This window comes from Spinacia oleracea, chromosome 5 (genome assembly GCF_020520425.1).
Source record: "Spinacia oleracea cultivar Varoflay chromosome 5, BTI_SOV_V1, whole genome shotgun sequence".
In the NCBI taxonomy this organism is placed as follows: Eukaryota; Viridiplantae; Streptophyta; class Magnoliopsida; order Caryophyllales; family Amaranthaceae; genus Spinacia; species Spinacia oleracea.
The window spans coordinates 126,609,117-126,681,205 of NC_079491.1; the positions used below are offsets into that span (position 1 = coordinate 126,609,117).

General features: G+C 36.9%; 2 protein-coding genes, 1 non-coding gene and 1 pseudogene across 5 annotated transcripts; all 4 read right to left on the reverse strand.

Annotated features, from left to right (window-relative positions):
* Nucleotides 1-2,717: 2,717 nt before the first annotated feature.
* On the reverse strand, nt 2,718-2,823 carry LOC130462224 (small nucleolar RNA R71). The gene has a single exon (XR_008922337.1). It is a non-coding gene; the product is annotated as a small nucleolar RNA R71 (small nucleolar RNA).
* A 13,377-nt stretch (nt 2,824-16,200) lies between these two features.
* On the reverse strand, nt 16,201-27,039 carry LOC130459127 (uncharacterized; annotated as a pseudogene).
* LOC130460682 (uncharacterized) lies at nt 21,268-25,764 on the reverse strand. Of its 3 annotated transcripts, none has more exons than XM_056828081.1 (8): nt 25,242-25,764; nt 25,000-25,067; nt 23,990-24,092; nt 23,747-23,812; nt 23,432-23,632; nt 23,079-23,246; nt 21,717-21,785; nt 21,268-21,636 (listed from the first exon to the last, which is right to left on the reverse strand). In XM_056828081.1, exons 5-8 carry the CDS (start codon nt 23,543-23,545, stop codon nt 21,571-21,573), a joined length of 417 nt encoding a protein of 138 aa, XP_056684059.1. In that variant the 5' UTR covers nt 23,546-23,632; nt 23,747-23,812; nt 23,990-24,092; nt 25,000-25,067; nt 25,242-25,764; the 3' UTR covers nt 21,268-21,570. The 3 variants fall into 3 exon arrangements, with proteins under 3 accessions (XP_056684059.1, XP_056684058.1, XP_056684057.1); XM_056828080.1 differs by having other exon boundaries at nt 25,000-25,088; XM_056828079.1 differs by having other exon boundaries at nt 25,000-25,764.
* Nucleotides 27,040-30,689: 3,650 nt separating the features above from the next.
* LOC130461853 (replication protein A 70 kDa DNA-binding subunit C) lies at nt 30,690-33,111 on the reverse strand. The gene is made up of 10 exons (XM_056830091.1): nt 32,962-33,111; nt 32,593-32,860; nt 32,405-32,501; nt 32,206-32,330; nt 32,048-32,132; nt 31,774-31,906; nt 31,401-31,691; nt 31,121-31,300; nt 30,986-31,039; nt 30,690-30,875 (listed from the first exon to the last, which is right to left on the reverse strand). Exons 1-10 carry the CDS (start codon nt 33,109-33,111, stop codon nt 30,690-30,692), a joined length of 1,569 nt encoding a protein of 522 aa, XP_056686069.1.
* Nucleotides 33,112-72,089: the final 38,978 nt, after the last annotated feature.

The following is a 72,089-nucleotide window of genomic DNA, read 5'->3' on the forward strand; positions in this document are numbered from 1 at the left end:
GTACATAGTTACATACTCTGTATCTCAGTTGTGAACTCTAGCATTATGGTCATATGTGTTTTAACTTAGCAATTACTCCCTCTGTCCAGAATTGAGTCGTATATACTAATGTTAGGATGCCTAGAAAAAGTTCACATTTCCAAAAATAATAATGGACTACATTTCTAAGACTGTAATCCTACTGTAGTTTTATTATGCTGTCTAGTAGGTTATAACATCAGTTCTACTCTGTAGAATAACATCAATAGATTCTAAATCTAATTACCACAGCTAGTTAATCGTAAGATAAGATAAGAATAACATTGTATGTTTCAGAGTGTGTCCACATAAACCTAGGGTCATAAATCATGTTTATGGTCACGAATCACAAAAAAATTCAAGCTTAGCAACATAGTTAAGTCCTGATGAATCATATTTATATAGGGTATTCTAGGCTCATTTAGGTTGCATTTCTAGGCATTTGTCTCATTTTAGTTGCATTTAGAATCATAATTACATAAGTAGTCGTTATTGTATTCTATTACGCTCCATTTGTGTTTTCTTTGATATTTCAGGTGATTTTACAATCATTTGGGTGCTTTCGAAGTGTTTGGAGGTGGATCGAATGATCACCGGATGGCTTGAGTCGAAGACAAAGTGTTTGATCGGAGAATTAAGTTTTCCGGGGATGGCTAAGTCATTCCGGATGATTAGCTCGATGTATCATTTTTGTATAGGCTCGTAAGATCCTTCGTTGGCTCGCAAGATCCCTCGTTGGCTCGCAAGATCCCTCGTTGGCTCGCAATATCCCTCGTTGGCCCGCTACACCTCTCGCTGTGCCTCGTCGCTTCATAGTTGCTTGCCATTGTGCTAGCTCCCGCTGCCCCATTGCCTCATCATTGCCTGCGCGCACCTCACTAGGCCAGCGAGGGATGGCTCGCTAGCTCCCTCGCTGTCTATAGCTTCGTTGCTTAGCTTGCTACACACACGCACATGGCAGCGAGGGATGGCTCGCTAGCTCCCTCGCTGCCTCGCTGCTCTACTTTGTAGCTAGACGCTCATCACCATGCCAGCGAGGGATGGTGCACGAGATCCCTCGCTGCCCATTCCTCGCCACCTCTCTTGTCGTGTGCGTGGCTCGTGCTCGGGTTTGGTTGCCTCGTCATCGCTCCATCGACCAATCATCGACGACTTTTATCTTTATTTTCTTATTTATTTATTTATTTATTTTATTTTAGAAAATAGGGAGAATATAAATACTCAAGGGAATTAATTTATTTCCCTCATGTTATTTTTTTCTTAGAATTCTTTTAAACGCTTATTACTACTTTTCTCTCTTCCATTGTTGAACGCTATTTTTCTGATTTCTTTCATTCATCAATCTAAGGTAATTTCATAATTTCTCTTGCTTTAATTAATTCTTATTATTTTCATTCCTTAGATTAATTTTTCCTTTGATTATGAAATTAATTTTTATTATTTATTTCATGTTCGTTAATTTAGTCATGAGCGAGTAGTCGTATTCTAGGGCTAAGTAAGGGAAGCCATGTTTATACCATGATTATTATGCATTAAGGTTTGTTAATTTAGTAAATTATTGCTTGAGTATTCCAATTGATTTGTTTTAATTGTTGATTCATGTTATTGGCCATTTTCATGGATTGAATATCTAGCTAATAGGAATTAGAATCGAAAGATCGTATTTTTAGAGGCTTAGTGCAATTGGCAATTCTGATTATGTTAGCGATCGTACTGCATATGTTGAATTGAAAGTGTTAAGACCCGACCGTAGGATTAGCATGTACTTTAATAACTTGGCTTAGTTTATTCATTTCCGAATCGATTTGTGTTCTTGGATTGGTATAAGCATGGTGAACCGAACAGACGCCCTAGACCTTTAATTCATTGATAAATTCTCATTTACATTATTGCTTTATCTTTATTAGTTAATAATATTCAAAATCAAATTTCGTTTACTGAAATAGTTTATTTAATTGGGCAAAACCTAATAGAACTTGTCTCCCTGTAGGATCGACCCGTATTTGCTAAGTATCTGCTAACAACAGACACCGTGCACTTGCGGTATCACTTTTTAACTCATCAAGTTTTTGGTGCCGTTGCCGGGGAGACGGCTAGATTCTATTAGTTTTAGTTTGATTATTTGAACTGTTTCCATTGTCTCATTGGAATTCTCAGTTCCAATTGAGGCAAATCTCACTGCGTTTTTCTTTCTTTGTTGTTTATGCCCAGGTCTGCCAGAATGGGTACCTTGGTTCCTCCCGATCCTGATCTTGGAAAGACCTTTCGTCAACTAAAAAAGCAACAGTAGAAGAAGCAGTCAGGGTCCCAAGACTCACAGACTCCACCGAGTCACACGATGTCTAAATCCCTGAAATCATATGGGGTGCCTTCCTCGAATAGTGTTCCGACTGGGCTCACAATGCCAACTATTGATGCAGTCAACTTTGAGATCAAGCCCGCTCTAATCTCCATGGTCTCACAAAACCAATATGGTCGCCATCCATCTGATGAACCCACCAACCATTTGCAGAGGTTCAACCAACTGTGTGGTACTATCAAGCATCAAGGGGTCACTCAAGACCAATGGAAAGTCATTTTGTTTGGTTTTAGCCTTCGTGATAAGGCTCAGACATGGTTGAATGATGTCAAGGAGACAGAGTGGAGTGCTATTTCACAGGATTTTCTAGAAGAATTCTTTCCACCCACCAAGACTGCTGAAATAAGGCATAAGCTGACTACATTCACTCAAGAACCTGGTGAATCACTTCGAGAAGCCTGGGATAGATTCAAGGATTTGCGGCGGTCATGTCCGCATCACAACATTGAAAAATGGTTCTTGGTTCAGATTTTCTACCATGGTTTGCAAGATGAAACAAAGAACACGGTTAATTTTGCTGCTGGGGGTGTTTTTCTTGACAAAGAAGTGGATGCAGGTTATGATTTTCTTGCCAATTTAGCTACCAACCATTACAGCACCACCAGAACCACATCTAAGAAGGGAAAATTGGATGTCGATGCTTATGCTCTATTGTCCTCACAAGTGGTAGCCTTGAACCTGAAGATCGATTCTTTGAAGGCTCCTCAGTCTGGTACTCCCCCAATGAGTATCAATGTTATGTCTAGTGTAGCTCCAGTGACAACTTCTTGCTGCGAAGTATGTGGCATCCAAGGTCACTTTGGTCATGAGTGCTCTTATAGTTCACAGGATATTACGCAAATGGAGCAAGCGAATGCTTTTCAACAGAGACAACCCAATGACCCATATTCCAATTCATTTAATCCGGGTTGGAGGAATCATCCAAATTTCTCATATCGGGGCAACAATGTTCAGAATCCTCAACCCCAGCAACAATGGTCGCAACCACAGTTCCATCCACCTCAGCCACATGTTGCTAGGCCTCCATTTCAACAAGGAGCCTCACATAATGCTCCCCCGGGGTTTAATAGGCCCCAGCACCAAGGCTATCAGCAACAAGCCCCTCAGACCAGTGCTACTCCAGAGCCTAACATGGGTGATCTGTATAAGCTCATTGCAAATATGCAGAAGATTGCAGAGATAGCTCAAAATAACCATGATGAGAGCATCAAAGAGTTGAAGAATCAGAATAGAATGTTGGAGAATCAAGTTGCTCAACTTGCCGACACTCTATCTCAAAGGCAACCGGGTACACTACCAGGGTAACCTACCCCTCCCCAGAATAGAGAAAGTGCCAATGCTATCACTCTTAGAAGTGGCACTAAATATGATGGACCCCCGATGCCCATGGATGATGCAACTCTTGCTAAGGAGAACACAGATGGACCAGAGAAAGCAATTGATGTAGAGCCTCAAGTCCCGGAAGTTGATAATGCTGATGATGTTGGCGCAAATAAGGAGAAGGAGAAGATTTCTGATTCTCTCCCTATTGTGCCTAAGTTGCCTTTCCCTCACCGGATGCAGAAAACTAAGGTCGATCAACAACTTGGAAAGTTCTTGGCAATGGTCAAGTATCTTTTACTGATTTAATATCTCAAGTTCCTGTTTATGCAAAACTTTTGAAAGAGATGATCACTAAGAAAAGGGATTATGGTGGTGTGGAGAGAGTCGCTCTAACTGAAGAGTTTAGTGCCATATTGCAAAATAAGTCTCCACCCAAACTTAAGGATCCGGGTGGTTTTTCCATCCCCTGTCATGTAGGTGCATTGTTCATTGATAAGCATTATGTGATTTAGGGGCAAGTGTGTCTCTCATGCCCGTTTCTGTCTGTAATAGGTTGAATATGGGAAAACTAAAATGCACACAAATCACGTTGCAAATGGCAGATCGTTCTATAAAGTATCCCTTAGGTATTTTGGAGGATGTTCTTGTCCGGGTGGGGAAATTCTACATTCCTGTTGATTTTGTGGTGCTAGATATGGAGGAGGATAGTCAAATCCCCGTAATTTTGGGTAGGCCATTCTTATGTCCTGCAGGGGCTGTCATTGATATCAAGTCTGGGTCTCTTACTTTGAGTGTTGGTGATGATACTGTTACTTTTAATCTAACCAATGCTGTGAAGTCTCCTATGCTTGAGAATACTTGTTGCAGGATTGATATTGTAGAAGAGATTTCTATAGACAACATCCCTAGAATGTTGTATGATGATCTATTGCCGGCGACTTTCACCTTGGAGGCCCAAAAAGGAGAAGGAGATTGTGAGATTGATTCCTTGATCTCGGATTTAGATGGAATTGAAGCTGAGAAGGTCGATGGTTTTGAGGTATTAGAAACTGTTTGCTCTATTTCCGAGCCACAGGTAACGAAGGTAGAACTAAAACCATTACCATCTCACCTTAAATATGCATTTCTTGATGATAATGAGGATTTTCCTGTGATCGTCAATGCTGCACTCGACGATAGCCATCTTTCCAAGCTTCTGACCGTGCTCCGTATGCATAAAAAGGCAATCGGGTATAGCATTGACGATCTCAAGGGCATTAGTCCTGACTTTTGTATGCATAGAATTAATTTGGAAGCAGATCACCGTCCTCGTATCCAGCCACAACGTCGTTTGAATCTTAATATGCAAGATGTGGTGAGGAAAGAGGTAGTGAAACTACTTGACGCGGGCATCATCTATCCCATTTCGGATTCTAAGTGGGTGAGCCCGGTGCAAGTCGTTCCCAAGAAGGGGGGGACAACGGTTCTTTGATTAATATCATATTCTTTCAATAGCCCTTGAAATCATACTTTGATTAATATCATATTCTTTCAATAGCCTCCTTCTTGCTACAAACCTGAGACCAGGAAAGACATTCCTTATATTTGGTTCCTAATCTAATATTTTATATGTTGTTTCTATCCTTATGCCTTTATCTTAAATTTGTTGTTTCTAATTTTATCTAAATATTTAGAGAAATCAGTACTTATGTGCCTGGTGGTTATGGTTCACTACTACTATGATTATACGGTATTATCAAGTCATTATACAGCTCCTGTACTAGATCGTAGCTTTGTGATATTATATTTCTTTATATTTTTGGTATGCTAGTTATAACTTCTTTCTTTCTTGCCGTTTATTTTTGCACCTGTTATGCTTCTAGTTGCTATCTTTATCATGTTGGTATTTGCATAATTGTTTATGCTTGATGTTTCTATTCTAGAGTTCCTATCTTGAGCCATAGTGAAGTTCATCCTTTCAAACAAGATTTTTTTTTTAAATAAGTTGCAAGATGTTTCTGAGCTGGTATATTGACATACGAGATAATTGTTGTATTCATTTGGGTGACTTTGCAGTCTTTTTCAGTTGGGTTTTGATTAGAAAAGGCAACGGAACTTGGCTAAAGAGACATTGCAAAAAGAGATACTGGCTGAAGAGTTAGGAGCGAATAAAACTATAATTAATCTAAGTGTTAAGAAGGATAAATCCACATACCCGAATAGTTTTAATTATATTAGCTCTTAAGTTAGCGTCCAGATCACGCCAACTATCCACTCCCACTGGACACATATCATCTCTTTTTGCAATATCTCCAAGGAAACTCACAAGGATTTTACCACCTTTTCGAAGAGGTTGGTTGAATTCATTGAACTTAACAATGTATTTGAATCCCGGTGCATCAAGCCAAACGTCTCGATGCATAACAGAACCTTTCACAAGGTGGTGTATTTGTAGGGTTTTTTTTTATACGTGCTCATACTTTTCCCCTACGAAGGAATGTCTTGGAACTTCGTATGTTTTTGGATTTCGAAGGAGTCGCCACCAAACAATTTTAAGGGTCCCGTTTGGAAAGACCAAAGTTGACTCTTTAGTGGATAAGGCATTGAATCTTAGAAACGGATGGGTGAGATCCGGGCAAGGGAACGAGATGCTTATTCCGCGAGCCTTAAAAATTGTATTCGAATGCATGGCAAAGAGCATTTTCGACTAACCCTAGTATTACACTATGTGGGTTTGAACTTGGAATTTTAGCACATAGAATTTCTACTTGTATTGTGACCACTTCGCTTTAAATTTAATTTAAGGGAACCTAAGACCGGTTTGTCCAAGAAATTATCTTTGTTAAGCGTGGTGTAACTTTGTATTTTGTTGTATTTAGCATGTGAGGTGATGAAAGCAATAAACAAGTAAAGCAACATCACAATGAATAAAGGAATTATTAAAAGTGCGTACAAAACCACATCATCTCAAAGTGAGATGAGTAAAGAATGCGAAATTGAAATAGCAAGTAATAGAGGTGCAAAATTGAAGTGCAATATTGAAAGGCATTATTGAAATTGATGTATTGAAGTGCATAATTGAAAAGGTGCGATATTGAAATTGAACTATTGTATTTGAGATCCAAACGCCAAACGACTTCTTAATAATAAGTGCGTTCTGAAGGAAATATGTCCTTCACCCAAGGTGCATTAAGTCTAATACCAAGGTTCTGATTAATTGCGAATAATTAATTTAGTGAGATCAAGTGATCGGAACACCTAGCTGGAGCAATGCTTCCATTAGTGAGTTCTAATGAAAATTAAGCTCACATCTTACTCTTGACTAAACCTACAAGGTCACACCAATGACACGTAACAGATCACCGGATTAAATGAATCGGAAATTCATTTAATAGCTTTTCGGGAATTAGTTGGAAAACGTATTATACGATACGACCTTACATTGGAATCGTATATCGTATCGCGAATATTCGTAAGCTAGGCGAAACAAATAAATCGTATCGGACGACGGTGATTCGTCGTATACAAAACAATAAATAATATCTGGAACGATATTAAGTCGCGAATACGAAGAGCGGCCCACGAGCCGAATGCGCGAGGCACTCAAGGCCCATGGGCGCTCGGCACGCAAGCAAGGAAAACAACACGGCGGCGCTGGCCCATGGCCGAGCAACTACGCGTGTGTGCGCGCGGGCCAAGGCAACAACACAGCAGCAGCTGCGCGCGGCCCACGGCCCAGCACGCTGCGTGCTCGTGTTTGTAGCCGGTCGTGACCCTTGTGGCTTGGCCGGTTAGCAAGGTTATTCTAATAACCTTCTAACCCATGATTTCCATAACACAATTTACACATACTCAAACCCTAGAGACTCAGTGAACCCTAATTCCCTATGTGCCTCCAAAGTGAGTTCTTCCCAAAAGCAAACACTCTTGATCGATTGTCTAAGCAACGATTATCAAGACAGATCTGATCGTGTCGGTGAACCAAGTAGAGGAACGACAAGTGGAGTTCTAAGTTCGTGTTCGTTGACGGATTATTGAGGAAAACACGCTTCAAATGTAAGTATGCTCAATTTGTGCTTTATACATGTTTCCTGGCTTTGGGGATTGTTTCCGCACATGTTATTATGTTTAAGTGTATTCCCCTACAGTGGTATCAGAGCCTTATGTATTCAAAGAATATTTTAGCAAGTTTTATTTGTTTTTGCTGTTGTCGAAATATTTGGATTTTTTGTTGAATTTTCGGATTTATTATGAGTTATTGCATGAATTGCGTAATAAGGTCTGATTTCAAAAAGATTCGGTTTTTCGACTTTTCAAACCCTAATCTGATTGAAAACGATTTTCTAAGATAAACTCATGTGAACGGAATTGCAAAAACAGGCCTCTAAGTGTCGTTTTTTGGGTGTATTTGTTAATTTTTTAATAGAAATTAAAAGTGTCGGAAAGTAATACAATTAAATGGTCGACCTAAACAACTCGGAATTGCTTGAAATTTTGACACGATGTCACTGGGTATATTCTTGATCTATCGTAAAAACCCTAATTTTTCCAACAAGTATAAACCCTAATTTTGCTTTTCCCCAATTCGTAAAATTTAGATCCTTAATTGACTTTTTAAATAATTTAGGTCTAATAATTCGGTTAATTGGGAAAGCGAATATAATTTCATGGGTCAGTGGCTAATTTTAAAAATTATTGGATTAAAATTTTGAATGATTTTGTTAATTTTAATCGCACTTAAAGCTAATTATTAAAATCTGAAATTTAAATGTTTAAAGAACGATTTAAAGTTTTAGATTTTATTATTTAAAAAGTTCAAATTTTTTAGTTGATACGTTCGTTCTTGAATATTTGAATAATGTTAGCCTTGATTTAATATTTTACGAAATTGGATTATCGTTAAATTTATTAAATCGTAAAAACCGTTGTTTTTTTAAAATAAAAATCGTATCTTTAATGAAAAATAACATTAATGCAAAGTTCGTGAAATTAATTTTTTTTAATTAAGTTGGTCCGTAGGCACGAACCAAAGGCACGAACACGAGTGTGTGGTGGGCGTGTGGCTCGACGAGCCATGCGGACTACCATGCGAGTGCCGAGCCGCAGCGACGCGGCAGCAGCAAGCGAGCTGCGTGCCGCGCGCGCGCTGAGCGAGGAAAGGGCAAGCAAGGCAGTGCCTTGGCTTGCGAGTTCTGCGACGAAGCAAGGCACAAGGCCTGCGACGTGCAGCGCTGCGATAAACACGACGAGCGCGCAGGGCAGCAACGAGCTGTGGGCACGCGCGCGCATACGCTGCGGGGTATGCGAGCTTGCTCGTGTGCCTCTTAGGCCACAAAAGGGCGCAATGGGCTGGGCGCAAGCCTAGCCCAACCGTGCACTTGGACTTTTTCCTTGAAAATTGTTTATTTCGTTGGGCTTTGCATGTTTGACTTAATTTGGGCTAACGGGATATTTAATTTAATATTTTATTTACTTGGGCCGGGCCGTGAGTTTTAATTTAATATTTTATAATTAATTATCCTGAATGATTATTGGTTTGAGTGGGAGCCACTAAATGAAATTAAAATGAAATAATTAATTTTAATTATTTTCGTAGGTCGCATTATTTTAATTAAATTCAATTTTAATTAGAATAAAGTCTAAGGATGAATAATTTGGAAATTGATTAATCTTTTAGGACGCGTTTATGTGAACGTGAATTTTAATTAATTCACGTAAATACTTGCATAATTATATGGGCCATTCGTTTTAGTATACGAATGGGTGAATGCATAGAATGTATATTTTATGTAATGCAGGTACTCCAAGTGACTAGTATGGCCAATTTAGGATAGTCAAATACGATCTGCGAACCGTTCTATCTTTGAATGTAAAGTTTTAAATGTGGTCTGCGTACCATGGAAATTTTGATGTAATTTTATTATTTTCAAGTATTTCTAAGTTTAGAACTTTAAGTTAGCATTTGAACGAAGATTCAAGACGATGCCAAGCTAACAAGATGGTGATGAAGATTGGATGCTTCAAGACAAGATGTTTTGGGCCATACTAGTTCACCAATTATTTATGCATTTTGATATATATTATGCTTGAATGTATGTATGTATGCTTTGCATGAATAGGTTGTTTCATATGACTCGATTAGATTAAGTTCACTAAATAATCGAACCAACATAGAAACAACTAGGTCCAAAGTAATATTGAGTTTAAAAATTGCCTTCCAAATCAAGCACTTACAAAAATCTAGGGATCTAAGATAGTAGGTTTCCGCCAAAGCGAGGTGCTATTTTAGTAGACTTAGGTGGTAAGGCGTCCCAAAGGAGCACGTTGATTGTGGTTTCAACTCAAACAACAATGGCATTATGTTGTGGTAATGGGATAAATTATGGTATTAATTTATTAACCAAGAGTAATTTGGAGATTACTAGCAATAGGTTTTGCTTACCTAGAATCTTAAACTACTTAAGACATGCCAAAGCTGCTTAAGGATTTAGGACTTTTGGGGTCTTGGAATCGATTCATTCTTTTAGACCATGTTTTTCTTATTGCATGAATGAAATGTTTAATAGCTTTAATGATTGCATGTTAGCTTTTATTTCAAAGTTATTAAAGTTTATGAATGGTTATTTATTGCAAATTCTTTTCGATTGTAGTAATCAAATGGCCGCAAACAATAACAGCACTTTCAACCTGCGTTCAATTCTCGACAAAGAGAAGTTGAATGGCAACAATTTCCTCGACTGGCAAAGGAACTTGCAAATAGTTCTTATGCATGAGGAAAAGGAATATGTCCTTGAGGAAGAGTTACCGGAAGAGGCTGGGCCGGAGGTAACTCAAGCTGCCCTTAATCGTTGGATCCAGGCCAACAGGGATGTCAAATGTGTGACGCTTGCATCCATGAGTCCTGAACTTCAGAAAACATTCATTAACTCGGATGCTTACCAAATCATGTCAGAGTTAAAGAACATGTTTCAGGACCAAGCCAGAATCGAAAGATTCGAGACTCGGAGGTTGATCCTTGAGACTAAGCTCAAGAAAGGAGAACCAGTAAGCCCACATGTTCTTAAAATGATTGGACTCTTTGAAAACATGAGAGCTCTAGATTCTGAAGTCTAAAATGAAATGGCTATTGACATCATTCTCCATTCGCTTCATAGTGGATATGATCAGTTCAAGTTAAATTACAACATGAACAACATGGAGAAAACTCTTACTGAGCTTCACGGTATGCTGAAAACCGCTGAAAAGACGCTCAAGCAAGAGAATAAGCACGATGTGCTTATGGTGCGTAAGGGCATGAACTTCAAGAAATCAGGCAAGAATAAAGGAAAGAAGGGTAAGGGCAAGGCTACGCCCTCATCCAAGTCCAACGGCACCAGTTCTGGTAAAGAGAAGAGGGTGACTCGTTCTCCTGCCGACTCTGAATGCTTCTACTGCAAGAAGAAGGGGCATTGGAAGAGGGAGTGCTTGAAGAGAAAGGAAGATGAGAAGAACGGGAACGTTGCTTCTACTTCAGGTATATATGTTATACATTGTAATCTTGCTAATTCTACTTCTTGGGTATTAGATACTGGTTTTGGCTCACACTTATGTTCCAATTCGCTGGGACTAAGGAGAAGTAGAAGGTTTGATAAAGGCGAGATGGATCTACGCGTGGGAAATGGAGCACGGATTGCTGCATTAGCCGTAGGATCTTATTTTATTTCTTTGCCTAGTGATTTTGTTCTGGAACTAGAAAACTGTTACCATGTTCCTAGTATCACCAGAAACATTATTTCCGTTTCAAGTTTGGATTCTAAAGGTTTTAGTTTTCAATTTAAAGACAATAGTTGTTCTTTTTCTTTGAATGGAATGTTTTATGGTTCAGCACAACAAGAAAACGGTCGATATGTGCTAGATACGAGCAAACACATTTATAACATAAATACTAAAAAGGCTAAAACTGGTGATTCGGATCTCACATTTCTGTGGCATTGTCGATTAGGCCATATAAACACAAAGCGCATGGAATTACTTTAACGGAAAGGAATTCTAGAATCATTCGACTTAGAGAAGATTGATCAATGCGAATCTTGTTTACTTGGCAAAATGACAAAGCAACCTTTCTCAAAGGTGGGAGAAAGAGCAAGCGAACTACTAGGGCTAATATATACGGACATATGTGGGCCTATGAGTACGAAAGCTAGAGGTGAGTTCAGCAATTTCATAACGTTTACGGACAATTTCAGTAGATATGGCTATATTTACTTAATGAAACACAAGTCTGAATCGTTTGAGAAATTCCGAGAATTTCAAAATGAAGTAGAGAATCAACATGGCAAGAAAATCAAAGCTCTAAGATCGGATCGAGGAGGTGAATATCTTAGCCATGAGTTTGATGACCATATAATAGAATGCGGTATTCTTTCTGAATTGACTGCTCCGGGGACACCTCAATGGAATGGAGTGTCGGAATGGAGAAACGGGACCTTACTCGATATGGTCAGGTCAATGATGGGTCAAGCCGAACTTCCTTTACAATTTTGGGGACATGTGTTGCAAACTGCAGAACTCACACTGAATCGTGCTCCGTCAAAAGCTGTTGAAAAGACTCCATACGAATTATGGACTGGGAAACTTCCAAAGTTGTCTTTTCTGAAGATTTGGGGTTGCGAGGCATATGTCAATCGATTAGTTTCGGACAAGCTCGAACCGAAATCTGACAAATGTTTCTTCGTTGGGTATCCAAAAGAAACAAAGGGGTATTTTTTCTACAACAAGTCAAACAACAAGGTTTTCGTTGCTCGTGACGGTGTCTTTTTGGAAAGAAATCATATTTCCAAATTGACAAGTGGGAGAATAATAGACCTCGAAGAGATTCGAGATGAACAACTAACTAAGAACTCTTTAGATGCAGTTCAGGTTGATGAATCTCCAAGGTCTTTAGAAGACCCAATGGGAGTAGTTCCTCAAAACGTTGTTTCCCCTCGTTAGTCAAGTAGAACTATATTTCAGCCGGACAGATGGACAGGCGTCCTCTTGACTGGAAACTTAGACGTTCTCATATTGGATAGTGATGAACCTATGACTTACAAGCAAGCTATGACGAGCCCAAGCTCCACTAAATGGTTAGAGGCCATGAAATCTGAAATAGACTCCATGTCTGAAAATCAATTCTGGGATTTGGTTGATTTGCCGGATGGGTTTACACCTATCAGATGCAAATGGGTCTTCAAGTTGAAGAAAGACAGAGATGGAATTGTATACATATACAAGGCTAGATTGGTTGCAAAAGGTTACAGGCAAGTTCACGGCGTTGACTACGATCAAACCTTTTCTTTAGTCGCGATGCTTAAGTCTATTCGGATAATCCTTGCGATTGCCGCTTTTCATGACTATGAAATATGGCAAATGGATGTCAAAACTGCCTTCTTGAATGGTGTTCTTGAAGAGACTGTGTTTATGACGCAGCCGGAGGGTTTTGTCGATCAAAAGAACCAAGGAAAGGTATGCAAGCTTAAGAAGTCCATATACGGACTAAAGCAGGCATCAGGCAGTTGGAATAAATGATTTGATGAAGCAGTCAATAAGTTTGGCTTCATCAAGAATCAGGACGAATCTTGTGTATACAAGAAGGTCAGTGGGAGCAAAATTGCATTCCTAGTCTTGTATGTTGATGACATACTGCTTATTGGAAACGACATTCCTATGTTGGAGTATGTAAAGACTTGGCTTGGAAAGTGTTTCTCAATGAAGGACTTATGAGAGGCACAGTACATATTGGGCATCAAGAACTATAGGGATAGATCAAAGAGGATGATTGGACTAAGCTAGAGCACTTACATTGACAAAGTGCTAGCTAGGTTCAATATGATGGAAGCCAAGAGAGGCCATCTACCCATGTCACATGGCACATATCTAAGCAAGAATCAGTGTCCTAGAACATCTGATGAGCGTAGAAAGATGAGTGGAATTCCATACGCTTCGGCTATTGGATCCATCATGTATGCTATGATTTGTACAAGGCCGGATATTTCGTTCGCACTCAGTGCAACGAGCAGGTACCAGTCAGAACCAGGTGAGGCACATTGGACTGCTGCCAAGAACATCCTAAAGTACCTGAAAAGGACTAAGGATAAGTTTCTGGTTTATGGTGGTACAGATGAGTTGATTATTAAGGGCTATACGGACGCAAGCTTTCAAACCGACAGTGATGATTTCAGATCACAGTCTAGGTTTGTGTTCTACCTCAACGGCGGAGCAGTAAGATGGAAAAGTGCTAAGAAAAGCACTATTGCGGATTCTACAACTGAAGCCGAGCACATTGCTGCCTCAGAAGCAGCAAAGGATGCTATTTGGATTCGGAAGTTCTTCGGAGAACTTGGGGTTGTCCCCTCCATTAAAGGACCAGTGGCTTTGTATTGCGAAAATAGCGGAGCCATTGCCCAGGCAAAGGATCCTAGGAGCAACCAGAAGTCCAAACACGTACTGCGGCGATTTCATATACTTCGAGAGATCGTTGAAAGAAAAGAAATCGAGATTTGCAAGGTTGGAACTGACGACAACGTCGCAGATCCATTGACTAAACCGTTGACACAAGTGAAACACAACGCACATGTAGCAACCATGGGAATCAAGCATGTTGGAGAATGGCTTTGATTTTCTAAGTATTGTTTTAGAACATCTGTTAGATCTATGTTTAAAACAATTGGTTTAACCATTTCATATTTATGAAATTTATTATTTCATATTCATTTAATTTTGGTTTAGTATTAAACTAGTGCAGGACCCGTGCCACGCACGGTAATCCAAAATAATTTAGAAGGTACTCCTAAAAATGTACTCCGTAAATTGTAACAAATAATTTTTTCATACCACTAAACTTTATAAAAATATCGGATATTATTTTGAAATAGGCGAACATGTTTGGTCGTATCTTGTAGTTATATGTAATAAGCTTAAACGACACCAAGTTATTAAAGCCCATAATCTCGCTAATTATGAGAGAATTGGTGAAACTTAGTTAGTTATCTGCATCAAAATGTAAGGAGATTATAAATTAATTATTTTTATTATATCCTACCATTCTCTATGACCACGAAGATTATAACATTAATATTGATTATAAGAATATATAATCATTTTTTTAAATGTAATAAAAATATGTAAATAAGTAACAATAATGAGTAATTAAGTTGGTTAGGAGTGAGAAACCAAGGAACAATAAAAATAAAATTAAAATGTAAAATCTATTAATAAAAGTAACAATTAAAATAAAATTAAAATAAAAAACTGTAGGAACTAATGAGATTAAGTTGGTTAAGAGTAGGAAACCAAGGAACGTGCTACTGTGCTAGTATCTTTGAATTTGACCAAAGGGTAAGTTTGTCAGGAGAACGTGGTAATATCTAAAACAAAAAAAAAGGAAAAAAAAGAAGAAAAAAAAATCAGTGGGAAACCTTCTCGTTTCTTCCGCCACCCCATTCATCTTCTCCAACCAAACAATCACCATAGCCTCAATTCACAAAAAGTTCTCAGAAATCCATCCCAACTGTCAAACAAAACAGCTAATTGCAACCTTGAAGGCCACTTATTATAGGTTGCTTCTTGTTTTCTCCAAGTCTAATTCTATCTCAAAGTTTCATAAAAAATCTCTTGATTTTGATAATTATAGTGAAAAGTATCAGATTTTTCACCTGCAGCGGTTCAGGAATGCTTGAGTTGACATGAGTAAACAAATGAGTTGACTTATTGTTTGGGACGCATGCATTCAAGCGATTACCATCTCCTTCGTTCCTCCTCCCTACCAACGCTCTGGTAAGATAATTTTGTTTATTTTGCAATTGATTTTAACAAAATACTGTTGAATTTGCATTTTATAATTATAAATCTTTCATGGTAACTATAATTTTGGTTGAATTCAGGATATTGAAAGATCTTCTGTGCTTATTGAAAAATTAGATCGGGATAATTTTTTCGAAAAAGGTGAGATCTGATCACTACTATTGGAGGAAAGACATATCTTTCGAATTTTTGTTGGACCTGTAAGTGTCTTTTTATCAAATTTACTCAGAGATCCTGTTTAACATTATAGATATTTTTTACAACTAATTACAATCTCAAAGTTTATTTTTGTGATGCAAGCACCATGTTCATGCAAAAGAAAATTGCTTATTACTCATTTTATGTTTTTGTTTTTGTAAGTTCACTGATTTTATTATTCAATATAGGGACCAATCTGATTTAAGTTTTAGCATGCATGCATTATGTTTATTTAATAAAGATGAAAAATACCAAGTTAAATTACTCAAGGTAAAACACCAATCCTGTAAGTTCCGATTTATGTGTTTGAACTATAAAAAAGGAATTTTTTTTTTTAAAGTTTACATAAACTAAAGTTTTCCCACTATGCCTCTCTTGTATTCCACAAGGACATGATATCTCATAATGTATCTGCAATAAACATATGAAATATTTGTTTTAAATTGTCACTTAAAATATATAGTTAAGTCGGTAAATAAATAACAAAAGTTAAAATTACCTCGTTAACCTAAATTCTGGAATACTTCTTTGTATACTACATTTTGGGTAGTATTATATGTCAGGCCATCCTTATCACATATCAAAATTTTCAACTCACTTTTCCTGGTAACCCTTGAAATTGCAACATATAGTTGCCCATGACTAAAGACCGGTCTAGGAAGATATAGACCTACATGTGAAAGAGATTGGCCTTGACTTTTGTTTATAGTCATAGCAAAGCAAACAACCAATGGATATTGCCTACGCTGAAGCTTGAAAGGCAATTTTGTGTCAGATGGGGTCAAGAGTAGTCGAGGTATGAAAACTTTGTGACCAATCTTGCTTCCCGATAGGATTTTAGCCTCAATTATATGGTTACCCAACTGTGTAACCACTAATCTCATACCATTACATAAACCAGAAGGTTGGTCTATGTTCCTAAGTAACATAACAGGGACTCCTACCTTCAGTTTTAGGGTATGATTCGGTAGCCCAGAACACTTGATGCTGTTTAAGAAGTCAGTTGTATATAGCTCTTGATTACCCCGTATATCTGCTTTGCAAATACTATCTGAACTTAGGTATATTTTCTGTTCTCCTGATATCATGGACAGCAAATGTTCATTTACCTCCTCTACACACTCGTTTGTTGGAGCAAGAATAGCTCTACCTTGGAAAAACTTTGGGTCATCCAAGTTCTCCAAGACAGATGGGTAGATACTATCAACAATTGCTGCAACAGGATTAGTTACAACATCTCTAATCAACACATCATCTGGAATCTCTATGGTAGTCTCCCCATCATTAGGTTCTCCTTCCTTACCATCTCCGATTCTCAATATCCACTCTGAAAATTCTCTTATCTCATTTGAATCTTCTGAACTTCCCACTTGCAGTCTCATGTTTCGTGTCAGAGATAACACTCGACAAAAATTCCATAAATAGGAAGAGTTTATGGCTGCAAAAACAATATCTTGACGACTTCCCTTTGGGACAACCGGTAAAATTTGTCGAAAGTCTCCTCCAAAAACAACAATCTTTCCACCGAATGGTTGTTCCATACTATTTGGATTTGAAAATCTGAGAATATCTCTCAAACTTCTATCTAGAGCTTCAAAACAAAACTTGTTAACCATTGGTGCTTCATCCCAAATAATGAGCTTTGTCTTAATTAAAAGTTCATCCAATGGTGCTCTTTGTTTAATCTCGCAAGTTGTATCTTCATTCACATTGATAGGAATTGCAAATCTAGAATGAGCAGTTCTGCCTCCGGGAAGAAGAAGAGACGCAATTCCACTTGATGCCACATTAAGTACAATTTCACCTTGGCATCTAATAGCCGCCGATAGAGTTTTCCACATGAATGTTTTTCCTGTGCCTCCATATCCGTAAAGGAAGAAAACACCCCCTTTATCTTCTGCCAGAGCACCCATTATTTCCTTATAAACCTCTTTCTGCTCATTAGTAAGAAATGAAACTAATCTTTTGTGCTCTATGTCTAAGGATGTTCTATCATAACGAAGTTCTTCTTGGATTAGTTTGTTAAGACCATCAGAGACTAAAATCTGATCTGGAAACGGCATTGGAGGAAAATGTGCAAGAGTGCGTCCGTTACATCGAAGCAGTTTCTCTATCTCGGCTAAAGTGTAGTTCTTGATTTGGTCTTCACTTAACTGCAAGTCTAATCATAAATAAAAATAAAAAATCAGAAAAGAAATTGATTAGTTATACAATCATTTTTGCAAAATATTATATTAGAAAGGGTTAATCATACAAAAAATATTTTTAGAATTCAAATAAAATTTTGGAAATCTTAAAATACGATAAGTAACCTTAAAATTCCGCCGTACCAGGTATTTGGAGGATACGTTTTTGCCTATGAAGAATATCGTCTCCAAGGAATTTCCATATTTGCTCCCATACAAATTCGGGTCTAGACATACTGCCTGACAACAATAAAGTCACAAAAAGACTTCTTAAATATTGTGCTGATCCCCAAAAACTTGCTTCTGTCATACCATCAATATATTCTTTGTCATCGTCTAGTAATCCACGTGCATAGCAAGCTTCTTTGAATGAGGAGTACAATACACCATTAACAATCCTGATGTCTTCGTAACATGTTGCACCTTGAATTGTATTCAACAAAGCACTCAAATAGTACAATTCTCCACTGCCCGGAGGTACATAATATACTCTCCCAATAGATAATCTTTGTTTCTCGTGCTCCATTCTCTACTTCCATCCTTGTTCCACATGAACTTTGTTGGAATTTCAGCATAAGTTAATTGTCTTGCTATGGGATCTGTTTTATTCAATTCCATCCAGCCCAAAAACATTTTCTGGTCAATTCCGGGTTTGTTAATAATGTTATCGAGTGGCTCATCGTCTTCAAATACAATACTTTGTTCATTAGGTAGATGAAAGCTCAACCTTTGAACTGATGGAGTTCGATAATAAATATCATATCCAAGGATTCTCCAAACTGCTTCACATAGAGAAATGTACCTGTAATTTTAATGACTTAAAATTGATGAATAAGAAACATAATTAAATTATAATTCATTCAAAATAATCCTTGTAATGTCCTATATATTCATTTGTTTGAAAAAAGGGCAGAAACAATATTCTGAAAAAATTTAGGGTGCAATCAAAATGATTTCTAATCTTGTATAATGCATTTATTATGTAACTGATATTTAACTGCATGTATGGATAGTTTTAGTACATCATATTAAACATTCTTATATTTAAGCTCTGAAGCATCTGTTTATAGTTATGTAATGACTTTTGCTGACATTTGAACTAAAGAGCAAGATCACACTTATGTTATGAGTTGCACTTTTATGAAGTAATGTGGGGATTTTTTTCATAATTGTGCGGTGTTTGTAATTCTGGGAACAGTTGCCTACTTATATAAGTGTGTGTTCTTCTCTAATCGTATTCATACATTTTGCCTTACATTTTGTATTATTTTTGCTTCATATATCATATTCTTACATTCTTCTTCATATAGTTTATGCATCTATATATCTATTATTTTCTATATAAAGACTGATATGTTTTTGCTCTTTTTAGAGTTGTTCCATATTCAATCTAAATTATATTATGAACATCATGTGAGAATCAATATCAAGATATATTTACCTGTAGTGGGATTAATGCGCCTTAATGTTTCATCCAATTTTATTTTTTTTCAAACGTTTGATGGTTGTTTCTTAAATCATCAGGGGATTTTATAATAGTTTAATTTTTTTTATTTTCTCATTTTAACATGAAATCATCAAGAGATTTTATAAATAATAGGTTTTATTTACTTGTTTTATTATGAGAGTTTAAATGCTTGAAATTAATGTGATAAATTTGTGCAGGACTTTCGACTGCAAGATATTGCTGACTATGAGGTCTGGTATGGTCAGCCACATAGAGCACTAACATTACAGGTATGTCAATTATGGTGTGTGTCTTTGGCAGATTTTTTTGGTACCATATTTTTTATCATTATCATGATCAAATAGTGTATGATGTTTTGTGGTATGATAATCTAGTTATAAAAAATTGTCTTAGCTTCCTAAATGGTGTGTACAGTGGAGTCCTTATTAAAAACAATTCTTGATGACTTTGATGGTAAAACTTCGTACAACCTAATATAAAATGCTCAGTGCTAACACATTTAGTGTATGAATGCCCCTTTAGGAAAAAGCCTGAATATGTTACGAATGAAGAAATTTATAAGTCATACACTCTATCATATATTTAGTTGCCAATGCTCGACCATTCATTCATGCCACATAGTCAATCTTAAATATAATGTTATTAGCAAATAGTTTAAAAAAAATACATGTAAGGTCGTTAATGTTATAGGAGACTTACCTGCAATCGTAGTACGACTTTATCTCGTCTTTGTTGTGGTTATTCTCATCATCTCCGCCTGCTTGACTTACTGGTGCAGTTACTCGATCATGACCTTTATTGATATATTTAAAAATATATTTAATTGATCTTGATTGGTTGCACCATTCAACATTGATATGAGCTCCATATTTCATGAGTAGATAAGGATTGTATGGAACAACATATCTATTATCTAAAGTAACTCCATTCTTTTCTACTGTCCTACCGTTATTCCTCCTCCTATAATTAGCATATCCATCATCACCAATCGTTGTTCTTTCATTGAACTTTTTAGGGTAATGTTTTGAACACTTCCCATCTTTCATACACGGGGCCTGAACATTATGTAAACCACATGGACCATGAAACATGCAATCTCTAACCAAGTTATATAACTTAGGATGTGTTTCTTTATCCGGTATTTCCGCTGAAATAATCTTGTCGATGTCATCACCACTAAGATACTTGTTTTCTTGGTTCTAGAACAACAAAATATGAGCATGAGGTAGGCCACGCTTTTGAAATTCAACTGTATAGATCACTGCACATATAATCAAATAATATTATAATTATTTAGGAGCATCTTTTTACCCACTAAACACAATAAATAAATATCTGTGGAGTAAATAAAACAAATGTCTAAAGCAACAATGTAACTAAGTAAATCTCAAACCTACAACGTACAAACTAAAAATCAGCTCAACTGCTTCCATTATAGAAAATTTGTCATTTCACTAGTGGAAAAAATACCTGTTGAGGGGGGCATTTTGGGCTTATTGAGGCGAACAAGGCCCGCTTCGACAGACGTGGCTTCAACAGCTCACATAGCTGTTGAGGCGGGCTTTGTTCGCCTCAACAGGTAGTCTGTTGTGGGGGGCTTTCAAAAGCCCGCCTCAACAGGCCAAAACCAAAGCGAAAAATAAGGACCTGTTGTGGGGGGCTTTACAAAAGCCCGCCTCAACAGACACCTCTGTTGAGGCTCACTTCTTAAATGCCCCCCTCAACAGACCTGTATTTTTGCGCCAATACCTGTACATTGGCGCCATAAATTCATATGTTGTCGAGGCGTACATTAAAAGCCCCCTTCAACAACATTATTTTTTTTTTCCAAATTCTTTTAAAATATAAAATAGGTGGCAATAACCAAATCTATATATATACACCATTGAGCATTGAAACCTGTACACGCACCAATCAACACCAGAATAGCAAATGTATGAATCTGCTTATTTTTATTAATAAATCATGAAATTAACTTCATTTATATTAACCCAATAGAGAAAAGCGTATAGTACGTACGTTTACAATTTTTAAACACCTAGCTAGCTAGTCTAACAAATTAACACTAATATTAACAAATAAAGACAAAAGGCTAGAGAGCTAGTCTAACAAATTTCTCTAATCCGGCCACTTAGCTCCCTTTAGATCATGCATTACAAACCTTAATTAAGGCCGTGTTGACTTTCTAATTCCAATCGACTCGATCCCTGCAAGTACCTTTAGCACAACCATAGGCTAAATATAGCAACAAATTGAGGTGGCTCCTTTCCTTGGAAAATACGACCCTGCACCAAACAAAACCTTTAAAATAGCCACCCACAAATTAGAATTTGCAATCATGCAATAAAAAGAAGTATGACTATACCAGGGCAGGTCTTCCTTTAAGTGAATTGCACATTGTGTTAGCCAACCTTGCTGCCATCTTCTGGTCATCCTGAAAATCAAAAGATAAAAAAAAAATGAAGCTCAACTTATTCTGAAGCAAAAGAAAGTAACAGAGAAAACTAGTAACATACTGGAGAGAGGGAGAGCATGTGTGTGGGAGGCTGTAGAGGAAGAACTCAATAAAAGAGTATTTTCTATTTTTGAGAGCCCCAAATTTATTCACATCCTACACCTAGCATCTCTCTCCTTGTTTGTCTCAGTGTTCATATGTTCTACTGCAAAGTAATGTGTACATTGAGAGTTTGTTATTCCAAAAGAAAGAAGTAGAAAGATGTCTACGTCTCCAGAAACCTAGATTTTTTTTATATCAACGAGCCACCGAGGACTAGAAGGATAGTTTACAGGCTCAAACTACTAAAAGCCTTGAAAGCATGGCTTTCAAAAGAACCGTTGGCCATCCTCCCTACTCCGTTAAACTTGTAGGATTTGGCAGGAGACGTCATGTTCAGAAAGAGGGAAGTAAACAAAATGTCATTGTCACCAAGACCTATGTTCGAGAGTTCTAAATCGGCCACCAGCAACTAGCAAGGTTTTGCAGGAAACTGCCTATAACCTCAAGGGCATGCTTTCACATTGTGATTGGGCTATCTACCCTTGAATAGATGACAAGTTCTAGCTCTTTACTCGTCTTTTATCCTAGAAACTCTTTACTTTCGTTTTATCTGCGCCAGGAAAGTATCAGCTTTGGAAAGAGGTGTCCGACAAGGATAAAATCCAAATTCCATGCGAAGCATAATAAATCATGGAGAAGCAGACATATACATGCAAAGTCCCTAGACTACTGTGGCAATGTGAAAGATAAAATAACAATGTAAGAAGATGCAAAATTTTCCGTACAAAAACCATAGGCCAGTGTATCTGTATGCAGTGGACTTAGTTAACCAAAATCACATAAAAGTCACCCCAAATCCAATAAAAGTCAACTTCACAAACGGGTTAAAAGACATGAATGAAATTTAGGGTACCAATCTTCGTTGTAAAACTACACCCGTTGTATATAGGACCTGTTGAAGAAACATTGCCAAGACTCAAAGAGTCACAGGACTGTTGTATAATACATAAAAAGCACTTGCCTAATGAAAACAAGGTATCAAACAACCCAAACATCACCTTGCATATCACCAAAGACATACTTTTATGCAACTTCATAAAAAGGCATTGAATACGCTTTATTAATTGTTAAAGTACGATAATCAAGTACTTAAAAGTAAAAAAATATAAGTAAAAAGAATTCATATCATAACAGAAAGTGAGAAGCAGCCACAGATATCTGCGAACTTACAACTGAAAATTGAGTTCCAGATTCATCCATAGTCACAATCTCACCATTCCAAGTGCCTAGCTTCTCCAATATAGTGGAAAAATTCTTCTCACCAACAGTAAGTCGAAGTCTCATTGGAGATCTTTTGATGGGAAATTTCTTTACAAGCCGGTGAATAACATCTAGTGCCTGTAATTCACGATGCATAGAATTAACTTATGAACTAAACTACACAATAAAACCATAATTTATCTCAACTTTATACTGTAATTTACAAAGTGCAACAATCAAAGATACAGCTAATCAAATGTCCCAAAATAAGACAAATCAGAAGAATTATGCATAGCAATACAGTAGATAAAACAGTGCTAAACCTGCTTTTTGGAACTGTTATAAGGATCAACAGCAAAATGGATGTCATGCATCAAACGTTCGATCATAGTTATCGAGTAAGGGCGTTTCGTGTCAGGATTAATGGTGTTTTCCATGACAATGGTGGCAATATCACGAAACTGAAGTGACAATTGAGCCTCCCTTTCTTTCCCTGCAACTTGAAGATCTCCTTTCTCCAGAATCTAACCAAAACAATCAAATATATAAAATCGTGTTCGCTAAATCATTATTAACTAAAACCTCCCCAAAATTACATAAGTTCAATCAAAGAATTCGATTTCAAGAAGATGAATCACCTCTAAACAAATTGTTGTTGCGTCATCTGTCAGAAATGCAGTCTTCAAATCCTTCAGTTTACTACACTGTCGTCATTCCATTTGTTTGCAGACATAACATTATAAAAGAACATTAATTCAGAAAGCCATGAGATGACAGCCAGGAATGCAAGACATATGATGGAAATTGGAAAGCAGTATATGTATATACAAGCAAAAAAATGCATCAACCTATTTTCTGAAATTAAATAATTAGTAGAATACCTCTGTAATTCCACATTGAGCATGGTTGTGATCCTGAAATAAACCATACTGGTCATGACTACATATAACTCAGCTTTAGATGCTGCAGGACTTGGATATATAGCTGCAAAATAAAATCATTTGTCTTAAAGATCCTACACTTCGGTTGCTATGTGCTTTTGATTCAAATAGCTCCCAAGCCAAGTGCAAAACTCATGTATAAAAAGGTGGGAACTGGAAATCAGGACTTGTGTCTGAAAATGTTAAAAAAAATTCAACAAGCAAGCATCTTAGGAAAAATAGAACGAGGGAAGCTATTGTTGAAACTAACCTTAACGGAGTTCACACAACAAACTGTGATATAATTACTCTATGTCAATCATAACAATGCAAAACTAGAGCTGAGTACAGAAAACATGAGACAAAGACATCTGGGCAACTGTAAGGTACATAGCAAGACAAAAGGAAAAAAAACAAGATGAACACAAGACCATCAGGTAGAAAACATTAGCAGGCAGGAACAACAAAAGTAAAAATAAAAGGGATAACTGCCATACACTCATCTAGTGCTGCAAATTTACTAGTAAAAGAACAACTTTTAGCACATATTGCATAATTTCATAGTCTGCGCAAATTTACATCAAAATAAGAATGTAATAAATATCGGTTTTACAAATTCAGATTGCCCTGACATATTCATTGAAGTTGTCCAGATGTAGACATTGCTGCAACCATCTGATGGTCTTACAACAAGTTTCTCCAACAACATACTAACTAGCACTAAGATAAAGCATAAAAGTTCTAAATAGTACGGGCTTGATCCCCTGTTTAGTTGCCTGACTCTCTTCCAATTAGAAATCAAAGGAAATGTATGTTAGAAACTCATTAACGAATTTAGATTACAAACCACCACCACCGCAACTAATTTGAGACAAAAAACCTAAAATAAAAAACCTAAATTCACCACAATTGTAAATCATTAATTGGAACTGATGAGAGTAATTCCAAGAAGAAGAAGAAGATCTATTTACCACCGCAAGATCAGAGCCACCAGCAAGCCATCACCTTGCTTGCGTCGCCTCATCCGACCACCCACGACCTACCGAAACCCGAGCCGCACCTCCCGTTAGAAAATAAAAAATCGTTAAAATCAACAAAAATAATCAAAAACCTAAATTATAAATCAAAAAAGTTAATAAAAAATAATATGAAAAATCAAAAACCTAAAAGAATGGAAGAATGCAGGAGAGATGGAGAGAGATGAAAGAGTTACCTCATTTGGAGAACGACGCCGTCTTCCTCGAGAATGCTAAGTAGATGACGGTCGAATCGATATACCCTAGCTTGAGGAGGGAGACAAATCGACGAGTTTGAAGAGTCGAGGGAGAGAGGTCGCGGAGATACCCTAGCTTTGTAACTCTTCCATGGAAGGCGGAGGAAAAGCTTCCATGGAAGCCAACGACTGTGAGGAGAGGTAGCCCGATTTGTTGACGAAATAGCGGGTTTGAGGAGTTTTGAACCAGGAGAGAGAGGAGAGAGGAGAGCGAAGAGAAGAGAGAGAAATGAAACAGATGAAATGAGGAGGAGATAGAATTAAAACGCAGTAGATTGTGAAGACCTGTTGAAGCGAACAAACATAAGCCCGCCCCTTTAGACTAGTGTCTATTGAGGCGGGCAATAAAAAGCCCCCTTCAACAGTATCTATAGAAGCGAACCCCACAAAAGCCCGCCCCAATCTGTTAGTAAAATATTTGACCCGCGTTGACTGGGTGGTTATTGAGGCTCACTTATGTATGCCCCCCTCAACAAGGGGGCTACAATAGGCGTTTTTTCCACTAGTGTTTGTCAATTTGGAGCAGTTCAGGTACGTTATCTGCATAATGCAGACCAGTAGAAGTACATTTTTAAAGAAAAATCTGTAAATTCCATTGAAATCTCACCTGACTGTACTCCTCCAAATATTTTTTTCATCCTTCAAATCTCTTGTCAACTGATCAAGTTTGATTTTGAAAATTCTACATAGAATATCCGGTCGATCTTCTGGTTTAAGTCCTCTTTGTTGCACATATCTCATGATTTCTGGCCATTTTGGATTGCAAGTGAAAGTGATAAAAAAATCAGGATATCCATACCATTTGCAAATAGCCATAGCATCCTGATAGTTTTGAACCATATATCTAGCACCACCGGTAAAAGATGAAGGTAACACAATGCGTTTTCCGGTAGAAGAAGAGTTCGTGTTTTCTCCCATTCTAGCCTGTCACATTCTTGTAATTATCTGCTCTCAAATTCTTTTGATGGGTTCGGACATAGCACAACCTTTCAGATTCTATCATTGTAAGACCATCAACCAAAAATTGTTGGAGTAATTTCCGAGCCCACAAAAGAGTCTTGGCCTCATCACGTCTCTCATGAATTCTATAAGCAAAAAACTCTCTCATAGTCAGTTTCTTTCTTTTTTGACGTTTGGGTGTGTCCCTTAGTTGAATACCAAGTCTGTATCCATCCTCTCCATATGGGAATAATAAGGGATATTGCAGGGCTAGATAAGAGGGATGCAACTCAGTTATATGTTGTAATTGACCGCTTTGCGTCTCTAATATGATATCCCTTTCTTCCGTAGAACTTCCAATATCACCAACAATTAGAGCAGCTACTTCAGAAGCAGTAGGCAAATTATATGTCCTTCCATCAGATTCTCTTCGTCCAATGAGTTTCAGTTTAACACTACCATGATGATTTTTGGATTCAAATCAGTCCCTTGCCCCTCTAAACGCCTTTGCTAGGGGATTATGTTCATCAAGCATATGTCGAAGATCCTCAACAATAGCACCATCTAATGAGTTTTTTGTATTACTTGAACTCATATAAACCCAAAATTTATATTAGAATAAAGATAGTACCTTCTAAAATATCTGGTTTTGGTAAGTAAATAACAAACATACCTGAAAAATTGCATTTTGTTGGAGACTTCATTTTCAGTATCATATATATATAACTGTGAAAACTTTGGAGGTGATCCTGTCGGTGGTAGTAAACTCCCTATCCTGTGGTAATTTTGGCCATGCAATCTAAAGGTAGATGGTCCACGTCCTCTATTCACAGATGAATCAATCTTTCCACCCATTGAAGTAAAAGCAAACATCATGTTAAATGCTCGTATATTATCAAGGAAACTTCTGCTTTTAGCACCTTTAGTCTTATAGAGATTCTGAAGTGTTTGAGGTGGTTCTTGAAGCTTAGGAAGTTGGACCTTTCCTTGCATGCAACATTGTGAAAACTTTGGGTCTGTAACTCGATCTTTCTATGCTCTCTCTTCAAACCACATTATTGCCCCACAATATTCACAAGTATGTGTTGGATCCCCAATGTCCCAATAGCCTACATTCATGTTTGATATTGTATTGAGGATATGGAAATGACATTATAACATCGCAAAATCTATTAATATACTACACTTATATTTGAACATAAATCAACATATGTACCTTCAGATGCACTATCTCCGGAAATATTACTACCTAATCATTCACGAAAATGAGCAGTAAGTGTCTTACTAAAACTAAAATAATGTAATCCAAAACTATAAGTATAACATTATTTCCTTAAATCATAATAAGATAAATCTATTGGTGATCGTTCATACCTTCTATGTCAATATGCTCGTCATCCTCACTAAGTTCATCAATATGCCCTGATGTTATAATAAATACTATAACTCATTATCATTTATTCAGTTTATAAAGAACGTTATAAGTTGATAAATATTTGGGTGGTCCATACCTTCTGTGTCAATATTTGAATCATTCCCACGAAGATCATCAATGAGATCAGATGCTATAAAGGCAACCATAGATGAACTGTTAATGTCACAAAATTGGTATATTCTTCAATAAAATGAAAAAAAAATCAAAAAATTAATACATGTAGAACTACTCGCACAAAGTGCATTGTTCGTCTTACACCTCACGGGTCTATATGTTTCTGTTGTTGGTAGAATTCTTCCATTTTGTATCATGTGTTTTCCCGCTATAAGTGAACGGATTGAATTTTCATTTGTACCAAAACAATTCCCAATGCTAGAACATGGATTGCCCTTTCCATTATTATGAGATATTGCTGCTAGTACAATCGGAGCACGAAATTGATTTTGACTTGCAGATGATTTTCCATTGCCATTGGAAACTAAAAAAATCTCTATATTAATAAGTTTGTAGCTTGTAAAAAATTCGTTTTAATTGATTCTTTGAAATTACACAACTTTAAACAAACAAAAACCTACCATTTGATATATCACCAAGTGGTGTTCTCGGTTGAGTTGCTGACATTGGTGCTTCATATGATAGCCTTTGACGCTTTTCCTTCATTTTTGTTAATCGATTTAACCTTTCTTTTTACTTATCACCCTGATCCATTGTTTCATGTGTAGAAATGATGTGTCAAGGATTTTGAAGGAAAACAAATTATTAAGATGTCCAAATATTTAACTTTGCAAGATATTTTCTTATTTGTTCACGAATTTGAACAATATTTCTACAGACAGTTTACTTCCATCCCTCATGATTGATATTCACTGAATTGATATGCAGTCATATTTTCTTAGAGTATTTACTTCCCTTTTACTGATTTGATATTCCTACCATAATTTTAGGACAACTTATGATAATTTTAGAAAGATACTTGATCTATACTCTGTATAATATTTCCGTAGATATTTTACAGTTGTATAATATATTTCTACAGAGAATTTACTTCCTTTTTACGGATTTCGTGCCTAATTTATATATGTAAAATATACATTTTACATAATTACATGTATTTTTTACAGTAGTCAAATAGATATTATTAACATTGTCAATTTTAAGATTTGAAACAACGATATAATATAATTTTTACAGACTTTCTAATTCTCTTTTAGAAAGATACTTGATCTATACTCTGTATAATATTTCCGTAGATATTTTATAGTGGTATAATATATTTCTACAGAAAATTTACTTCCTTTTTACTGATTTCGTGCCTAATTTATATATGTAAAATATACATTTTACATAATTACATATATTTTTTACAGTAGTCAAATAGATATTATTGACATTGTCAATTTTAAGATTTGAAACAACGATATAATATAATTTTTATAGACTTTCTAATTCTCTTTTACTAATATGAATTTTATTTATACAAACTTTTTATTAATTTTCATATTTATTTTAATATGTACCCTGCAACATTTTTTTTTATACAGATACTTTTTTATTATTATTCGTAATGTGATCATCATTATTTCGTCTGTGGTCCATCGCAACTTCTGCCTCGACATCATACTCTTGTATGTAATTAGGTGGGAATAGCTATCATCCTCATAATAGAGAATAATATGCAAATCTTGCGGTGTCTGTGTCTTTTAATGCAGCGAAGTTAGAGACGTTGGCGACCAATATTGAAATCAAATTATATTGTATTGGATCCCTATTTTACTGTCCAAAGAGCTACACAAATGATTATTTTTCCTGTAACCCACACTATGGTTCTTGATAATGTACCGACAGATGGAAAATATGAACATGTGACCCGAAACACACACACAATATGAACATTGGACAGGGCACAGTCATATTTAACTGCACTTGTATGCACATGAATCCTTTAGTACAATGTCTATTTAGGAATTTTTCTGATCAATAATTATTTTTTAATGTCAGTTTTTCAGCTAAACTCATTATCAACTCTCCCCTGTGTATTTTGTCCTTTCACATGATACAAAACTCAAGAATTTTTTAAAATTATAGATGGGGTGGATGTGATTATTTACTGTTGGTGTGCACAAAGTAACTGCGAGGGGATGTGATTATTTACTGTTGGTGTGCACAAAGCTGTGTGATGAGACTGATGACAGTGTAAATGGCTCTTTTTTTTGGCTTTGCAGTGTGAATACTTTTATATGCAAGTGGAGTTGGATTGTTGATATGGACTATTGTTGTAATTAATTAGTCATGCTCGTGGGATTTCTGGTCCACATCCGTTTTCCGGATGTAAGTTCAACCTGTCTGTTCACTGTTCTGTCACTGTTCTGCATATTTTTCTGATCTTACTCATAGGATTTTCTTTCTTTCTTTCCCAGGCTTTTTGGTGTAGGTGAGGCGTCATTTATCAGCCTTGCAGCACCCTTCATTGATGATAATGCCCCTGATACTCAGGTACCTGTTTATTCTCTTAAACCCCTTTCTTGAGGTGTAGGGGACAACTTAAAATAGTACCATCTTGTATTCTGAAAATGCATGCAATAGTAGTTTAATTCTATAATGGGTATCATTAATAAAGCTAATATTCTTGGACATCATGCGGTTACTGGAAAATATATTCTTTTGTGTGTTAATTTTGTGCAAATAAATGCAACCAAGTAGTTATTCCAATGAACGTCAGATGAACTCTTCAGTAATTGGAAAAATATTATAAAGGTTAACGTAGCTTAACTGCATACCAGTGTGCCTTTGCATTCATGAGCAATTAGAATTTGGTGACCAGTGGGCAAGTGATAAAAGCAGATATACCAAATTAGAAAAATGAAAACTGGGAAATGTATTTTAATCTATTCTCTTAAAAGGACGCAAAAATAACTCACATATCATCCCTCACGTCATATAAATGCAATGCATAATAATTGGAATGTTCCAAAATAAATAATTAAAACGAAAAGCGTAGGTAAACTATATTGACTCTAGTTATATGCGGTGTCTTTTTCTTGTTTAATCGAAATAATTCGCTGGTACTTATTTGAAGAATGCTCAGTAGATGTAAGATTCCCATCGTCTTCAAAATCTTTGGAACTTCTTTTTTGGTTTGGAGTGATACAACTATTAGAACAGTTTTCGTCCATGTCCTCACTGTGTATGGTGATAGTGGTCTGCAATAATATTGAAATAAATGTTAGTGCTTAGCCCTGGAAGAACATAGTATTAAGATGTAAATCTATAAGTGAACTTAGATAATGGTAAAAGATAATAATATTAATACCTCTCCGACATTCACAGTCTTTGAAGTAACATCAATTTCCTCGTGCTCAAGCTGCTATATATATGAAAAAACACCAAAAAATGTTAGTAAAGGATACAAAATAATACTATAGATTACGACAAAACTTAACACTACCTTTTCAGGAGTATTAGCATCTTGGAAGGACTTTATGAGGTTTTCATCATCAGAGATTTTCGTGACTGTGAATATTGGACAATTTTGCTTAAGATTATAATGTGTAATCCTAATCTTAGACAAATACTTCCTTTCCAAAAGTTCATCTAAATCTTTAGGAAATGAATCTAAATTGCCTTCCTGCCATCACCATCAACAAATATATGTGTCAATTAACATGGTTACATAAAAACTTAAACCATCAAATAAGATAATATTAAATTATAGAATTGTGTACTACCTGTGCCTGATATTCCCTTATGGATAAAGCAGATTTACCCAAGATATGCACCACTTCACGATCAAATAAAACAAATGAAGCACTTCCAGAATCATCAACAACCCGAATTTGGACTTTAAATCTTGGAACAGGCTCAACATTAGTATTGCACTTATCACACCAAAACTTTGTCACCCCCGCATCATCATTCATCTCTTGAACTTTTTTATAATATTTCTTACATGCGAGGTAGAACCACCCATTTTCAGTTTCTATAGAGTCGATCACAGCTAGTGTCACACAATAACATACCTTTAAAAAAAATATTGTATTATGTTAAGTGCATTACACAGAACATTATTATATAAGAAAAGGTTAGATATTAATCACTTGCCTCTTGTGTCTCACGTATCTCATCAACCTGCTTTCTCTCAGATTTTTTTAGGAATTCAGTTTCATTTTTCTGAGAGGTATGACTACTTAGTTGAGTCACCATTTCTGATGAAGTCTTTCCTCCATTCCCAAAGCTACAAAAGACAAACGATATTTTTAAATATCGGTTATCATTCTTTTTACTTTATGAATTTAAACATGAAATATATATCTCTTATAATACATTTCTGCGTATACATACAATATGAAGTATATAGACCTTCTCATTTACATACCTATTTTTAAAAGCGTTGATTTCCTCCACATTTGAATTGATATGGAGTCTTGTTGCAAAAAGTGAACTTGATAATCCATTAGTACCTTTATATGTATAAGATAGATATATTATATAACTATTAAATTATTCATAACCATCAATCAATTTATTCCATACCTTGCCAAGTCTTGATTTTCGCAAACTGGACTATAAGTATAACTTGACAATTTGGGTGCTCAGCCAACCAAGTTTTCAATTCATCAGCATAATGATTCCACAAAGTGCAACTTATCACATTTTTTCTGAAATTACCCGTGAACATATTAATAATACATGATTCAAAATCTTTATATAGAAAAACATTTATTTAACTTACTGTAGATCCTCTAACTGAATAGTGAGTTGCTTTGTATAAATTCCATTCCTCATATAATCATCACTACTTGTTACTCCAGAAAGATATCCAATCACATCTATTGAATGAAAATATAATGTTATGTTAGCAAACTATCTATATACTATAACTCATATCATATGTTCCGTAAGAAAAGAACTTTATCATACCCACTAAACAGGTGCTATCTAGGCCATTTGAAATGATTGCATCAAAAGGCACCAAATCAAAACCATATGTAGGAATATTTGCCGCATGTAAGACATTAACACGGATCAAAAGCACAAAATTTATTTTGTATGGGTGACCAGTAGGCTTGTATTCCCCACTATTCTTTCCAACACGATAGTTTGATATAGTATATAGTTCGCCCTCATTGAGTAGAGGCTGAAATGTTCTCAACAAAGATTTCTTGATAGTCGCTTGTATTTTATCACCCTAACATGAAATGAGAAATGACAAACATAATTAAATAATTAGTAATGTGAAGACGATAATAAAGTTGTCGATAAAAATTGAAATAAGATAAAAATGATTACCTTTGCATCCAACAACACCATGTCAATAAAGTAAACATCCTCCGGATTTTTGAATGACGTCATTGTCCATAAACGAACAACTCTAACTTGTAGTGTCAAATTTTCCGCAGTAGGATTTATGTCCTTGATCATCGCGATAGCTTTTGCCATTGTTGATTGTTGTGTCTGAAAGCTATCGTATGTTTATGTGTTTAATATGCTCAAGTGAACTTGTGGGTTTTTAATGATTCATTGGCACGGGTTTTTATACTGCATAGAATATTTTCAAAGATTTTATTTACTAATCTAAAGATGTCAAATTTTTTTTTATAGGCGCTGATTTGAAGAATGCAGCTGAAATAAATAGGTGTCATATTTCCGGCCCTTATTTGTCAAGATCTCCGTGTTTTTTTTATGCATATAATTTTTGAAATGTATTACCGATCAGTGAGTTTTGGGTCAAATGACCAAAGATTTTGAAAGTACACGTATTCACCAAGGAAAAAGAATAAGTCAGCCATTATTATGCATTAATATTATACAGATTATTAACTACAAACAAAAAGAATAAGTCAGCCATTATTATGCATTAATATTATACAGATTATTAACTACAAACAAAAAAAAAAAAAAATTGGCGGGAAATTTTTTCACCAGGAATCGACACGTGTCATTCCTGGTGTCTCTTTTAGTATATAGTAATAGATGATAAGTCCATGTGATTCAAATCATTCAAATGGGATGTCAAGATGGATTCTTCGACAAAGAAACACCCATAAGTGAACTTGAATATTGAAGTCACAAAGGATCCCTAATTCAGGTCATTGAAAGGTGGACGACCAATGACTAATGAAGATTAGATTGCAAGTAGATTTTTAGTTCTTTTTCTTGAACTAGAGTGACTGGATGTCAGAATCTTTTGCATAGATACTTATTGGATCTTGTATCGGATTGACCATGAGAACACTTTAAGAGATTAAAGTCATGTCATAGGTAGTTCTCATTAATGGTGATTAGAAACCGTTCCTCAGAACATGAGCGATTATGTCTGCTCGTTTGAGAATTAGTTCGCTTTGATGCTAGCTAAACGTCGCACCGTAAAAGGATGCTATAAAAGAAGTTATTGGGCGTACTATGAATCAAAGTGAGTGTTCATAGATTGCAAGAATGGATTGTCCTCCTATCTTTGATAGGATATGGTGTTGTTGTGTAACAAGGCCTCTCGGAGAGTTAGATATTGTAAAATGCATGGTCGTGCTCAGAATGGTTAAGGCTTAACCTTCTGTAAAAGTTTAACAGTTGAGCTCTGTAATCCGAGAAACACTTCTGGACCTAATAAGGATGGCTTGGATCTTACCTTATGTTCAGTAAGTAACACTAAGTGACAAAGGAATGTGAATGCACACTTGTCTGAATGACAAGTGGGAGACTGAAGGAAATATGTCCTTCACCCAAGGTGCATTAAGTCTAATACCAAGGTTCAGATTAATTGCGAACAATTAATTCAGTGAGATCAAGTGATCGGAACAGCTAGCTGGAGCAATGCTTCCGATCAGTGAGTTCTAATGAATATTAAGCTCACAGCTTACTCTTAACTGAACCTACAAGGTCACACCAATGACACGTAACAGATCACCGGATTAAATGAATCGGAAATTCATTTAATAGCTTTTCGGGAATTAGTTGGAAAACGTATTATACGATACGACCTTGCATCTGAATTGTATATCGTATCGCGAATATTCGTAAGCAAGGCGAAACGAATAAATCGTATCGTACGACGGTGATTCGTCGTATACGAAACGATAAATAATATCCGGAACGATATTAAGTCGCAAATACGAAGAGCGGCCCACGAGCCGAATGCGCGAGGCACTCAAGGCCCATGGGCGCTCGGCACGCAAGCAAGGAAAACAACACGGCAGCGCTGGCCCATGGCCGAGCAACTGCGCGTGTGTGCGTGCGGGCCAAGGCAACAACACAGCAGCACTTGCGCGCGGCCCACGGCCCAGCATGCTGCGTGCTCGGGTGTGTTGCGTGGGCTTGCTGGCCAGTCGTGGCCCTTGTGGCTTGGCCGGTTAGCAAGGTTATTCTAATAACCTTCTATCCCATGTTTTCCATACCACAATTCACACATACTCAAACCATAGAGACTCATAGAACCCTAATTCTCTCTGTGCCTCCAAAGTGAGTTCTTCCCAAAAGCAAACACTCTTGATCGATTGTCTAAGCTACGATTATCAAGGCGGATCTGATCGTGTCGGTGAACCATGTAGAGGAAAGACAAGTGGAGTTCTAAGTTCGTGTTCGTTGACAGATTATTGAGGAAAACACGCTTCAAACGTAAGTATGCTTAATTTGTGCTTTATACATGCTTCCTGGCTTTGGGGATTGTTTCCGCACATGTTATTATGTTTAACTGTATTCCCCTACACGTTCGACACGGATTCAAGTCTAAAAATCTCAACTTTAGGACAAGTTGCTCATCCAAAAGTGTCTTAGATTTTGGGCATAGAAATTGAACTTGAAGTATTGAATCTTGAATATTGAACTTAGGAGTCTTGCATCTCAAATATTAGACCTTTTAATTTTAAAAGGTTTCATCTTTGATATGCTCAATAACTTGAAATGATTCTAGTTTAAGGAAGTAATTACAAACAACCTTAAACATCATAAAATCTTGAAAATGAAACTTGCACTTGAATATTGAAATGAGGAGTCTTGAATCTCAAATATTAGACCTTTTAATGTTAAAAAGGTTTCACCTTTGATTTTCTCCATAACTTGAAATGATTCTAGTTTAAGGAAGTGATTACAAACAAACTTAAACATCATAGAACCTTGAAAATGAAACTTGGACTTGAATATTGAAAAGAGGAGTCTTGAATCTCAAAGATTAGACCTTTAAATGTTAAAAAGGCCTCACCTTTGATTACTCCATATTTCGAAAATGATTCTAGTTTAAGGAAGTGATTATAAACAACCTTAAAAATCATGGAATCCATAACTTTGTATTTGAATCATAGAAAGTGTTGATTTTGTAAAAATATGTGATTGTTGTAAGTTACACTTTTGAGAGCAAAAGTGTCAACTTTACTAATCATTTTGAAAGAGAAATTGTAGAAAACATAATAGATTAGGATTGGGATTCAGATTCGGAATTACCTAGTTAGGTTTAGGTTAGAATTCCTCTTGGAGCTCCCAATTGCTTAAACACTTGAGATTTGTATGAGAATTTGAAGTTTTTGTATTTGATTTTTGAGGGTGAATTTCAGAATTACGACAGTCTGATAGTAAGTTGGTGCCCTAAAATGCTAGGAAACCAGGGTTTAAATAGAAAATTGGATGGCTAAACTCCAAATGACAGATGCGCCCAGCGCAGGCTATGGCGCTTGGCGCCGCTGACATGGCTTAGGAAACGCCAAGAAAGGACGATGACACCGTCCTTGCATTTGGCTTTTAGTGAGCGTACCTTTATACAAAATGTACGAACTTTGGCACGTAGAATTTTCTTAATGTTTAAGGCTTTGATTTTGCGACTAAAAACTAGCCGTTTTTGGGTTTTTGAATTCGGTTTTACGAGACGAGGCCCGGCTTGCTCGGTTTTGTGGGTCGGGGCCCGAATTTGGATTGCTTAGTGTCATTTTGACTGGAAAAGGTCTTGTAAAACCAATGGGGTGGTCCATTGGGTGAGATTGTGTTTGTATTTTGAAATTGATTTTTTGAAATTGAACTTTGTACCGAGTTCCGTAATGGGAACGGTCTCGGGAATTTGGACTTTGGATCTTGAACTTTGGAATATGTTTTAGCAATTGAGACTTCCGCACGGAGTTGCTCCAACCACCTAGCAAGGATAATAGTATCGTCATCATCCTAAAGGGGTGACACGATCTAGGTGTCTACAATATTCCTTCAGCATCTCCCAGAGATATGGAGTTAAATGAGATTAAAAAAATCACCAATATAATTTACAGTTTGCATATTTAAAGTAGAAAAATGTTTACCTATAACTTTAACCTCGTCCTTCTTTGGAACAATAATCCGATGTCGAGGTATTGATTTTTTCACAGTAGTATCCCTTCCTTCCTCTTCATCTAATTCTTTGTCACTATCAGGAGCAGATTCTTCTAATTCCTCCCAGTTGTAAGTTGGCATAACTGAAGGAAATAATGCCCTTGGTTCAAGTATGCATTCTATGTTAAGTCTAATAAATGCGGTTCAGTATTAATTAACAAGTTAATAATTCAGTGAGATCAAGTGAGCTGAATGCCTAGCTAGAGGCCGCTTCAGTTCAAGTGGAATTAATGATATTAATCCACAGCTTACTCTTGACTGAACCCGTAGGGTCACACAAATAGTACGTAAACGGATCAAGTATTTAATGGCATTAAATACTCCATCTATGGATATTCGGAATCGACGGATCTTGGTTTCAGTGGGAGCTGAGATCGTCACAGGCAAGAAATGAATACTCCGGAAACGATGATATTGCCGGAAACGGAAATATGGATCGTATCGGAAATATAAATATTATCCAAGTCGTAGATGTTGCCGGAAACGGAAACATGCTACGTATCGGAAAATATTATCGGAAATGGAAATATTGCCGGAATCGGAAATATTGCCGGAAACGGAAATATTGTCAGAATCGGAAATATTATCGGAATCGGAAAATAAATCCGGAAACGGAAATATTAAATATTTGTTCGAAACGGAAATTAATTCCGGAATCGGAAATATTAAATGTTGTTCGTATCGGAAATGAATTCCGGAATCGGGAATTTAATCGGAAGCGTATCGTACGAATTAGCATCGGACGAGGCCCGCTAGACGAAGGCCCAGCACGAAGCCAGGCCATCGCCCAGCGAGCCGCACGCAGCAACGCACACCTCGACCAGGCCCAGCGCAAGGCCAGGCCCAGCCAAGGGCGCGCGCGCGCGCAGCACCGCACATGGGCTGTGCGCTTGTCGTGGGCCGCAAGGCCTGCGCGGGTGCACGGCTTGTACGATGCGTGTGAGGGAAATCCTAATCCTATTAGGATTCGTGCGAAGATGAAAATCCTAATCCTATTAGATTTGCTTTGTTATTTAGAGTCCTAATAAAATTCTAATTAACAAATCCACATCCTAGTAGGATTACAATTCCCTTTCCATACCTCTATAAATAAGGGCCTAGGGTCATTATTTTAGATAGATAATTCAAGTATTAAAAGTGATTTTTGAGAGCAAAAATTCAGTCATACAATTGCCTACAATAGCCGAAAATTCTAAGTACCTTAAGGGCGATCCTAGTTGGTCAAGCTTAAGGCGGATCCGGACGTGCTGTGGACTATCTATGGAGGGACGACATTTGGAGTCCTAAAGACTTGTTCTTGTTCGGTTCGGGCGCAGCTAGGGAAGGCACGCTACAACATGTATGCATCAATTCTATGCTAAATGATTATGTGAATATAATATGCTTTCCTGGCTTTATGGTTTTTCCGCATGATTTATGAATTGTCATATGTATCATAACCTAACAGTGGTATCACGAGCCTCTTATTATTTTCATAATCTAAATTGCATAAAAATGGTTAAATATTACAAATTTGCAAGAATTAAAAAGGGGTGATTAATTTTCGTAATTGTTAATTAATTGCAAATTGCGTTTATTTAATTATACGTACGCAGTTTTTCGGCAGTTTCTTCGTTACTCATCCAAATCGAGTGATTTTTGTGTCAATTCCGCATGTAAAAGGCATTCTAAAATTTTGACAAAATATTTTTTTCCGGCCGAACCCAGAATTCTCAAATTCGAAGCCTAACTATGACTTTTCGGAAGTTTTAGTTTTTCGAATGCAAAATTTCGTAAATTTAAGATGTTAAATTAAATATTTGCGATTCTTGTTGATAAATCTTGAATTTTTGATTGACCTACTGTATATGTTTAACAAGTTTGAATGCCTAGCCTTGTTAATTATGCAATCTAATTTGTAATTATGATTAATTTGTTGAAAATTGAAATAATTTAGAATTAATTTGATTTTCATAATTAGTTATAATTTAATTAGAGACCTATGATTAAAAACCACCATAAAAATTGTAAATTTATGTTAAATTTTAAATTTTTTATGACCTAGACTTGAATCCATGTTAATCGGAAATCAATTAAATAATAAATTTTCGATTTTTCGCCCTAAAATTATGAAATTAATATTTTTTATTAATTTGTCATTAATTTTGAATATAAATTTTTAATTTTTATGCGATTCGCTCATATAACTTGCACGCACAAAGCAATGGACGCTACGTGTTACCCTTAAGGGGTGTTGTATAGTGCGGGCATGCGACGACGAGCAAGGGAGCTCGTCGCCCATGCGGTACGAATGCAATGAGCAAGGCCATGGTGCACGAGCACAAGGCAGCAGCCCTGTCTTGTGTCGTGGGCCGTGAGCAATGGGCGTGTGGGCAGGGGCGAGAGCAAGGCACGAGCAGTCGCGTGTGGGCAGCAAGCGTGCTGCGCCACAGCGCGCACTGCCTCGCGCAAGCGTGCGGAGCCTCGCGCGCAGCGAGCGCAAGCTCGCGTGCCACGAGTGCTACGCCCAGCATCGATCGCTCGCGCGCAGGGAGCGCCAGCTCGCATGCCACTGCCTCGTGCGATGAGCGCAAGCTCGCGTGCGGGAAAGGTAGGCGCGCAGCGAACGATGGCTCGCATGGATCGAGCGCTGGCAAGCGAGCGCAGAGAGCGATGGCTCGCGTGCAGCGAGCGCTGGCGCGCGCAGCGAGCACCAGCTCGCGTGTTCGATTGATGCCTTGCGATGGTGAGCAGCAGCAATGTGACGCAGCGCATGGGCTGCGGGCACATGGCCAGCAATGGCTGTATGCGTGTAGCCCATGGGCGTGCGTTGATGAAGGAGATAATGCCCTTGGTCCAAGTATGCATTCTATGATAAGTCTAATAAATGCGGTTCAGTATTAATTAACAAGTTAATAATTCAGTGAGATCAAGTGAGCTGAATGCCTAGCTAGAGGCCGCTTCAGTTCAAGTGGAATTAACGATATTAATCCACAGCTTACTCTTGACTGAACCCGTAGGGTCACACAAATAGTACGTAAACGGATCAAGTATTTAATGGCATTAAATACTCCATCTATGAATATTCGGAATCGACGGATCTTGGTTTCAGTGGGAGCTGAGATCGTCACAAGCAAGAAATGAATACTCCGGAAACGATGATATTGCCGGAAACGAAAATATGGATCGTACCGGAAATATAAATATTATCCAAGTCGTAGATGTTGCCGGAAACGGAAACATGGTACGTATCGGAAAATATTATCGGAAATGGAAATATTGCCAGAATCGGAAATATTGCCGGAAACGGAAATATTGTCAGAATCGGAAATATTATCGGAATCGGAAAATAATTCCGGAAATATTAAATATTTGTTCGAAACGGAAATTAATTCCGGAATCGGAAATATTAAATATTGTTCGTATCGGAAATGAATTCCGGAATCGGAAATTTAATCGGAAGCGTATCGTACGAATAAGCATCGGACGAGGCCTGCCGGACGAGGGCCCAGCACGAAGCCAGGCCATCGCCCAGCAAGCCAAGCGCGCCACACGAACAGCCAAGGCCACGCCAGGCCCAGCGCTAGGCCAGGCCCAGCAGGCTGTGGCAGCGCGCGCAGCGCGCGCAGGAGCTACGTGGGCTTGTAGCTCGCGTAGGCCTCGCTGCGTGGGCTGCTGCTCGCACGCACGCGCATGGGCGGCCCATCGTGGCTGCCGTGTGTGTGTGCGTAAGTGTTTGTGTTCATGCACGATTCCTAAAACATGCAGAGTTCGGTTAATGATTAAATTCCTAATTCTATTAGATAAATTAATTAAATTAGAGTTCTTGTAGGATTCTAGGTTTAATTAATTTGTATCTGAATAGGATTCCAATTCCCTTTCCATACCCCTATAAATATGTGGCCTGGGTTCACAATTTATAAAGAGTTTAAAAGTATTCAAAGTGAGTTTTTGAGAGAAAAATTCAATCACACATCTTGCTCAAAAGTGCCGAAAATTCTAGTACCTTAAGGGCGATTCTAGTTGGTCAATCTTAAGGCGGATCCGGACGTGTTGTGGACTATCTACGGAGGGACGACACTTGGAGTCCTAAAGACTTGTTCTTGTTCGGTTCGGGCGCAGCTAGGGTGGGCACGCAACAAAGAGTATGCATCTAAATTATGCTATATGATTATGTGTAAATAATATGTAATCCTGGGTTAATGGTTGTTTCCGCATGATTTATGTAATATCATATGTATCATAACCTAACAGTGGTATCACGAGCCCCTTATTATTTTCATAATCTAATTTGCATAAACATGGTTAAAAATTACAAATTTGCAAGAATTAAAAGGGGTGATTAATTTTCGTAATTGTTAATTAATTGCAAATTGCGTTTATTTAATTATACGTACGCAGTTTTTCGGCAGTTTCTTCGTTACTCATCCAAATCGAGTGATTTTTGTGTCAATTCCGCATGTAAAAGGCATTCTAAAATTTTGACAAAATTAATATTTTTCTGCCGAATCCAGAATTCTCAAATTCGAAGCCTAACTATGACTTTTCGAAGGTTTTAGTTTTTCGAATGCAAAATTTCGTAAATTTAAGATGTTAAATTAAATATTTGCGATTCTTGTTGATAAATCTTGAATTTTTGATTGACCTACTGTATATGTTTAACAAGTTTGAATGCCTAGCCTTGTTAATTATGCAATCTAATTTGTAATTATGATTAATTTGTTGAAAATTAGAATAATTTAGAATTAATTTGATTTTCATAATTAATTATAATTTAATTAGAAACCTATGATTAAAAACCACCATAAAAATTGTAAATTTATGATAAATTTTAAATTTTTATGACCTAGACTTGAATCCATGACAATCGGAAATCAATTGGATAATAAATTTTCGATTTTTCGCCCTAAAATTATGAAATTAATATTATTTATTAATTTGTCATTAATTTTAAATATAAATTTTAAATTTTTATGCGATTCGTTCATAAAACTTGCACGCACAAAGCAATGGACGCTTCGTGTTACCCTTAAGGGGTGTTGTATAGTGCGGGCATGCGACGACGAGCAAGGGAGCTCGTCGCCCGTGCGGCACGAATGCAATGAGCAAGGGCGTAGTGCACGAGCACAAGGCAGCAGCCCTGCCTTGTGTCGTGGGCCACGAGCTATGAACAAATGGGCATGGGCGAAAGGCAAGCCAAGGCAGTCGCGTGTGGGCAGCAAGCGAGCTGCGCCACAACGCGCACTGCCTCGCGCAAGAGCGTGCAGCCTCGCGCGCAGCGAGCGCAAGCTCGCGTGCCACGAGCGCTGCGCCCAGCGTTGCTCGCGCGCACAGCGAGCGATGTCGCGCGCCCAGCGAGCGATGGCTCGCGCGCACAGCGAGCGCTGGCGAGCGCTCACTGCGAGCGATGGCTCGCGTACGACGAGCGCTGGCGCGCGCGCAGCGAGCACCGCAGCGTGCGATGGCTTTCGATTGGTAGAGCAGCAGCTATGCGACGAGCGCATGGGCTGCGCGCATATGGCCAGCAATGGCTGTATGCGTGCGGCCCATGGGCGTGCAATGCGTAGGGTGTTTGCGTTACGATTAGATCGTTTTGAATGTTTAATTTGAAAATTTCAGTTCACGTAATTTTAATTAATTTTAAAATTAATAATTTAAATTATTTTCTTGGATTTTAATTTTGAATATTGTAATTATAATAAATGTTATTTATTCTAATTATTTTACTAAAATTAAAATCATGAATTAATTTAAATAACGACTGAAATTAAATTAAACTTTTTGGATTCAATTATAAATTTATATGAGCTTTAAATTTTAATTAAATTTGTATGTTTCCGGTTAGACTAGAAATACATTTTTATGTTTAAAATTAGTAAAGCATATGAATTTATTGGTTTAAGTGGGAGCGCTTTTTAGTCATAAACTCTTGATTAGGTCTACAAATCCTTAAGGTTAAAACAACTTGATTAGAATTAATAAGGACTGAATAATTGGTAGATTATTGGTGCCCTTGATTAATTGCTGCAAATATTTACGTGATGCATAATGTGTTTTACTAACCAGCTATGTGGGCCATTCATGATAATGAATGGGTGAATGGTATATATTGTATATGTACTGTTTTGCAGGTTATGAAGTGACTAGTATGGCCCAAATAGGATAGAAAATATGGTCTGCGTACCATTAATTTGAATGTAATTGGTCTAAAGTACCAAAGTTATTTTTCAATTCAAATATGGTCTGCGAACCATCAAATAGTTGTAATTAGTTATAGCTTATCCTATTTGAAGAAAATGGTGCCTCCCACGGAGATTTTCAAGACGGACTTTGAAGTCAAAGCTTCAAGATGAAGTCGGGCCATACTAGATCACATTTATCTTATGCATGTTTTAAGTTATTTATTGCTTTTAAATATGTCTTAAAATGCATGAGATCAAAAGCTTGATTATGTTGCATGATTAAGGATTTTAGTTCACTTAAAATCTAACCAACATAGTAAGAGCCTTAAGTTCCAAACTTAAAAATTGAGTTATAAGGTGCCATGCCAAAATATACACTTGCTTGGATATCCTTTACATCAATCTAGTAATAGTTTTCGCTCAGCGAGGTGTTACTTATTGGTCCTAAAGGGGCAAGGTACACAAATAATTGTGAGTACATGTTAGTTTTGGTGAAACTCAACGATATAAGTAAGGAGTCCTTTTATGTCGTGGCAAAATCGATAGGTTTACCTAATAAGTTCTTAGACGTACCTATCAACCAAGAATAGTTTCTAGACTATTAGCAAAAGGCTTTTGCTTACCTAAAATGTTTTAGAATTGAGTCGACAAACTGTGCTTAATTCTTCAATGGTTTTAGGGTCTTGGAATCATTTTATTCACACCTGCCGGAACACATAATTCGAATAAAATGCTAATGACTTGTTGAAATTGCATGATTGCTTTAATTTTCAAGTTATTACTCATGATAAATGTTCAGACTTTGCATGCTTCAATGTATGTTTTAATTATTGTTTATAATTAAATATCTTGCACTGCAATAAATCCTTTTAGAAAGGTAACAGTAAATTTCCTCGATTGGTAGTGAATCCAAGAACGATTCACGGAAATGAGAGAAAATAAGCAATTTAAAATGTACGTTTCTTTTAGCGACTTTTATGGTTGTTTTCGAGTATCAAAGTCGAATAGCGAACCGATTGGTGCTTGTGAATTCAAAATACAATGTAGTTTTGAGATCATAAAGCATTGAGTTTAAACGCTCAGCTTTACCAATGGTTAACAACCTAAAATCTTTTTTCCATTTAATTCTCGAATGAGTCTAGTCCCTAGACATTCGAATAGATCGATACTTAGAGAACTTTAGAAGCTTCTGGTAAGATCATCTAGTTGAAACAAAATATTCAACATAAATTAAAATGGTACAGAACCTTGTTGGTGACATTGGACATGTCTAACAAAGTATAAAAGTCAACACTAAAGAATTCAATTCTTAAGACTATAAGAAAGGGTACAAGAAATAGGAAAACAAAGGAACAAATGAAAGGAATTTATAATTCCGTTTCTACCTATAAGTTTATGTTTAAAGAGAAGTGACCTAGGAATCAAACTTCCTTGGTATCATATACCGCTTGAGGTTCTTACTTCGGTAATAACTCAAACAATGGAAGCTAGGATACACTAATGACCTACAAGTGGGAAATGAAGCATGGCAATGCTACATTAGTTGTAGGGTCATCTAGTTTGTTTTAAGTCCTTTCAAAGGCTGGAACTTAATGGCTATTTTGTTCCATAATCAACATACCTAAATTTCCGTTTTCAAACACAGAAAGACTCACATTCAAGAAAAACAAAAACAATGTTTGTTTGTTTATTTGAATGAAATGGTCAATTACAGGTTGAGTCAATATGCTTGATTAAAACAAACAACTCTTTAAAGAACTTTACTAGGTTCAAATCAACCCCTTGATTTGAGTTCCACTAATCTTTGGCATTGTTGCTTAGACCATATCAACAAGTTAACATTCAAAAGCTCTATTTTAATGGACTTTTGAAAGTTGGTTGATTTCTAGATCAACTTAAGACAAGGTAGTCTTACTTGTTGAAAGTAACAAAGAATATGAACTATTGTTAGAACGCCTAGACGATAGAGTTCAAAGCTAAAGAAAGGTTTTATGACTTTATTATTTCACATGGATTTGAGTGAATATAGTTTTATTTACTCAAATGTGATATAAGTTGAATCTGTTTGGCTAGTTCAAAGATTCGAAGTATAAAATCCACTTGGTAAGAAATCATAAAGATCTAGGTTAGATCATGTTGATGATTACTTGAGACCAAATATGATCATCAATGATTGTGTGGTGTAATTTCACAATCTAGGTCCATAAGATATGGCATATCTTAGTTGGAATAATCGAAGTCAATTAGTACTTGATTCGATTAATGATAAATCATAAAGACTTTTCCTATAATTTCTAAAACAAAATGCTCAACTACCACCAAACTAAACCAAATTCGTCAAAGCTATTGAAAAGTAATTTCAGAATAACTTTTCATAAAATATATCTAGAGAGTTGCAAAACTCAGTGGGAGCTTAGTGTTTGTCATTCGACAAACTAAGGCCCAAGTATAGATATATGTTTCATTGTGATTTATTCAAATGAGACACAAGGGTATTGTTTCTACCACGAATTTTGGAGAACATAATGTTTGTTTGCTCGAAATAATGTCCTTTTGGAGATTCGTTTCCAAAATAACAAGTGGGAGAAAATAGACCTCGAAAGTCTTCGAGGCAAACAACAAACATAAACGGACATTCCGGAGGCTTTTCGAAGTGCTTCAGAAAATCCGAACTTATTCTGTAAGGACTTTACAAGTGGCTTTAAAGAATAGACATCTCTTAGAAGACTTTACAAGTGCTTCAAGGAGAACAGAATATTCAAAGGACTTTCAAGTGGCTATTGATATTCTGTTGTTTGATGTTCTATACCCAAGTAGGCATAGAATTCAAGTCACTGAAACTATAAGATTCTTCTATTAGATAGTGAAGAAACATAGAGATCAGGTCAATGAAACTATGAGATTCTTCTATTAAATAGTGAAGAAACCTACAACTTGCAGTCAAACTATTATCATACAGATTAATGAGTTTGTGACTTGTAAGAAAGCTATGACGAAATATAGATTCCCTAAAATGGTTAGAGGCCATATATAGACTATATGTTTAAATGGTTAGAGGCCATAAAACATACTCAATGTTTTGATGACAAAATTGAAATTTTGTTGATTTGCAAGAATAGTTTCACACCTATTGGTTGCAAGTTTGTTTTAAGGATAAAAACCATCAAACATGGAATTGTGTTCACGCACAAAGCTAGATTAGTTGCTAAAAGGTTACAAGCAAATTCATGGCATGGATTGTGTTGAAACCTCATGCAAAATCGTAATGCTTAAGTCTATAATTCAAGCAATGATTGCATATTGGTACATATGGCAATTGGATGACAAAACATCTTCCTCAGTCAAATGTTGGAAGAAAACTATGTACATGGCATGTCATAGGATTTGTGAATCCAAATAATGCTTGAAATGAATGCCAGCTTAGGAAATCTAAATACAGATTTAAGCAAGCAATTGGGAATTGGAATTGTATTTTAGTGAAGCTAATAAGTATTTTAGTTTCATAAAATATACATGATTCTTATAGATATATAAGAAGTTTAGTGGGAGTACGTAAAACTTAATTGGTCCTATGTGTATCACACACATATCTCTCTATTGTGAAATAACATTCAAATGCTAATTACTTAGATTTGAAATTATTCATCAATGATGGACCATGGCTAAACTTAGTACATACTGGGTATTAAGATCTATTTACAAAGATCTTATGATATTGTTTTGGATTAAGTAATGTCATTTACTAAATCAAACACGAAAGACTCCATTGGAGATATTCGACCCATATGAATAAATCTAAGTAAAGGATGTTTGAACTATGTATAAGCATTTACTAAGTTAAACATCAAAGAGTCTAAATGAGATTCTTAAACCTATATTATATGTCAAAGAATTTAGCTGGATTCAGTATCTGCTGAAATTGAATGAGCTAAAGTTACATGAATAGAATTCAATTGGGAATTATTCTGCAAAAGAATTTATCATGTATGATATAATATGAGGATCGCCAAAAACGTATCGTATGACTTTAGCCATGACGAACATATACCAATCTCTATTGATCTAAGTAAAGATCAACTAGATTGAGATCAAGAAAAACTTATGGTACTTAAAAAGGGTACATAGGAATAGTTCTTGATTCAAGGAAATAAAGATATGCTAAATATTGATGCTACACGCATAAACACTGGCAAAGGATCAAGCAAGATTCCCTTGGAGTTAACCATTAATAAGGACGAGCTATAGAGCATCGTGTTTGAAATGGCAACATGGGTTGGAGACCATGAGTTGTTGCGTGGGAAATTAAAATATTAATTTCTATGTTCTAAGATACAGCTGGAAAGTCTTCCACATGTCTGTGAACTGCTTGGATAAGTAAATCCAAACAAAGCATCACTAGCAACCTAAAAAGTTGAAGTAAAAGTACTTATTGCCTAAGAAGCAATAAAACAGAGTTGTTTATATTAATGAGTTCTTCATTGAACTTGGGTGGATCACATGTCTGCTAACTTGATGGCTCTTCATTGTAAAATGCGTAGAACCACTATCGAAGTAAGAAAGACTAGATCACATAATAAACAAACTCAAAAGATCTTATCATCCTATCTCGAATATCATTCGATGAAAAAGATATTAAGATTGGCAAAGCATGATAACTAAACCTATGCAACAAGTGAGAAGCAACACTCACGTTGTAGCACTGGAAATCAAGCATAGCTTTGAATTCCATGAACTGTTTTAAAGATGGGTTTGAAGCCCATGGTTGTAAAACAATGGGGTTGAACATTTATCATATATGAAATGTATTTTCATATTCCATTTAATCTTGGTTTAGTATTAAATGATGAGTCCCTTCAATTTGACGATATATTCAAGATAGACTGTCAGGACCAGTCCTGTGACTAAGAAATGTCTATCAAGTGAACTTGAATGTCAAAGGTTGAAAATGGTCCCTAATCGGAGTTTTCTATAAAATTGGACGCATAGAAAACGTTAGACGATTAGAATGCAAGATGACTAGTAGTTCTGTTTCTTGAACTATGTGGACATGGCAATGTCATAATCATTCGCATAGATACTTACTTTGGGAAGACTAGTATCGGACAAGACCTATGAAACTTTACTGTAAGAGATGAAAATCTGTCATAAGTAAATTTCATTAAATTATTAGACACTAAATCCTCAATACCTGAGTGATTTGAGATTACTTGTTTGAGAACTGGTTGCTTTGACGTTGACCAACCGTCGCACCGTAAAAGGAGGCTATAAAGGCAACGCTCAGGTAATCACCTATCAAACGAAGTCTAATCTCAAGATCGCAAGATTGGGATTGTCCTCCCATAAATCGGGATGAGATGCTTAAAAGTTGTACAAGGCCACTCGGAGAGCTAGAAACTGTGAAATGCATGGCCGTGCTCGGATGAATCATAGGCTATGATTATCTGTTTATTTGATCAGTTGAACTCTGAAACCGAGGAACACCTCTGGACATAATAAGGATGACAACTCTTACCTTATGTTCAAGAGCAAGCATCGAGCGACAAAGGAATTAGGAAATGCACACTTGTCCCTAAGGACAAGTGGGAGACTGAAGGAAATAATGCCCTTGGTCCAAGTATGCATTCTATGATAAGTCTAATAAATGCGGTTCAGTATTAATTAACAAGTTAATAATTCAGTGAGATCAAGTGAGCTGAATGCCTAGCTAGAGGCCGCTTCAGTTCAAGTGGAATTAATGATATTAATCCACAGCTTACTCTTGACTGAACCCGTAGGGTCACACAAATAGTACGTAAACGGATCAAGTATTTAATGGCATTAAATACTCCATCTATGAATATTCGGAATCGACGGATCTTGGTTTCAGTGGGAGCTGAGATCGTCACAAGCAAGAAATGAATACTCCGGAAACGATGATATTGCCGGAAACGGAAATATGGATCGTATCGGAAATATAAATATTATCCAAGTCGTAGATGTTGCCGGAAACGGAAACATGGTACGTATCGGAAAATATTATCGGAAATGGAAATATTGCCAGAATCGGAAATATTGCCGGAAACGGAAATATTGTCAGAATCGGAAATATTATCGGAATCGGAAAATAATTCCGGAAACGGAAATATTAAATATTTGTTCGAAACGGAAATTAATTCCGGAATCGGAAATATTAAATATTGTTCGTATCGGAAATGAATTCCGGAATCGGAAATTTAATCGGAAGCGTATCGTACGAATAAGCATCGGACGAGGCCTGCCGGACGAGGGCCCAGCACGAAGCCAGGCCATCGCCCAGCAAGCCAAGCGCGCCACACGAACAGCCAAGGCCACGCCAGGCCCAGCGCTAGGCCAGGCCCAGCAGGCCGTGGCAGCGCGCGCAGCGCGCGCAGGAGCTACGTGGGCTTGTAGCTCGCGTAGGCCTCGCTGCGTGGGCTGCTGCTCGCACGCACGCGCATGGGCGGCCCATCATGGCTGCCGTGTGTGTGTGCGTAAGTGTTTGTGTTCATGCACGATTCCTAAAACATGCAGAGTTCGGTTAATGATTAAATTCCTAATTCTATTAGATAAATTAATTAAATTAGAGTTCTTGTAGGATTCTAGGTTTAATTAATTTGTATCTGAATAGGATTCCAATTCCCTTTCCATACCCCTATAAATATGTGGCCTGGGTTCACAATTTATAAAGAGTTTAAAAGTATTCAAAGTGAGTTTTTGAGAGAAAAATTCAATCACACATCTTGCTCAAAAGTGCCGAAAATTCTAGTACCTTAAGGGCGATTCTAGTTGGTCAATCTTAAGGCGGATCCGGACGTGCTGTGGACTATCTACGGAGGGACGACACTTGGAGTCCTAAAGACTTGTTCTTGTTCGGTTCGGGCGCAGCTAGGGTGGGCACGCAACAAAGAGTATGCATCTAAATTATGCTATATGATTATGTGTAAATAATATGTAATCCTGGGTTAATGGTTGTTTCCGCATGATTTATGTAATATCATATGTATCATAACCTAACAGTTGCGTGGGGTTGTTGCGTTGCGATTAGATCGTTTTGAAATTTTAATTTGAGATTTTCAGTTTACGTAATTTTAATTAATTTTAAAATTAATAATTTAAATTCTTTTCTTGGATTTTAATTTTGAATATTGTAATTATAATAAATTTTATTTATTCTAATTATTTTACTAAAATTAAAATCATGAATTAATTTAAATAAGACTGAAATTAAATTAAATTTATGGATTCAATTATAAATTTATATGAGCTTTAAATTTTAATTAAATTTGTATGTTTCCGGTTAGACTAGAAATACATTTTTATTTTTAAAATTAGTAAAGCGTATGAATTTATTGGTTTAAGTGGGAGCCCTTTTAGTCATATACTCTTGATTAGGTCTACAAATCCTTAAGTTTAAAACAACTTGATTAGAATTAATAAGGACTGAATAATTTGTAGATTATTGGTGCCCTTGATTAATTGCTGCAAATGTTTATGTGATGCATAATGTGTTTTACTAACCAGCTATGTGGGCCATTCATGATAATGAATGGGTGAATGGTATATATTGTATATGTACTGTTTTGCAGGTTATGAAGTGACTAGTATGGCCCAAATAGGATAGAAAATATGGTCTGCGTACCATTAATTTGAATATAATTGGTCTAAAGTACCAAAGTTGTTTTTCAATTCAAATATGGTCTGCGTACCATCAAATAGTTGTAATTAGTTTTAATTATAGCTTATCCTATTTGAATAAAATGGTGCCTCCCACAGAGGTTTTCAAGACGGACTTTGAAGTTAAAGCTTCAAGATGAAGTCGGGTCATACTAGATCACATTTATCTTATGCATGCTTTAAGTTATTTATTGCTTTTAAATATGTCTTAATTATGCATGAGATTGCGGCTTGATTATGTTGCATGATTAAGGATTTTAGTTCACTTAAAATCTAACCAACATAGTAAGAGCCTTAAGTTCCAAACTTAAAAATTGAGTTAAAAGGTGCCATGCCAAAATATACACTTGCTTGGATATCCTTTACATCAATCTAGTAATAGTTTTCGCTCAGCGAGGTGTTACTTATTGGTCCTAAAGGGGCAAGGTACACAAATAATTGTGAGTACATGTTAGTTTTGGTGAAACTCAACGATATAAGTAAGGAGTCCTTTTATGTCGTGGCAAAATCGATAGGTTTACCTAATAAGTTCTTAGACGTACCTATCAACCAAGAATAGTTTCTAGACTATTAGCAAAAGGCTTTTGCTTACCTAAGATGTTTTAGGATTAAGTCGACAAACTGTGCTTAATTCTTCAATGATTTTAGGATCTTGGAATCATTTTATTCACACCTGCCGGAACAATAAATTCGAATAAAATGCTAATAACTTGTTTAAATTGCATGATTGCTTTTCAAGTTATTACTCATGATAAATGTTTAGACTTTGCATGCTTCAATGTATGTTTTAATTATTGTTTATAATTGAATATCTTGCACTGCAATAAATCCTTTTAGAAAGGTAACAGTAAATTTCCTCGATTAGTAGTGAATCCAAGAACGATTCACGGAAATGAGAGAAAATGAGCAATTTAAAATGTACGTTTCTTTTAGCGACTTTTATGGTTGTTTTCGAGTATCAAAGTCGAATAGCGAACCGATTGGTGCTTGTGAATTCAAAATACAATGTAGTTTTGAGATCATAAAGCATTGAGTTTAAACGCTCAGCTTTACCAATGGTTAACAACCTAAAATCTTTTTTCCATTTAATTCTCGAATGAGTCTAGTCCCTAGACATTCGAATAGATCGATACTTAGAGAACTTTAGAAGCTTCTGGTAAGATCATCTAGTTGAAACAAAATATTCAACATAAATTAAAATGGTACAGAACCTTGTTGGTGACATTGGACATGTCTAACAAAGTATAAAAGTCAACACTAAAGAATTCAATTCTTAAGACTATAAGAAAGGGTACAAGAAATAGGAAAACAAAGGAACAAATGAAAGGAATTTATAATTCCGTTTCTACCTATAAGTTTATGTTTAAAGAGAAGTGACCTAGGAATCAAACTTCCTTGGTATCATATACCGCTTGAGGTTCTTACTTCGGTAATAACTCAAACAATGGAAGCTAGGATACACTAATGACCTACAAGTGGGAAATGAAGCATGGCAATGCTACATTAGTTGTAGGGTCATCTAGTTTGTTTTAAGTCCTTTCAAAGGCTGGAACTTAATGGCTATTTTGTTCCATAATCAACATACCTAAATTTCTGTTTTCAAACACAGAAAGACTCACATTCAAGAAAAACAAAAACAATGTTTGTTTGTTTATTTGAATGAAATGGTCAATTACAGATTGAGTCAATATGCTTGATTAAAACAAACAACTCTTTAAAGAACTTTACTAGGTTCAAATCAACTTCTTGATTTGAGTTCCACTAATCTTTTGCATTGTTGCTTAGACCATATCAACAAGTTAACATTCAAAAGCTCTATTTTAATGGACTTTTGAAAGTTGGTTGATTTCTAGATCAACTTAAGACAAGGTAGTCTTACTTGTTGAAAGTAACAAAGAATATGAACTATTGTTAGAACGCCTAGACGATAGAGTTCAAAGCTAAAGAAAGGTTTTATGACTTTATTATTTCACATGGATTTGAGTGAATATAGTTTTATTTACTCAAATGTGATATAAGTTGAATCTGTTTGGCTAGTTCAAAGATTCGAAGTATAAAATCCACTTGGTAAGAAATCATAAAGATCTAGGTTAGATCATGTTGATGATTACTTGAGACCAAATATGATCATCAATGATTGTGTGGTGTAATTTCACAATCTAGGTCCATAAGATATGGCATATCTTAGTTGGAATAATCGAAGTCAATTAGTACTTGATTCGATTAATGATGAATCATAAAGACTTTTCCTATAATTTCTAAAACAAAATGCTCAACTACCACCAAACTAAACCAAATTCGTCAAAGCTATTGAAAAGTAATTTCAGAATAACTTTTCATAAAATATATCTAGAGAGTTGCAAAACTCAGTGGGAGCTTAATGTTTGTCATTCGACAAACTAAGGCCCAAGTATAGATATATGTTTCATTGTGATTTATTCAAATGAGACACAAGGGTATTGTTTCTACCACGAATTTTTGAGAACATAATGTTTGTTTGCTCGAAATAATGTCCTTTTGGAGATTCGTTTCCAAAATGACAAGTGGGAGAAAATAGACCTCGAAAGTTTTCGAGGCAAACAACAAACATAAACGGACATTCCGGAGGCTTTTCGAAGTGCTTCAGAAAATCCGAACTTATTCTTTAAGGACTTTAGAAGTGGCTTTAAAGAATAGACATCTCTTAGAAGACTTTACAAGTGCTTCAAGGAGAACAGAATATTCAAAGGACTTTTAAGTGGCTATTGATATTCTATTTGTTTGATGTTCTATACCCAAAGTAGGCATATAGTTCAAGTCACTGGAACTATGATATTCTTCTATTGGATAGTGAAGAAACATGGAGTTCAGGTCATTGAAGCTATGCGATTCTTCCATTAGATAGTGAAGAAACCTACAACTTGCAGTCAAACTATTATCATGTAGATTAATGAGTTTGTGACTTGTAAGAAAGCTATGACGAAACCCGGATTCCCTAAAATGGTTAGAGGCCATATATAGACTCAAATGTTTTAAATGGTTAGAGGCCATAAAACATACTCAATGTTTTGATGACAAAATTGAAATTTTGTTGATTTGCAAGAATTGTTTCACACCTATTGGTTGCAAAGTTTGTTTTAAGGATAAAAACCATCAAACATGAAATTGTGTTCACACACAAAGCTAGATTAGTTGCTAATGGTTACAAGCAAATTCACGATGTGGATTGTGTTGAAACCTCATGCAAAATCGTAATGCTAAAGTCTATAATTAAAGCAATGATTGCATATTGGTACATATGGCAATTGGATGACAAAACATCTTCCTCAGTCAAATGTTGGAAGAAACTATGTACATGGTATGTCATAGGATTTGTGGATCCAAATAAATGCTTGAAAAGAAAAGCTAGTTTATAAAATCTAAGTTCAGATTTAAGCAAGCAATTGGGAATTAGAAATGTATTTTAGTGAAGCTAATAAGTATTTTAGTTTCATAAAATGTACATGATTCTTATAGATATATAAGAAGTTTAGTGGGAGTACGTAAAACTTAATTGGTCCTATGTGTATCACACACATATCTCTCTATTGTGAAATAACATTCAAATGCTAATGACTTAGATTTGAAATTATTCATCAATGATGGACCATGGCGAAACTTAGTACATACTGGGTATTAAGATCTATTTACAAAGATCTTATGATATTGTTTTGGATTAAGTAATGGCATTTATTAAATCAAACACGAAAGACTCCATTGGAGATATTCGACCCATATGAATAAATCTAAGTAAAGGATGTTTGAACTATGTATAAGCATTTACTGAGTTAAACATCGAAGAATCTAAGTAAGATTCTTAAACCTATGTTATATGTCAAAGAATTTAGCTGGATTTAGTATCTACTGAAACTAGATGAGCTAAAGTTACATGAATAGAATTCAATTGGGAATTATTCTGCAAAAGAATTTATCATGTATGATATAATATGAGGATCGCCAAAAACGTATCGTATGACTTTAGCCATGACGAACATATACCAATCTCTATTGATCTAAGTAAAGATCAACTAGATTGAGATCAAGAATACTTATGGTACTTGAAAAGGTACATAGGAATAGTTCTTGATTCAAGGAAATAAAGATATGCTAAATATTGATGCTACACGCATAAACACTGGCAAAGGATCAAGCAAGACCCTTTGGAGTTAACCATTGATAAGGACGAGCTATAAAGCATCGTGTTTTGAAATGGCAACATGGATTGGAGACCATGAGTTGTTGCGTGGGAAATTAAAATAATAATTTCTATGTTCTAAGATATAGTTGGAGATTCTTCCACATATCTATGAACTGCTTGGATAGGTAAATCCAAACAAAGCATCACTAGCAACCTATACAGTTGAAGTAAAAGTGATTATTGCCTAAGAAGCAATAAAACAGGGTTGTTTAAAGTTCTTCACTGAACTTGGGAAGATCACCTATCTGCTGACTTGATGGTTCTTCATTGAAAAATGCGTAGAACCACTCTTGAAGCAAGAAAAAGGTCTGGTAACTAGATGGTTCTTCATTGAGAAATGCGTAGAACCACCATTGTAGCGAGAAAGACTAGATCACATAATAAACAAACTCGAAAAGATCTTATCATCATATCTCGAAGAACATTCGATGAAAAGGATATTAAGATTGGCAAAGCATGATAACTAAACCTATGCAACAAGTGAGAAGCAACACTCACGTTGTAGCACTGGAAATCAAGCATAGCTTTGAATTCCATGAATTGTTTTAGAAGATGGGTTTGAGGCCCATGGTTATAAAACATTGGGGTTGAACATTTATCATATATGAAATGAATTTTCATATTCCATTTAATCTTGGTTTAGTATTAAATGATGAGTCCCTTCAAATTTGACGATATATTCAAGATAGACTGTCAAGACTAGTCCTGTGACTAAGAAATGTCTATCAAGTGAACTTGAATGTCAAAGGTTGAAAATGGTCCCTAGTCGGAGTTTTCTATAAAATTGGACGCATAGAAAACGTTAGACGACTAGAATGCAAGATGACTAGTAGTTCTGTTTCTTGAACTATGTGGACATGGCAATGTCATAATCATTTGCATAGATACTTACTTTGGGAAGACTAGTATCGGACAAGACCTATGAAACTTTACTGTAAGAGATGAAAATCTGTCATAAGTAAATTTCATTAAATTATTAGACACTAAATCCTCAATACCTGAGTGATTTGAGATTACTTGTTTGAGAACTGGTTGCTTTGACGTTGACCAACCGTCGCACCGTAAAAGGAGGCTATAAAGGCAACGCTCAGGTAATCACCTATCAAACGAAGTCTAATCTCAAGATCGCAAGATTGGGATTGTCCTCCCATAAATCGGGATGAGATGCTTAAAAAGTTGTACAAGGCCACTCGGAGAGCTAGAAACTGTGAAATGCATGGCCGTGCTCGGATGAATCATAGGCTATGATTATCTGTTTATTTGATCAGTTGAACTCTGAAACCGAGGAACACCTCTGGACATAATAAGGATGACAACTCTTACCTTATGTTCAAGAGCAAGCATCGAGCGACAAAGGAATTAGGAAATGCACACTTGTCCCTAAGGACAAGTGGGAGACTGAAGGAAATAATGCCCTTGGTCCAAGTATGCATTCTATGTTAAGTCTAATAAATGCGGTTCAGTATTAATTAACAAGTTAATAATTCAGTGAGATCAAGTGAGCTGAATGCCTAGCTAGAGGCCGCTTCAGTTCAAGTGGAATTAATGATATTAATCCACAGCTTACTCTTGACTGAACCCGTAGGGTCACACAAATAGTACGTAAACGGATCAAGTATTTAATGGCATTAGATACTCCATCTATGGATATTCGGAATCGACGGATCTTGGTTTCAGTGGGAGCTGAGATCGTCACAGGCAAGAAATGAATACTCCGGAAACGATGATATTGCCGGAAACGGAAATATGGATCGTATCGGAAATATAAATATTATCCAAGTCGTAGATGTTGCCGGAAACGGAAACATGGTACGTATCGGAAAATATTATCGGAAATGGAAATATTACCAGAATCGGAAATATTGCCGGAAACGGAAATATTGTCAGAATCGGAAATATTATCGGAATCGGAAAATAATTCCGGAAACGGAAATATTAAATATTTGTTCGAAACGGAAATTGATTCCGGAATCGGAAATATTAAATATTGTTCGTATCGGAAATGAATTCCGGAACCGGGAATTTAATCGGAAGCGTATCGTACGAATTAGCATCGGACGAGGCCTGCCGGACGAAGGCCCAGCACGAAGTCGGGCCATCGCCCAGCAAGCCAAACGCGCGCCCAGCCAAGGCAGCGCCCAGGCCCACCGCAAGGCAGGCCCAGCGCGCGCCTAAGGCCATGGGCCTCGCTGCGTGGGCTGCTGCTCGCACGCACGCATGGGCGGCCCTCGTGGCTGCCGTGTGTGTGTGTGAGTTTGTGTTCATGCACGATTCCTAAAACTATTAGAATTAGTATATGATTAAATTCCTATTCCTAAAAGGATAAATTAATTAATTAGAGTTCTTATAGGATTCTAAGTTTAATTAATTCGTATCCTACTAGGATTCCAATTCCCTTTCCATAACTCTATAAATACGTGCCTAGGGTCACATATTTTCAGTGATTATTCAAGTATTCAAATTGAGTTTTGAGAGAAAAATTCAGCCATATTTGTTACCTAAGAGTGCCGAAAATTCTAGTACCTTAAGGGCGATTCTAGTTGGTCAATCTTAAGGCGGATCCGGACGTGCTGTGGACTATCTACGGAGGGACGACACTTGGAGTCCTAAAGACTTGTTCATGTTCGGTTCGGGCGCAGCTAGGGAAGGCACGCAACAAAGAGTATGCATCTAAATTATGCTATATGATTATGTGTAAATAATATGTATTCCTGGCTTAATGGTTGTTTCCGCATGATTTATGTATTGTCATATGTATCATAACCTAACAGTTATTCAACAAACTAAGGCCCAAGTATAGATATATGTTTCATTGTGATTTATTCAAATGAGATACAAGGGTATTGTTTCTACCACGAATTTTTGAGAACATAATGTTTGTTTGCTCGAAATAATGTCCTTTTGGAGATTCGTTTCCAAAATGACAAGTGGGAGAAAATAGAGCTCGAAAGTCTTCGAGTCGAACAACAAACATAAACGGACATTCCGGAGGCTTTTCGAAGTTCTTTAGAAAATCCGAACACGTATTCTTTAAGGACTTTAGAAGTGGCTTTTAAAGAATAGACATCTCTTAGAAGACTTTACAAGTGCTTCAAGGAGAACAGAATATTCAACGGACTTTTAAGTGGCTATTGATATTCTGTTGTTTGATGTTCTATACCCTTGTAGGCATAGAGTTCAAGTCACTGAAACTATGAGATTCTTCTATTAGATAGTGAAGAAACATGGAGTTCAGGTCACTGAAACTATGCAATTCTTCTATTAGATAGTGAAGAAACCTACAACTTACAGTCAAACTATTATCATGTATATTAATGAGTTTGTGACCTGTAAGAAAGCTATGACGAAACCCAGATTCCCTAAAATGGTTAGAGGCCATATATAGACTCAAATGTTTTAAATGGTTAGAGGCCATAAAACATACTCAATGTTTTGATGACAAAATTGAAATTTTGTTGATTTGCAAGAATAGTTTCACACCTATTGGTTGCAAGTTTGTTTTAAGGATAAAAACCATCAAACATGAAATTGTGTTCACAACACAAAGCTAGATTAGTTGCTAAAAGATTACAAGCAAATTCACGGTGTGGATTGTGTTGAAACCTCATGCTTAAATCGTAATGCTCAAGTCTATAATTCAAGCAATGATTGCATATTGGTACATATAGCAATTGGATGACAAAACGTATTCCTCAATCAAATGTTGGAATAAACTATGTACATGGTATGTCATAGGATTTGTGGATCCAAATAAATGCTTGAAAAGGAAAGCTAGCTTATAAAATCTAAGTACAGATTTAAGCAAGCAATTGGGAATTGGAATTGTATTTTAGTGAAGCTAATAAGTATTTTAGTTTCATAAAATGTACATGATTCTTATAGATTTATAAGAAGTTTAGTGGGAGTACGTAAAACTTAATTGGTCCTATGTGTATCACACACATATCTCTCTATTGAGAAATAACATTCAAATGCTAATGACTTAGATTTGAGATTATTCATCAATGATGGACCATGGCGGAACTTAGTACATACTGGGTATTAAGATCTATTTAGAAAGATTTTATATTATTGTTTTGGATTAAGTAATGGCATTTACTAAATCAAACACGAAATACTCCATTGGAGATATTCGACCCATGTGAATAAATCTAAGTAAAGAATGTTTGAACTATGTATAAGCATTTACTAAGTTAAACATCAAAGGATCTAAGTAAGATTCTTAACCTATATTATATGTCAAAGAATTTAGCTGGATTTAGTATCTACTGAAACTAGATGAGCTAAACTTACATGAATAGAATTCAATTGGGAATTATTCTGCAAAAGAATTTATCATGTATGATATAATATGAGCATCGCCAAAAACGTATCGTATGACTTTAGGCATGACGAACATATACCAATCTCTATTGATCTAAGTGAAGATCAACTAGATTGAGATCAAGAATACTTATGGTACTTGAAAAGGTACATAGGAATAGTTCTTGATTCAAGAAAATAAAGATATGCTAAATATTGATGCTACACGCATAAACACTGGCAAAGGATCAAGCAAGACCCTTTGGAGTTAACCATAGACAAGGACGAGCTAAAGAGCATCGTGTTTTGAAATGGCAACATGGATTGAAGACCATGAGTTGTTGCGTGGGAAATTAAAATAATACTTTCTATGTTCTAAGATATAGTTGGAGAGTCTTCCACATATCTGTGAACTGCTTGGATAAGTAGATCCAAACAAAGCATCACTAGCAACCTATACAGTTGAAGTAAAAGTAATTATTGCCTAAGAAACAATAAAACAGAGTTGTTTATATTAATGAGTTCTTCATTGAACTTGGGAAGATCACATGTCTGTTGACTTAATGGTTCTTCATTGCAAAATGCGTAGAACCACTAATGTAGCAAGAAAGATTAGATCACAAAATAAACATACTCAAAAGATCTTATCATCTATCTCGAAGAACATTCGATGAAAAGGATATTAAGATTGGCAAAGCATGATAACTAAACCTATGCAACAAGTGAGAAACAACACTCACATTGTGGCACTGGAAATCAAGCATAGCTTTGAATTCCATGAACTGTTTTAAAGATGGGTTTGAGGCCCATGGTTGTAAAACATTGGGGTTGAACATTTATCATATATGAAATGAATTTTCATATTCCATTTAATCTTGGTTTAGTATTAAATGATGAGTCCCTTCAATTTGACGATATATTCAAGATAGACTGTCAGGACCAGTCCTGTGACTAAGAAATGTCTATCAAGTGAACTTGAATGTCAAAGGTTGAAAATGGTCCCTAGTCGGAGTTTTCTATAAAATTGGACGCATAGAAAACGTTAGACGATTAGAATGCAAGATGACTAGTAGTTCTGTTTCTTGAACTATGTGGACATGGCAATGTCATAATCATTTGCATAGATACTTACTTTGGGAAGACTAGTATCGGACAAGACCTATGAAACTTTACTGTAAGAGATGAAAATCTGTCATAAGTAAATTTCATTAAAATGATTAGACACTAAATCCTCAATACCTGAGTGATTTGAGATTACTTGTTTGAGAACTGGTTGCTTTGACGTTGACCAACCGTCGCACCGTAAAAGGAGGCTATAAAGGCAACGCTCAGGTAATCACCTATCAAACGAAGTCTAATCTCAAGATCGCAAGATTGGGATTGTCCTCCCATAAATCGGGATGAGATGCTTAAAAGTTGTACAAGGCCACTCGGAGAGCTAGAAACTGTGAAATGCATGGCCGTGCTCGGATGAATCATAGGCTGTGATTATCTGTTTATTTGATCAGTTGAACTCTGAAACCGAGGAACACCTCTGGACATAATAAGGATGACAACTCTTACCTTATGTTCAAGAGCAAGCATCGAGCGACAAAGGAATTAGGAAATGCACACTTGTCCCTAAGGACAAGCGGGAGACTGAAGGAAATAATGCCCTTGGTCCAAGTATGCATTCTATGTTAAGTCTAATAAATGCGGTTCAGTATTAATTAACAAGTTAATAATTCAGTGAGATCAAGTGAGCTGAATGCCTAGCTAGAGGCCGCTTCAGTTCAAGTGGAATTAATGATATTAATCCACAGCTTACTCTTGACTGAACCCGTAGGGTCACACAAATAGTACGTAAACAGATCAAGTATTTAATGGCATTAAATACTCCATCTATGGATATTCGGAATCGACGGATCTTGGTTTCAGTGGGAGCTGAGATCGTCACAGGCAAGAAATGAATACTCCGGAAACGATGATATTGCCGGAAACGGAAATATGGATCGTATCGGAAATATAAATATTATCCAAGTCGTAGATGTTGCCGGAAACGGAAACATGGTACGTATCGGAAAATATTATCGGAAATGGATATTGCCGGAATCGGAAATATGGCCGGAAACGGAAATATTGTCAGAATCGGAAATATTATCGGAATCGGAAAATAATTCCGGAAACGGAAATATTAAATATTTGTTCGAAACGGAAAGTAATTCCGGAATCGGAAATATTAAATGTTGTTCGTATCGGAAATGAATTCCGGAATCGGGAATTTAATCGGAAGCGTATCGTACGAATTAGCATCGGACGAGGCCCGCTAGACGAAGGCCCAGCACGAAGCCAGGCCATCGCCCAGCGAGCCGCACGCAGCAACGCACGCCTCGACCAGGCCCAGCGCAAGGCCAGGCCCAGCCAAGGGCCCGCGCGCGCAACACCGCACATGGGCTGTGCGCTTGTCGTGGGCCGCAAGGCCTGCACGGGTGCACGGCTTGTACGATGCGTGTGCGGGAAATCCTAATCCTATTAGGATTCGTGCGAAGATTAAAATCCTAATCCTATTAGATTTGCTTTGTTATTTAGAGTCCTAATAAAGTTCTAATTAACAAATCCACATCCTAGTAGGATTACAATTCCCTTTCCATACCTCTATAAATAAGGGCCTAGGGTCATTATTTTAGAGAGATAATTCAAGTATTCAAAGTGATTTTTGAGAGCAAAAATTCAGTCATACAATTGCCTACAATAGCCGAAAATTCTAAGTACCTTAAGGGCGATCCTAGTTGGTCAAGCTTAAGGCGGATCCGGACGTGCTGTGGACTATCTACGGAGGGACGACATTTGGAGTCCTAAAGACTTGTTCTTGTTCGGTTCGGGCGCAGCTAGGGAAGGCACGCAACAAAGTGTATGCATCTAAACTATGCTAAATGATTATGTGTAAATAATATGCTTTCCTGGCTTTATGGTTTTTCCGCATGATTTATGAATTGTCATATGTATCATAACCCAACAATAACTTCATCCTCGATGTGATTGGATGGAGGAGATTGATTTTGAAATGCATTTTCACTTACATGCATGTAAGTTGGAGGCACCTAACCAGAAGCAAGCTTCCCGACTCGAACTTTCCCTGACATGGTGACTGGTGGTGTAGGAGGTCGTGACATCACATATTTTGTTGCTCTCATGGGTGCAACAAACGCTCTTTTTTCCAAATGTGGTTTTGTACCTGTGAGTGAAGCTTTTTCAGGTTGTTGTGTAACTTTATGAAGCTATTGGGCAGCTTTGTACCGCTCCAAAGAAGGTTGTCGGGTAGCTATGATAGGCTTCACAGTAGCTTGAGTAGTAGGTTGCAGAGTAGGCTTGAGGATTGGTTTCACATTAGGCTGAGCAGTACTCTGCAGAGTAGGCTTCACAGTAGGCTGGTGTGAGGCTGCAAGCTTCGTTGATGATGCTTTTTGTGCTGCCATTTCAATCAGGTTGGGAAACAAAGTTCCTTTTGACCATCTACTTTGTGCCACCTTTGTTTGCGGTTGTGATGCTCCTGTAAGAGTTGGCGAAATTTATTGTGGTAATGGGTTAGAAGATGGTTTTGAGTGGGTAACAGCTAGTTTTGATGATGTCTTAAGTTTTTGCTTTGAAAGCATGGAAGTAGACTGAGGCATGGATGATTGTGGTGTACCCATGGAAGGAGATGATGTAAAAAAGGTGGATTTTTTAGTAGTTGTGGATTGTTTGATGGGTTGTGATAAGGACCCAAATGATTGTGATGCTCCAAGTGTTGGAGGGGTGAACGGTCCCCAGTTTTGGGTGGATGGATCAGAAGATTTGGGTGATGGATCAGAAGATTTGGGTGACTTCGATGCAGCAAGGCTCGAGCTTTCGTCGGTAGCTAAAAATGTTCTTTTAGTATTGAGAGTCATACTTTTTAGTTCATGTTCAGCAAGTAAGAAACACAATCAGCCATGAATAAAAAAAATGATGAAACCAACAAATTGTAAGAATGAAACACTAAATAATAAATAGGATATAAGCAAATGTACCATCAAATACTTTATCATCAAATACTTCAGATAAATGAGCTATGTTGCTTAATAATGTAAATTATCAAGAAAATTGACCTTTTTCAATCTGTACTTTTCAGCTCAAATCCCAAAGAAGCTTCTTAACCCTTCTCATAGGTAAGAAAAAACCTTTTCTCTGTAGTGGATTCATGGAGATTGGAGAACTATTATTGGAAATCAGATCCTCCAAAAATAGGTAAAGTAAAATTCTGTTTGCTTTCGTACATTGATCATCAAATATATTTGATTCTGAAGTATGCATGTATAGCTTCTCCTTTTCATTTCCTTAACAACTAACAAAGAATGCTAGGCAAGGTTTTCTAGGGACTGTTCTACGTACTGTCATATAAGAATTCGATTTTGATGGCCTAATTAACAGTTACATTATTATGTGTTCAAAGTTCATCAGAAATTCTGATTTTGTTGGCCTTAACAGTTACATTATATGTTTAAAGTTCATCAATATTTCGATTCTGATGACCTTTAACAGTTACATTAGATTTAAGTGTTCAAAGTTCATCCGAAATTTCTATTTCTCTATGCATATATAACTTCAAATATAACACAATTACATTATGTAAAATCTTCCAACTAAAAAAGACTTTTAGGTCTAATGAACCAATCTTGATCATTGTACAGAAGAATTTTCTTAAGATTAGGGCAGAACAAAGAATACAAATTATGATGAAGCACGCAATTTGGAATATACACCCGGGTGCACAGTGCTCATTGTGCACCCTGTTGTGAAGGAAATAATGCCCTTGGTCCAAGTATGCATTCTATGTTAAGTCTAATAAATGCGGTTCAGTATTAATTAACAAGTTAATAATTCAGTGAGATCAAGTGAGCTGAATGCCTAGCTAGAGGCCGCTTCAGTTCAAGTGGAATTAATGATATTAATCCACAGCTTACTCTTGACTGAACCCGTAGGGTCACACAAATAGTACGTAAACGGATCAAGTATTTAATGGCATTAAATACTCCATCTATGGATATTCGGAATCGACGGATCTTGGTTTCAGCGGGAGCTGAGATCGTCACAGGCAAGAAATGAATACTCCGGAAACGATGATATTGCCGGAAACGGAAATATGGATCGTATCGGAAATATAAATATTATCCAAGTCGTAGATTTGCCGGAAACGGAAACATGGTACGTATCGGAAAATATTATCGGAAATGGAAATATTGCCGGAATCGGAAATATTGCCGGAAACGGAAATATTGTCAGAATCGGAAATATTATCGGAATCGGAAAATAATTCCGGAAACGGAAATATTAAATATTTGTTCGAAACGGAAATTAATTCCGGAATCGGAAATATTAAATGTTGTTCGTATCGGAAATGAATTCCGGAATCGGGAATTTAATCGGAAGCGTATCGTACGAATTAGCATCGGACGAGGCCCGCTAGACGAAGGCCCAGCACGAAGCCAGGCCATCGCCCAGCGAGCCGCACGCAGCAACGCACGCCTCGACCAGGCCCAGCCAAGGGCGCGCGCGCGCAGCACCGCACATGGGCTGTGCGCTTGTCGTGGGCCGCAAGGCCTGCGCGGGTGCACGGCTTGTACGATGCGTGTGAGGGAAATCCTAATCCTATTAGGATTCGTGCGAAGATGAAAATCCTAATCCTATTAGATTTGCTTTGTTATTTAGAGTCCTAATAAAATTCTAATTAACAAATCCACATCCTAGTAGGATTACAATTCCCTTTCCATACCTCTATAAATAAGGGCCTAGGGTCATTATTTTAGATAGATAATTCAAGTATTAAAAGTGATTTTTGAGAGCAAAAATTCAGTCATACAATTGCCTACAATAGCCGAAAATTCTAAGTACCTTAAGGGCGATCCTAGTTGGTCAAGCTTAAGGCGGATCCGGACGTGCTGTGGACTATCTATGGAGGGACGACATTTGGAGTCCTAAAGACTTGTTCTTGTTCGGTTCGGGCGCAGCTAGGGAAGGCACGCTACAACATGTATGCATCAATTCTATGCTAAATGATTATGTGAATATAATATGCTTTCCTGGCTTTATGGTTTTTCCGCATGATTTATGAATTGTCATATGTATCATAACCTAACAGTGGTATCACGAGCCTCTTATTATTTTCATAATCTAAATTGCATAAACATGGTTAAATATTACAAATTTGCAAGAATTAAAAAGGGGTGATTAATTTTCGTAATTGTTAATTAATTGCAAATTGCGTTTATTTAATTATACGTACGCAGTTTTTCGGCAGTTTCTTCGTTACTCATCCAAATCGAGTGATTTTTGTGTCAATTCCGCATGTAAAAGGCATTCTAAAATTTTGACAAAATATTTTTTTTCGGCCAAACCCAGAATTCTCAAATTCGAAGCCTAACTATGACTTTTCGGAGGTTTTAGTTTTTCGAATGCAAAATTTCGTAAATTTAAGATGTTAAATTAAATATTTGCGATTCTTGTTGATAAATCTTGAATTTTTGATTGACCTACTGTATATGTTTAACAAGTTTGAATGCCTAGCCTTGTTAATTATGCAATCTAATTTGTAATTATGATTAATTTGTTGAAAATTGAAATAATTTAGAATTAATTTGATTTTCATAATTAGTTATAATTTAATTAGAGACCTATGATTAAAAACCACCATAAAAATTGTAAATTTATGTTAAATTTTAAATTTTTTATGACCTACACTTGAATCCATGTTAATCGAAAATCAATTAAATAATAAATTTTCGATTTTTCTCCCTAAAATTATGAAATTAATATTATTTATTAATTTGTCATTAATTTTAAATATAAATTTTTAATTTTTATGCGACTCGCTCATATAACTTGCACGCACAAAGCAATGGACGCTACGTGTAACCCTTAAGGGGTGTTGTATAGTGCGGGCATGCGACGACGAGCAAGGGAGCTCGTCGCCCATGCGGTACGAATGCAGCAAGCAAGGGCATGGTGCACGAGCACAAGGCAGCAGCCCTGCCTTGTGTCGTGGGTTGTGAGCAATGGGCGCATGGGCAGGGGCGAGAGCGAGGCACGAGCAGTCGCGTGTGGGCAGCAAGCGTGCTGCGCCACAGCGCGCACTGCCTCGCGCAAGCATGCGGAGCCTCGCGCGCAGCGAGCGCAAGCTCGCGTGCCACGAGCGCTACGCACAGCGTCGATGGCTCGCGCGCAGCGAGCGCCAGCTCGCATACTGCTGCCTCGTGCGATGAGCGCAAGCTCGCGTGCGGGAAAGGCAGGCGCGCAGCGAGCGATGGCTCGCATGGATGGAGCGCTGGCAAGCGAGCGCAGCGAGCGATGGCTCGCGTGCATCGAGCGCTGGCGCGCGCAGCGAGCACCAGCTCGCGTGTTCGATTGATGCCTTACGATGGGGAGCAGCAGCGATGCGACGCAGCGCATGGGCTGCTCGCACATGGCCAGCGATGGCTGTGTGCGTGTGGCCCATGGGCGTGCGTTGCGTGGGATTGTTGCGTTGCGATTAGATCGTTTTAAAATTTTAATTTGAAATTTTCAGTTTTCGTAATTTTAATTAATTTTAAAATTAATAATTTAAATTATTTTCTTGGATTTTAATTTTGAATATTGTAATTATAATAAATTTTATTTATTCTAATTATTTTACTAAAATTAAAATCATGAATTAATTTAAATACGACTGAAATTAAATTAAATTTATGGATTCAATTATAAATTTATATGAGCTTTAAATTTTAATTAAATTTGTATGTTTCCGGTTAGACTAGAAATATATTTTTATGTTTAAAATTAGTAAAGCATATGAATTTATTGGTTTAAGTGGGAGCATTTTTAGTCATAAACTCTTGATTAGGTCTACAAATCCTTAAGGTTAAAACAACTTGATTAGAATTAATAAGGACTGAATAATTTGTAGATTATTGGTGCCCTTGATTAAATGCTGCAAATGTTTATGTGATGCATAATGTGTTTTACTAACCAGCTATGTGGGCCATTCATGATAATGAATGGGTGAATGGTATATATTGTATATGTACTGTTTTGCAGGTTATGAAGTGACTAGTATGGCCCAAATAGGATAGAAAATATGGTCTGCGTACCATTAATTTGAATGTAATTGGTCTAAAGTACCAAAGTTGTTTTTCAATTCAAATATGGTCTGCGTACCATCAAATAGTTGTAATTAGTTTTAATTATAGCTTATCCTATTTGAAGAAAATGGTGCCTCCCACGGAGATTTTCAAGACGGACTTTGAAGTTAAAGCTTCAAGATGAAGTCGGGCCATACTAGATCACATTTATCTTATGCATGTTTTAAGTTATTTATTGCTTTTAAATATGTCTTAAAATGCATGAGATCAAAAGCTTGATTATGTTGCATGATTAAGGATTTTAGTTCACTTAAAATCTAACCAACATAGTAAGAGCCTTAAGTTCCAAACTTAAAAATTGAGTTAAAAGGTGCCATGCCAAAATATACACTTGCTTGGATATCCTTTACATCAATCTAGTAATAGTTTTCGCTCAGCGAGGTGTTACTTATTGGTCCTAAAGGGGCAAGGTACACAAATAATTGTGAGTACATGTTAGTTTTGGTGAAACTCAACGATATAAGTAAGGAGTCCTTTTATATCGTGGCAAAATCGATAGGTTTACCTAATAAGTTCTTAGACGTACCTATCAACCAAGAATAGTTTCTAGACTATTAGCAAAACGCTTTTGCTTACCTAAGATGTTTTAGGATTAAGTCGACAAACTGTGCTTAATTCTTCAATGATTTTAGGATCTTGGAATCATTTTATTCACACTGCCGGAACACATAACTTGAATAAAATGCTTAATGAACATTGAATTATGCATGTATGCTAGAATTTAAGTTTATTAAGAGAAACTGTGAATGGTTATTTATTTGTTTATTCTTTTCAATTGTAGTTTTAAATATGGCAAACAACAATTCATTCAACATTCGATCAATTCTCGAAAAGGAGAAGTTGAGCGGGAAAAACTTCCTTGACTGGCAAAGGAACTTGCAAATAGTTCTTATGCAGGAAGAAAAGGAGTATGTCCTAGAAGAGGCGATGCCCGAAGCCGCAGGCGACGGGGTCACTCAGGCAGCCCTCAATCGTTGGATTGATGCCAACAAGGATGTGAAATGTCTAATGCTCGCCACCATGAGTGCAGATCTGCAGAAAACGTTCATCAACTCAGATGCTTTCACAATCATCAGTGAGTTGAAGAACATGTTCCAAGATCTGGCTCGAGTCAAAAGATTCGAGACTCATAGGCAAATTCTTGAGACCAAGCTTAAGAAAGGCGAGCCCGTAAGTCCACATGTTCTCAAAATGATTGGACTCATTGAGAATATGAGTCGGCTGGATCAGCAATTTTTTCAGGAAATGGCTATAGACACCATCCTCCATTCTCTTCATAGCGGGTATGATCAGTTCAAACTGAACTACAGTATGAATAGTCTGGACAAAACGCTCACTGAGCTTCACGGTATGCTGAAGACCGCTGAAAAGACGCTCAAAAGTGATAAGCAGGATGTGCTTATGGTGCGTGGGGGCAAGTTCAAGAAATCTGGAAAGAAGAGGAATGCTAAGAAAGGTGGCAACAAGGCCAGCCCAACTAAGCAAACTGGCGCCAAATCTGTAAAGAGGAAGGTCAGTCAACCCACTTCTGAATCCGAATGCTTCTACTGCAAGAAGAAGGGGCATTGGAAGAGAGATTGCTTGAAGCTAAAGGAAGATCAGAAGAACGGAACAGTCGTTCCATCTTCAGGTATTTTCGTTATAGACTGTATACTTGCTAATTCAACTTCTTGGGTATTAGATACAGGTTGTGGCTCACACTTATGTTCCAATCCACAGGAACTAAGAAGAAGTAGAAAGTTAAGCAAGGGTGAAGTCGACCTACGAGTGGGAAATGGAGCACGGATTGCTGCATTAGCTGTAGGAACTTATTATTTGTCGTTGCCCTCCGGGCTAGTTTTGGAACTGGAAGAGTGTTTCCATGTTCCAAGTCTTACTAAAAACATCATTTCAGTTTCTTGCTTAGATGCTAAGGGATTTTCCTTTTTAATAAAAGACAATAGTTGTTCGTTTTATTTTAAAGAGATGTTTTATGGATCTGCTAGATTAGTCAATGGACTTTATTTATTAGATCACGACAAACAAGTATATAACATAAATACCAAAAAGGCCAAAAAGGATGATTCAGATCTCACCTATCTGTGGCATTGTCGATTAGGCCATATAAACTTGAAACGCTTAGAAAGGCTTCAAAAGGAAGGAATTCTAGAACCATTTGACTTAGAGGATTATGGTAAATGCGAATCATGTTTACTTGGCAAAATGACAAAGCAACCTTTCTCTAAAGTTGGAGAAAGAGCAAATGAACTATTGGGTTTAATCCATACAGATGTATGTGGACCAATGAGTACAAATGCTAGAGGTGGTTTCAGCTACTTTATCACTTTCACTGATGACTTCAGTAGATATAGTTATGTCTACCTAATGAAGCATAAGTCTGAATCCTTTGACAAATTCAAGGAATTTCAGAGTGAAGTAGAGAATCAATTAGGCAAGAAGATTAAGGCACTGCGGTCTGACAGAGGCGGTGAATATCTGAGCTATGAATTTGATGACCATCTGAAAGAATGTGGAATTCTATCAGAATTGACTCCTCCTGGAATACCACAATGGAACGGTGTGTCGGAACGGAGGAACAGAACCTTGCTAGACATGGTCAGGTCAATGATGGGTCAGGCCAAACTTCCATTAGAATTTTGGGGACATGCACTAAATACAGCTGCACTCACTATAAATAGAGCTCCGTCTAAAGCTGTCGAAAAGACTCCATATTAATTATGGTTTGGAAAGCCTCCAAATATGTCTTTTCTTAAGATTTGGGGATGTGAAGTATACGTCAAACGATTAATTTCAGACAAACTTCATCCAAAATCTGACAAATGTATCCTTGTGGGCTATCCAAAGGAAACAAAGGGGTATTACTTCTACAATACATCTGAGAACAAGGTGTTTGTTGCTCGAGATGGTGTCTTTTTGGAGAAAGATCACATTTCCAAAATGACAAGTGGGAGAAAAGTAGACCTCGAAGAAATTCGAGTCGAACAACAAACTCTAGAGAATGCTCAAGATGACATTCAGGATGAAACTCAGAGATCTTTAGAAGAATCTGGTGAGAATCATGGTCAATCTAGAAATGTTACCCCGCGTAGATCACAAAGATATAGATCTCAACCGGAAAGGTACTTAGGGAACGAGAGCTATGACGTTCTATTACTTGAAAGTGATGAACCTGCGACTTACAAACAAGCTATGACGAGCCCTAGCTCCAAGCAATGGCAAGAAGCCATGCAATCTGAATTAGACTCCATGTCTGAAAACCAAGTATGGGATTTGGTCGATTTGCCAGATGGCTACCAAGCCATTGGAAGCAAATGGGTTTTCAAACTGAAAAAGGACAAGGATGGGAAACTTGAAGTTTTCAAAGCTAGATTGGTTGCAAAAGGTTACAGGCAAGTCCACGGTGTGGATTACGATGAAACCTTTTCACCAGTTGCAATGCTAAAGTCTATTCGGATAATATTAGCAATCGCTGCATATTACGATTACGAAATATGGCAGATGGATGTCAAAACTGCTTTCTTAAACGGCGTTTTAACAGAAACTGTGTTTATGACACAGCCTGAAGGTTTTGAGGATCCAAAGAATGCTAAAAAGGTATGCAAGCTAAAGAAGTCAATCTAAGGATTGAAGCAGGCATCCAGGAGCTGGAATATACGTTTTGATGAAGCAGTCAGTGACTTTGGTTTCATCAAGAACGCAGACGAATCTTGTGTATACAAGAAGGTCAGTGGGAGCAAAATTGCTTTCCTAGTATTATATGTCGACGACATATTACTTATCGGAAATGACATTCCTATGTTGAACTCTGTCAAGATTTGGCTTGGGAAATGTTTTTCGATGAAAGATCTAGGAGAAGCACAGTACATATTGGGCATCAAGATTTACAGAGATAGATCTAAAAAGATGATTGGACTTAGTCAAAGCACTTATATCAATAAGGTGCTTGATAGGTTCAAAATGGCAGACTCCAAGCGAGGCTACCTACCCATGTCTCATGGAATAACTCTAAGCAAGACTCAGTGCCCAAAAACACTTGATGAGCGTAGACGAATGAATGGGATTCCATATGCATCATTGATTGGTTCAATAATGTATGCTATGATATGTACACGCCCGGATGTTGCGTACGCACTCAGTGCTACGAGCAGATACCAGTCAGACCCAGGAGAGGCGCATTGGACTGCTGCCAAGAATATTCTGAAGTACCTGAAAAGGCACAAAGATGACTTCCTGGTCTATGGTGGAGATGATGAATTAATTGTTAAAGGCTATACGGACGCAAGTTTCCAAACCGACAAAGATGATTTCAGATCACAGTCTGGGTTTGTCTTCTGCCTCAACGGAGGTGCAGTAAGCTGGAAAAGTGCTAAGCAAAGCACCATTGCGGATTCTACAACTGAAGCGGAGTACATTGCTGCACATGAAGCAGCAAAGGAAGCTATATGGCTAAGGAAGTTCATAGGTGAACTTGGTGTAGTCCCCTCCATTAAAGGACCAATAGCCCTGTATTGTGATAATAACGGAGCTATTGCACAGGCAAAGGAGCCTAGACAC

Bases quoted from the DNA above. Each gene is read 5' to 3' on its own strand.
- LOC130460682 (XM_056828081.1), bottom strand. From the start codon at position 23,545: ATGGAAAACACCATTAATCCTGACACGAAACGCCCTTACTCGATAACT. The intron at 23,247-23,431 runs GTTTAGCACTGT...CGTGAATTACAG, and splicing joins ATAACAGTTCCAAAAAGCAG to GCACTAGATGTTATTCACCG. The intron at 21,786-23,078 runs GTAAGTTCGCAG...TTTGATTTTCAG, and splicing joins CTGGAACTCAATTTTCAGTT to GATGACCAGAAGATGGCAGC.
- LOC130461853 (XM_056830091.1), bottom strand. From the start codon at position 33,111: ATGGCAAAAGCTATCGCGATGATCAAGGACATAAATCCTACTGCGGAA. The intron at 32,133-32,205 runs GTATGGAATAAA...ATACATATAAAG, and splicing joins GAAAATCAAGACTTGGCAAG to GTACTAATGGATTATCAAGT. The intron at 31,301-31,400 runs GTAGTACACAAT...TGGTGATGGCAG, and splicing joins TAAGGGAATATCAGGCACAG to GAAGGCAATTTAGATTCATT.